The sequence below is a fragment of the Vitis riparia genome, chromosome 6, assembly GCF_004353265.1.
Source record: "Vitis riparia cultivar Riparia Gloire de Montpellier isolate 1030 chromosome 6, EGFV_Vit.rip_1.0, whole genome shotgun sequence".
In the NCBI taxonomy this organism is placed as follows: Eukaryota; Viridiplantae; Streptophyta; class Magnoliopsida; order Vitales; family Vitaceae; genus Vitis; species Vitis riparia.
In genome coordinates this window covers 19,724,532-19,785,479 of record NC_048436.1, presented here as the reverse complement: position 1 = coordinate 19,785,479, position 60,948 = coordinate 19,724,532, and the positions used below count along the sequence as shown (strand labels likewise).

At 34.5% G+C, this 60,948-nt stretch overlaps 4 protein-coding genes and 1 long non-coding RNA gene across 12 annotated transcripts; 4 read left to right on the top strand and 1 right to left on the bottom strand.

Annotated features, from left to right (window-relative positions):
- Positions 1 to 15,588: 15,588 nt before the first annotated feature.
- Positions 15,589 to 20,620, top strand: LOC117916187 (E3 ubiquitin-protein ligase WAV3-like). Its single transcript, XM_034832092.1, has 2 exons — positions 15,589 to 16,405; positions 18,251 to 20,620. The coding sequence occupies exons 1-2, from the start codon at positions 16,160 to 16,162 to the stop codon at positions 20,192 to 20,194; spliced, it is 2,190 nt and encodes a 729-aa protein (XP_034687983.1). The 5' UTR covers positions 15,589 to 16,159; the 3' UTR covers positions 20,195 to 20,620.
- Positions 20,621 to 21,450: 830 nt separating this feature from the next.
- LOC117916251 (receptor-like serine/threonine-protein kinase NCRK) lies at positions 21,451 to 30,143 on the top strand. 6 transcript variants are annotated; one of them, XR_004651539.1, is made up of 11 exons: positions 23,636 to 23,921; positions 24,403 to 24,532; positions 24,861 to 24,980; positions 25,560 to 25,676; positions 26,053 to 26,328; positions 26,562 to 26,803; positions 26,930 to 27,226; positions 27,594 to 27,830; positions 28,391 to 28,618; positions 29,368 to 29,835; positions 29,998 to 30,143. XR_004651539.1 is itself a non-coding variant. In XM_034832201.1 (10 exons), exons 2-10 carry the CDS (start codon positions 24,463 to 24,465, stop codon positions 29,686 to 29,688), a joined length of 1,908 nt encoding a protein of 635 aa, XP_034688092.1. In that variant the 5' UTR covers positions 21,451 to 21,998; positions 24,403 to 24,462; the 3' UTR covers positions 29,689 to 30,137. The 6 variants fall into 6 exon arrangements, 5 of the variants coding, with proteins under 5 accessions (XP_034688092.1, XP_034688093.1, XP_034688094.1 ...); XM_034832201.1 differs by lacking the exon at positions 23,636 to 23,921 and adding an exon at positions 21,451 to 21,998 and having other exon boundaries at positions 29,368 to 30,137; XM_034832202.1 differs by lacking the exon at positions 23,636 to 23,921 and adding an exon at positions 22,424 to 22,606 and having other exon boundaries at positions 29,368 to 30,137.
- A 3,187-nt stretch (positions 30,144 to 33,330) lies between these two features.
- LOC117916644 lies at positions 33,331 to 33,960 on the bottom strand. The gene is made up of 2 exons (XR_004651580.1): positions 33,795 to 33,960; positions 33,331 to 33,516 (listed from the first exon to the last, which is right to left on the bottom strand). It is a non-coding gene; the product is annotated as an uncharacterized LOC117916644 (long non-coding RNA).
- Positions 33,961 to 34,234: 274 nt separating this feature from the next.
- Positions 34,235 to 42,965, top strand: LOC117916643 (exosome complex component RRP41-like). Its single transcript, XM_034832773.1, has 7 exons — positions 34,235 to 34,470; positions 37,993 to 38,071; positions 39,158 to 39,260; positions 39,360 to 39,480; positions 40,220 to 40,308; positions 41,264 to 41,413; positions 42,314 to 42,965. Exons 1-7 carry the CDS (start codon positions 34,281 to 34,283, stop codon positions 42,401 to 42,403), a joined length of 822 nt encoding a protein of 273 aa, XP_034688664.1. The 5' UTR covers positions 34,235 to 34,280; the 3' UTR covers positions 42,404 to 42,965.
- A 6,832-nt stretch (positions 42,966 to 49,797) lies between these two features.
- Positions 49,798 to 54,581, top strand: LOC117916803 (protein CNGC15b). 3 transcript variants are annotated; one of them, XM_034832978.1, is made up of 9 exons: positions 49,798 to 49,887; positions 50,159 to 50,258; positions 50,858 to 50,932; positions 51,079 to 51,634; positions 51,734 to 51,946; positions 52,141 to 52,433; positions 52,913 to 53,024; positions 53,273 to 53,509; positions 53,651 to 54,581. In XM_034832978.1, exons 3-9 carry the CDS (start codon positions 50,904 to 50,906, stop codon positions 54,350 to 54,352), a joined length of 2,142 nt encoding a protein of 713 aa, XP_034688869.1. In that variant the 5' UTR covers positions 49,798 to 49,887; positions 50,159 to 50,258; positions 50,858 to 50,903; the 3' UTR covers positions 54,353 to 54,581. The 3 variants fall into 3 exon arrangements, with proteins under 3 accessions (XP_034688869.1, XP_034688868.1, XP_034688870.1); XM_034832977.1 differs by lacking the exon at positions 49,798 to 49,887 and having other exon boundaries at positions 49,927 to 50,258; XM_034832979.1 differs by lacking the exons at positions 49,798 to 49,887; positions 50,159 to 50,258 and adding an exon at positions 50,736 to 50,759.
- Positions 54,582 to 60,948: the final 6,367 nt, after the last annotated feature.

Here is a 60,948-nt window from a genome sequence, read left to right as displayed (position 1 = left end):
AATTCAAATTCTTTGAATATATTTAATTTTATAATTTTAAGAGTGCAATTCCAAATTTTTAGTGGAGTAATTTTGGAATTAATAATTTTGATTTTTTAATTAAGTTGTTAATTAATTGTCAAAATTATTGGAGCTTAAAATTATAATGTCCATAGATCCATGGTGCTTTAGAGGATTTGGAATTTTAAGATCCTTTTGGTGGAGTTCAAATTTATCAGCCTAATCGCAAGGTACAATTCTAAATTACCTATATTTGTTATTTCATTAAATTAATACAAGTATTGATCATTGAGAAAAAAAATTTGAGAAAGTTTTTCTGGCTTCCATTTTTCTTTTATTTATCTGGTTTCAAAACCAACACATTCAATAGTAAAAGCTTAAAAATCTTGTGTAAACCCAAATTTCATCTCTATTCAACTATTAGATAATTCAAAATAGAATAAAATAACAAAAGATAAGATATAGATCAACTCTGGGATATGGAAATTAGGTTGATTTCGTTAAACTATGCATTTATGATTTCCCTAAAACTAATTAAATTATATACCATTTGTTTTGCCTAAAGGTTTGACTTTATATTCACTTGATTTCTATGTCATAATCATTATGTAAGAGAGATGATGGAGTGGTTCAAAGTTGGATTTTGGAACCCCTAATCCCGAATAAAATTAATATTAATAATTATTTTTTAATTTAAATAGGTTTATTTTAAGAAATTTTTATTCATATTTTATTCCAATTTATTTAAATTAGGTCATTTTTTTTTTTTACCTTTATCAAATAATTAAAACCAATTGAACACATTAGATTTGATCTTATAGGATAACAACTCGAAATACTATAAAATTATGGTAACTTTATCTCTAATTTTCTTCGTCAGGTTATCATATATGTATTTAGGCTTTAATATTTTAGTTACAAAGGAGATTTATGTTGAATAAAAAGTAGATGATAGACTTAGAGGGTGTTTATTTTTTTTAACTTTTTACGATTTATTTTCAAACTTTAAGTTGTTTGTTTTTCTATTTTTTAATGACTTATTATAAACTTTTTACTAAATAGAAAATGCCAAAATATTTAGTTTTTTCTAAATAAAAAATGTAATATGTTAGTTTTTTTTACTTTTTAATATTTAAATAGAAATAAAATATTATAAAAATAAACAATTTAACACTCAACGCTATTAAGTATTAAATTTTTATTTAGAATTTAAAAAATAAAAAATAAACAAATATCACATTACTTCTAGTTGAGTCTAAAGGCATTTTTATAGTCTTTAAGCTCCGTGGTTGAATGTCAAGGTGCAAACACTTTTCAAAATTGTCCAGCTTTTCATGACTTCTTTAATATGTTTCCAACCTTTAAGTCACATTTATGCCATTTAATCAAAGACTTGTACTTTTGTCAAGTTAGGTTACTAGGTACACCTATTCCCTCTAGGTGGTATGGGATAGTAGGAGCAGGGTAGTGTTATGGGATAGTTAGTTTTTTATCCTTTCAAGAGAAATTGAAATGAAATTAAAGTTTGACTATTACAACAAGAAACATATATAAATTGTCTAAATATTTTTATAAGAGTATGGATCATAGAAGAAAAGAAATAATAGTTTAGACCTTATTTGTAACTATTTTTTAAAATAATTCTGAAAAAATAGTTTTTAAGAACAGTTTTTAAAAACTGTTTTATGATATTTTGTAGAATAAAAGTCTATTTAGGAACCTAAAATTATTTTAAACCTATTTTTAATATTTTTAAATATGTTTTAAAAATCATTTTTATGTCCATAACTTTATTTTTAATCGTTATATATGTTTGTATAATTATTCTTTAAAACAATTTTCAAAAAACAAATGAAAATAACTAAAAAAAGTTCTCTGAAAACATCCTGATTTTTGTTTTCTGATAATAGAAAACATAAAGAAATCATAAAACAGTTTCTGATTGTCAAATGTGTTTTTTAGTTTTTTATTCTAAAAAATATAAAATTGTTCTTGAAAACAGTCGTCAAATAAGACCTTATTATCTTGAGTTTTTTTGTTCTCACCTATGAATTTTGATTTTCTCAAAATCCTTATGGGTTTCGATGGTGTATGTGTTAACTAAACTTTTATAAACTTTATGCGGAAATCATTATTTACAGAGCCAACCAATTTTGGATCATGAAACATATTTTTTTTTCGTTTTTTTATTACTGTTTGATCTTATGGACAACTAAAATATATATAATGTGATGCATATGAATGATGTAGCAACACACATTTTCAATGTTTCATGATTTCAATCATGTCTATTGCATGATTTTATGAAAATTGCAAAAATATGATTAATAATTTAAATATGTGATTATGAAAATCTCAATAAATAATTTTTCTAGTATGTATGTTTATTTACTTATTTGTTTGAATATGATTATTTGTGTGTGTGTGTGTGTGTGTTGTTCAACTTATGAAACAAGTGTTGATAAACCCAACGGAGGATCATTACCATGTTTGATTATATGACAATAGTTTAATAATAAAATGTTAATGAAGTTTTTATCCAACGGTATTAAACTTCTTTACGTTTCAATACTTTAATTTTAATAATTATGTCATATCTATATGATTCATGAATTATTATAATTCAACCCAACGGAGGGATTATAATAATATACTTTTGAATTATGTGATTGTAGTTTAGTTCAACGAAAGAACTATGATATGATCTCTTATTTTTATGATTAATGTGATATCTAACTTAATTTTGTTGTAGTTAGATTATTGTAAAGTGTGGTTGTAGACCCTCCATTTTGTCTCTTTAGTATATGTCTTTAAGTTCACTTTCAGTGCTCCATAGTAGTTCTTGGTGGCCCATTACTACTCATGTAGCTTATCTTTTTTGAGCCACTTTGGAGACTTTGGTTGAGGGGTTTATCTGGCCCCACATTATGACATTGGTTGCCTTTCAAGTTTAGATTAGGTTTTACTTAGGTGCACTTTAGGTTAGACTTAGTTAGGCCCACCTAGTCTCACCCTAGGCTCGTATAGGTATACCCGACCCATTAGGCACTACCTTAGGCCTATTTAGACACCTTAGGCCCATCTAGGTTTACTGAGGCCCACTTAGGTACACTTGGCCCATTAGACACCACCTTAGGCCCACTTAGGCACCTTAGGCCCATTAAGGTACACTTGGCTCATTAGGCACCACCTTAGGCTCACTTAGGCACACTTGGCCCATTAGACACAACCTTAAGCCAATTTAGGTACACTTGGCTCATTAGGCATCATCTTCGGCCCACTTAAGCACACTTGGCCCATTATGCACCACCTTAGGCCCACTTAGGCACCCTAGGCTCATTTAGGTACACTTAGCCCATTAGGCACCACCTTAGGCTCACTTAGGCACCTTAAGCCCATTTAGGTACACTTGACCCATTAGACACCTTAGGTCCATCTAGGTTCACTTATGCCCACTTAGGCACACTTGGCCCATTAGACATTCTTAACATGATTTGTATAGTTGCATGACTCATTTATCTCATTTACTTATTTATTTATTTTTTATTTTATTATTATTATCAATCACTTTTAGTTAATCATTTGTTATATTTTATTTATTTATTTTTATTGTTATCAATCATTTTTATTTATTTAGTTATTTTGTTATTTTTTTATTATTTTGTTCATTATCTTGTTATTTATTCATTTATCTATTATTATTTTATCATTCTCCGATTTATTTATTATTTTATTTATTTATTCATTAATTTAATTTAATAATTTGATGTTTTTATAGGAAAATCTTCCAACCGGAGGAAAAAGAATTTTGGAATTGGTAAGACTTTGAAAATGAAAGGAACTCTTCTAGAGAGCTAAAATAGGGATGAAGGAGTTTTTGGAAAAGATGGGACTCTTAGGTGATATGCTTTGATTGGATTTGTTTGAAATTTAAAATGGATTTTTCTGGTGGATGAGAATTCAGAGAAAGGAGGAATCCTCGGGTGGAATGGTTGCCAATTGCTATAAAAAGCATGGGTTGGTGGTTTTGAAGGATTTTTTTTTAGGTAGAGAGGGTTTTCATAGATGAAGAGAAATAAAGAAAAAAAAAAGGTCAAAAGGGACTTTCAGCACGACAAAGAAGGAAGGCAACTCTAGGTATGTTTGCTATAGGTTTCTGTTCATTTTCATGATCTTTGTTCTTCATCTTCTCTTTTTATTACTGGTATATCATTTGTTTGTATGGTTGAGAATAACCATGGCTACATCGTTGAGTATTGTTGATTATCGATTTGAATGCATGTTTTATTTCTATTGATATCCTCCATTGTTCTCTTCCCCTTTTCCGTTGAGTGATGAGTGTCATTTGCTGCTTTAATGTTTGGAAATCATGTTTTAGTGCTTGTTTGAAATCTAAGTCCCTCATTTGCACTTAAGTCTGTTGATTGCAACATGGGATGTGACTTAATTTAATGATTCTTTACTTTGTTTGATGATCTACTTCGGATTATTTAGCATTCTACACCTAGTCCTCCCATCCCCGGAGATAGTGTTAGATTATGCCTATTACTTGTCTATTAGTTTTGGGTGGCATGTTTGTTTGCTTTAGCTGTTGTTAATATTTAAGAAAGCATGACGTGTGGGTATAAGACATTCCTTCATCAATGAAGTCTCCAACAGGGGACATTCTAGGCAATAATCAAAGAAAACTACGAGTATGTTGTTATGGTTATTCATTGAAACAGAGGAAAGTTGAATATTTAATGCCCGAGAGCACTATAGTTCTGATTCGGACCATATGTCACTAGAGGTTTTCAATTGCTTAAGTAATATGGGAAACACAATTTGGTGATTTTGCTAATGGAAATTCAAGATTTGGAATGCAGATGCTTGTTTTCCACGTCACACTAGCAGTTCTTACTGCACTTAAATTTGGAGTAACAGGGATTGTTGTAGTGGTGTGCATGTGTGGCTACGTTGCTGCTTTTGCATGGTCTGGGTATATTACATCTTAGCCTCAAGTTCATCCACGTGGTACCGGCCTCCAATCATAGAATTCTTATTTGGTGACACCCATGGTCTCTAAGTGATATTGTTATTGGAAAGAGAACATGAACAACACCCTAATTCCAATCTAAAATCAGAGATTCCATTATGCGCACATAGCATGCCCACACTCAGGAGTTTGAGCAACCTAAGCTATTTGTGTGGACTGTCGGTGATAAAAAAAAAAAAAAAAAAAAATTGTGAACTCGTTGATGTGGAGTTCATGTATGTTGCGAAATGAACAAAAAGAAATGGTGCATTTATGCAGGTCATTAACACTTTCAGATGCCCCTAAGAAAATTAAATTGATGGGACTGTACTCCATAGTATTAGCAGTTTGATGTCTTTTTTTTCTCTATGTTTTTTGTGAAAGTCCATGCATAAAAGGGTTAACCAATTTGCATATGGGCAGACATGCTATCATCTTTCATGCAATCAGCAATGCTATAGGGGACAAAGTGCATTTGGAATTCAATTTCAGCACACAACTCAAAAGGAATTTACAACTCTATCGCCACTATGAATGGACTCCACTAGCAGCTGCATAAAGGATTGAAAACGGGGTGGTTTGCGTCCTCTTTGAAGCCACGTTATAGCATGCAACATGCGTAATATAGAATCAGCCAACCTCTACAAACAATCTTACCGACACGCACCATTCACTCATTCTCAAGGGCAGGCACACCATCCTTCTCTTTCTTTGTTTTGTTAAACGATTCTAGTTTCCTTCAAATTTCATCCTTAAAGAGTTTCTAGATTCATCAAAAATTCAAATTTCAAGAAACCTCTTACTGCCAATTTTCATTCAACCATTGACCGTCTAAATTTAAAATTTGTTTCAGCAACTTTAGAATATTTTAAAAAAAAATTCAAAATTTTTATGATTTTCCTCACTTCTTGAAATTGAATTTAAAGTTCCATTTGAGTTAGAAATCCATTCTAGAATAGAAGATATAAATGAGTCTTTAGGAGGGCTCCGTTTTCACCCAGTTCTAGATACTCGAGATATTTTTGAAAAAATAAGTACCAAAAAACTTTTTAAATTTAATTCAATATTTTTCCTCAATTTTAGGCTTCTTTAAATTTATCTTAAATACATAAAATATTAAAAAAATATATATATATGCCTTTTGGAGGGAGATATGATTTTTCAAATTCGTTTCTACTGTGCATGCTAGATTCTGGACATCTAATTAGCTTGAGTGTTTTAAAAATATTTTTGAGTACTATCAACCCTGGATTCATTTTTTATGTGATATAGACACTTTCAACTATGTGTGTGATTTTTTGTATGATTTTATGTGATCATTTATTATTTTTAAAAAATTCATTTATGCATGTCACTTTTTCTTATCTAATCTGGACTTTGTAGAACCCTTAGATGTCTTTGCTATAATCTGCTCTTTGAATGAGTGTTTGTATTTCAGTATGTTGATCTAGATGTGTAGGATTTGTTTTCTAAAATTTTTCGTAATTAAATTCCACTCTAAGCCATTTTTTTAGAAATTGTTTTATGATGCTTCCTTTTTCTAACTGCATGCTGATGGTTTTATACTTTACTTGAAATTATTATTATTATTGGAGTCATTTGATTTATCTTAGCTCAATTTTGGCTTTGGCATTGTATATTAGACATAATGGATATGTTATATAATTTATGCTTGTGCTAACCACTCTAGCATTTTTGGAGAAATCTTATAAACTATGCATGTTATCCAGGTATGCTCTCTATCCATGTATGATTCCATCCTTGAGTGCTTAGATGTATGTTAGATTTGCTTGGATAAAATGCATGTTGTGTACTATATTTCTATACTAACTTTGATGTCTTATGATAGCACTTGAAAGGTAGTCCAGGTACGCATCCTAAATTTCCTTTGTGATTGTGATTTGATTTCTTTTTTGGCATGCTAGTTTTGAAATCACTTTAGCCTACCTAGGTATCTACAATCAACCAATTAATTGTCTCATTTCCCTTGACTTAACCAGTAGAGACCTCTTTAAGGCTTAGAAGGGTGCTACCACTTTGAGGTACCTTCCTAATAAGTAACCTAATCCTTAGACCTAGATTTGGGTTTTCAAAGACATGTTTGTCCAAAACTATAGAGTCACTTATTTAGGGTTTTCTTTCTTATTTTATTTTCCCTTTTAAATTAAAATAAAATAAGTGGCAACTCCAACTTTTCTAAAACTATTTTTTCATCAATAAAAATGAGTTTCGTCGATTGAGTGAGGACGCACGTGAAAAATGCAGGTCCACAGTGGTGTTAAATATTGTCATGATATAAAATAATTTTCCTTTTGAATTAAATTTTATTTTGCAGCAATGAATTCTACTGCTATTACAAGTTATTTGTCTGATATTGAACAATTAAGTGGGACAAATTTTAAAAAATGGAAGGAACAAATTGGAATTGTTTTTGGTTGCATGGATTCGGATTATTCCTTAAGAGAGCCTACACCCACAAAGCCTACTTATGAAAGTACTAATGAACAAAAGGCTTTATATGAAAAGTGTGAGCTCTCTAATAGCACGAGTCTAATGATTATGAAAGGTTCAATCACTCCTGCAATTCGTGGAGCAATCCCGGATTCAGATAATGCAATGAGTTATATTAAATCAGTTGAAAAACAATTCTTAGGAACTTCCAAGTCCTTGGCAAGTACTCTTATGATCGAAATGATAACAATGAAATATGATAGTCATAATGGTGTACGTGAGCACATCATGAAGATGAGTGACATGGCTTCTCAATTGAAAGGAATGGACATAGCAATTTCTGAAGGCTTTCCTGTTCACTTCATAATGACTTCCCTTCCTTCACAATTTGGTCATTTCAAAATTAATTATAATACTCAGAAGGATAAGTGGAAAATGAGTGAACTAATTGTCATGTGTGTTCAAGAAGAAGAGAGGCTTAAAGTGGAAAAGCCTAATATGACTCACTTCACTATTGGTCCAAATAAAAAAAAATCCTTCAAGAAAGGTAAAGGTAAGAAAAAGAAGCAAGGTAATGATGTATCTCACAATGGGCAAAATGACGAAAATAAGATACAATGTCATTTTTTCCATAAGAAATGTCACAAAAGAAGATATTGTTCTGGCTTAAGGCTTGGTTGGAAAAAAGAAAAAAAAAAAAAAAGGTAAAACTCAATGCTTAGTGTCTTATGAATCTTATTTAGTTGATATAAGACCAAACTCTTGGTGGATTGACACTAGTGCAAGCATTCACATAACGAATTCATTGCAGGGACACCTTACAAGCAAAAGACTAAGTAAATGAGAGAAAACCATTACTTTGGGAAATGGAACAGAAATGGAAATTGAGGCTATTGGCACTCTTCGTTTAATTTTGGATACTGTTTTCATTATGGATTTAGTAGATACAATTTATGTTCATGTTTTTACTAGAAACGTAATTTCAGTTCCAAGACTTGATTTTTATAGTTATGAATTAAAGTTTGGAAATAATGGAGTTTCCTTGTTCTATAATTCTTGTTTGGTTGGCTCTGGCACGTTACATGGTAATCTTTATTCATTGAATTTAGATTGCAAATATTCATAGTCTCTTTTATCTTATCATGTGTATGAATTCTCTAAAAAACGAAATCAAGTGAATGAAAATTCATCCATATTGTGGCATAAGCAATTAGGTCACATTTCAAGAGAAATGATGAAACGTCTTATTAAAGATGAAATTTTGACTTCATTTGATTTTTCTGATTTTACTAGTTGTGTTGAATGCATAAAGGAAAAATACACTATAGTTAAGAAAAATGGTGCCTCAAGGGCTACTGAATTGTTAGAATGTATTCATTCTGACATTCGGGGACCTTATTCAATTCCAACTATCAATGGACATAAGTACTTTATTAGTTTTATTGATGGTTTTTCAAAGTATTCTTATGTGTATATTATTCGTAAAAAATCTAAAGCATTAGATGTTTTTAAGATTTATAAAGCTAAGGTTGAAAATCAACTCAATCGGCGAATTAAAATTGTAAGATCTGATAGAGGTGGTGAATATTATGGTAGGTCAAACTTTTATAAACTTTATGTGAAAATAATTATTTAAAAAATAATTTTGGATGCATAAAACAAAATAAACATAAGTATTAAAATAATAATCATATTATTATCTTGATCCATGATACCAATAACATTTTTGAAGTGAGATTTAGTCACCTTATGAATTGTATTGTCAAGGTCTTCAACTCACTACTCTCATATAGTGGATGGGTCACTTGTGCGGTATGCGTTATTAAAAATAAAACACCAAAAGAACATAAGAATGAGAGTGTAACTTGAGACCTTAACTTATAAAAAGTTGTACATCTCTTAGTCTTTAATGGATAATGGCGGGTTATTTACTTGAATGCATCTTTATAATTGCATAGGTTATATTTTTCCATTTTTCTCCAATACTCATAAACATAATGTAAAAAATAAATTTCATAATGATGGGGTTACAAAAGTTGTAACACCACATTCATATAAATTAAATTTTCTAACTTCTCATTTATAATTTGAATCTTCCATACATAAGACTCTTGGATGTCCAATCAATTGATTCACCTACCTATCAATTGATACCCTTAAATAATATTTACACAAATATAATTATATATGGCCACACATTATAAGAAAAAAGTTAACAAATTCAAGGGAAGCACTTGGAACAATGTATATATTCATGACTTGGGCTAATCAATGAATCATATATGCCAATCAAACCCAATTATGGCCCAACCAACACTTATAAAACATCCCACCTACAATCATTTACATCCGGATACAATCCCTACATTAGGTGTGCCTGTAAATCATTGATGGCAAACAAATGCAATAAACTATCTATTTGAATATTCTTCCATCTTCATGTTACCTTTTTACTTAAAATTACAAAAATATATAAAATGTCACTAGGATGTAGGGGTGTAACTAGAACGGGTTGATCAAACTCAACCCAATGTTTTGTCGAATGGAATAAATATTTTCAATACTTGTGATGAGTTTGAGTTCAATTGCTTCAGCACAAACTCAATTTGGATTGACTCCGACGAAAGTTCAAACAACCTAAACCAATTTCAAATCTATAATATTTATTATCTTATATAATAATATTTATTTTCTTATTAGATTTTTAATAAAAATATCAACTTATAATATATTATATTCTTTTTTCTTTTTTTTTAGAAAGATATATAAATTAATTTTTACTTTTTTGTTGCTATTTTGAAATTTTATTTTAATTATTATTTAATTTTTGATATAAATAAATAAAGAAGTTTTTGAAAAAAACACTATGGATTGATTTTGAATAATTCAACTCAACCAATCTAACTAACTCAAATTGAATCACCCGAGGTTAACCTAACTAATATGAATTCAACTTGAGTATAGGAAAATGAGATTGGGTTAGGTTTGTGTTGAATACCTTGGATTAGAAGTTGATTGAATTGAGATTGGGTTAATTATTTATTAATTTGGGTTATGTTTGAGTTTTAGTCATCAACCCGACTAATCCGTCCAAGTTGCAACCCTACTAGGATGTTTGGTGACAAAAATAAAAATTACTTTCTACTTTTGTATATGAAGAATAAAAACGACATAAAATATGTTTGCATGGATTGTATTTTCGGAAACTATTTTTGACAATCATTCTTGAAAAAATTAGTAATTTAAAAAAATATTTTCACGTTTGAACAAATTCAACTAAACAAAATAGTCATTTTCATTTTCGAAAAGAAAAATCTCCCAAAAGAACTAATTCTATTTTCTCCTCAAAAATATTCTCAGCCTAATCATACGGAAGAATCAAAACAGTGTTCAAGAAGGAAAGGAAATAAGAAAATCAGCCCTGATGAATTCTGGAAATTGTAACGGGAAGTATCAGTAATGGAATGAATGCTTGGGCCCAACGAATTGGGCCGACTAGGCCCACCATACTCAATAATTTTTGGACTGGGCTCGTAATGGGCTTGGACAGTGTTCTTGCAAAACAATTTACTCAACCCAGCCCAAAAGTACTGTTTGGGTTTCTGACCATTTTTGAGTACAAATTAGCAGATCTCTATTCGAGTCGAATCGACTACGATACAAATAAACTAAATTTTATATTCAAATCGACTACGATACAAATGACCTAGATTTCACCGTGCACTTTCAATGGTTCAAATGCAAAGTTCGATACGTACAGATTCGGTATCAAATCAAGAAGCGATAAAAGATTCAACAAATGCATCTAAACCACTTAGCCTTTCGGGTCAAACATAATTTTAATTCATATATTTGCCCCCATCTAAACTCTAGTGAAGTTTTGATAATGTATTTATTTGGAGCACGTCACCACCCACATCAACAGGGCGATATTTTTAACTTTTGACCCATTGGAATGGTCTCAGAGCGAACAAAATTTATAATATTTGTGGTGCTAATCACTATTTACAAATGATAAATGGCATTCTCAAAGGCGTGTTTGGAGGCCCACATGGGGTGATGGAAGAGCAAGTGGGAAATGAGGGAGGGAGGGAGGGAGAAGAGGAATGAATTTTGGGAAGCATGCTGACGAATGAGACGCCCCGCTGTCATGTCATCTCCAAAATTCAAGTACTGGTTGAGTGAAGATTGAATGGAACTTGAAGAATTCACATGTTAGGTGTTGGAAGCATTGAAAGATTCAGTGCCATTCCATGAATTCTCACAATCCAAGAAAACCAGCTAAGCCTAAGACCCCATTAACTGCCTCAACCCCATTCACAAAAAAAGACAAGATATGATCTTTGGCCACTTTTATTTTTATTTTTGTTCAAGGAGGGGCCCTGGTAAAAGGGGCAGGGCTCTATCTTTTAGATATAAAAGTGATTCCTCTCACTAGAGAACATGAACAAGGACCCAAGATAATGGCTCCTTTTCATTGAACTCCTTTTGAGACCGCAAGTGCTTCCAAGCTGCCTTAATTATAGTTAGTGGGAGAGGTATTGAGTAAAGAATCCCCATGGCTCCTTTTGTGGGGTTGGGTGCCCTCTTTTCTACCCCTAAATTTGCCAAACTTTCTGGGGCAAGTCAACACAAAAGGCAGAAAGCAGGCTTTTACAGGGGAACATCTCCTCTAATGGTGTCCCTCCCTGGGTTATTAGGGCCATGGGCCATGCCTTTGTCCACTTTTTACAACCAACCATAATGGCCACCTACCCCATTATTTGATAAGCTTCAATCTTTCGTAACTTCATCAAATCAAACCCTATCCTCTTTCTATGCTCTAACCCTAGCACCTTTTAAATAACCCACTGATTTTTTTTTCTTTTCTTTTTTTTGTGAATGTAGATACATGAATGATATATTTAAATATAGGTCTGTACATTTTGGGTGAATATTTTAAATATATATATATATATTTTTATTGGAAGTACATTTCCACTTTACAATCCCAGATCTAATGGCGAACAGCTCGAATTCAGAGAAGTTTGAGCTTCTTTCATATCAAAATCTAACTAAATTGCCCAAATTTTTTATAAGTAAGATTGAACCTAGGACAAGATGCAGGGCACCCCCCCTATGGGTGTTGGAATGCTAAAAAGGATATATGCCTTGGGAGCTCGTGTCTCGCGCCGTAGGTGTCCAAACATCAAAACAACCCATTAGACATTATTCACTGTCTCCTCTTGTTTTGTTTTTGTATAATAAATAAGTAAGCTAGATTTGCCTGATCTTGTTCTTCTTTTTGAGAGTGCATGGATAATGAAAAAAGGGAGGTCAACTTTCCACTACAATCCATTGCATTGCAAACACTAAACAGGGCCTAAATTCCCTAAATCTCTCTTGAGAAAGCAAAATGGTCAAATGGGTATTTGATTCCAGTAATGGGAAATCCAACCACAAAAGGGGCATTCCAACATCATAACCCAACATACACATGCATGCATCTACCCATCATTTATTGATAAAGGTGTCCATATGTATGTATGTAGAGATGCCCGTATTCATTCACACATATGCTTGTACAAAAAAGGTGAGCTTGTCCATGATTCTATGGTTTAAGCCTTAAGGTGATGGGTGCCCATGGGACCAAAGCATTAAGATTTTTAATTGTGTGACAAGGATTTGACACAAACACGGGGGCTTGTATGTCTAAAGGTAGGCTTGATTCTAGGACTGCCTTTAATACAACCACCACTGCGGTTGGGTCCATCATTCATCAGCCCCTCTTTGGTGGCTAAACCAGGGTTGGGTGAAAGCCATTGATGTTCATTTGACAACCCAAGACATGGAAGAAAGGAACCCTGGTCCATAGGTCATGGCCAATGAGAGGACATTATTTGGGAAAGCCCCCCAATATCAATCCATGTCCCTCAAATCATCACTATCACTTTAACTTTGCCCAACCAAAACTATGTGCTATTTTTTTTTTTTTTTGGTTTGGTGAAGTCCCACAAGGCCTCGGCATGATGGCAGAGGCGAACAACTCATACCAAAAACCATTGAATAAGATTCAAGGTGGAGTGCAAAACTGGCATCATTCACATCTGACTTCCAGTGCCTTACTTCATAATACTAGTAGGGTTCCACCTCCACCCTCCTCAGGGCTCTCATCATGGTCCAAATTGGGGCACAACCTCTCAAAATACACTAATCCCCATTTGCCTAAATCTAAAAAAACTAAAAAATAAAATGAAAAACATAGGCCTTTTTTTTTGTGGGTTTTGTCAAACTCTACCATTTTGAGTCCATAAAGTGATGAGGAAGAAGGGGATGGAGGAAAGTGGGGTTAGCGTCATGGGTGAGAGCATAGCCATAGGGTGGTTGAGAGGAACACGAAATCAGAAGTGTATGTAGTTGCAGCAACAACTAGGCCTCACATTGTTGACAATGTGCCACCACCATATGTCACCATTGCTTCCAATTGTCTCTATCTACAGCTGTCTCTGATGCTTACTTTATAATTTTGGAAAATTTAAGACGTAGATGAAATAACTAAGTACTAAATAGTAAATATTACTGCTGTCATCTTAGCTGTTACATGCATTTTCGGTACAACCCAGATATGCCGATTCACTCCATCTTATCTACTACACCACTGAAATGAATGGGATTAGCCTCTTTTTTTTTTTCTAAATAAAATATAAAATAATGTCAAATTGAAGGGTTATATAATTTTTATTTGTTAAGAGGAAAATATAAAGAATTGAAATTCAACCCATCCACTAATGTCAATTGTCAAACATGGGAGATAAGGTGGCCCACAGAAAGTAATTAGGATGATTGGAGTGCACGTGTAAAAGTAGTGTGTGCAGTCATCAGCTCACACAGAAGCCACATCATGAAGCAATCCCCACCACTTGATTCATCCTGAACAATTATTCATCATGATTACGCCACCCCATTTCTCCAACTAAGTCACCAAAACTACTCACTGCCTATTATCACTCCGAACTGACTTTCCCATGATTCCTTGAGTCACTCTCTCTCCCTAGATCTCTCATAATAATATTAAAAATATATATACTTAAATAGAAGGATTAAAAATAAAAAATAATTTTTAAAACACATTTGAAAATATAGAAAATAACTTAACGATTTTTCAGATTCCATATAAACTTTTACTAAATACTTTTGCAGACAAAACTTTTTCTCCATTTTTATGATAGTGAAATATGAGTATGACTATACTATAAATATCTAGATTCATTGTGCGTATTTGACTAGATGAGCAGAAGAAGGATGATGTGGTCATGAAAATGAAGTAGTAGTTCCGATGTCTTTAATTGGCCTATAAATCAATTGATTGTGCTTTTGAAAAGCATCATAACCCCATCTTTTATAATTTGGCCGTGTTATACAAATCAAATTGAGTGGACTCAAGCCCCCGATACAAAAATGTTGGGCCACCATTCAATGAAAATGGTTGACATGATTGAGATGAATGTATATGGTTAAATGGAGGCTGAGAAAATTTGAATTTGGGATTTTTAATTGAGAAGAGATGACAACCATTTAAAACATATAGTAGTGGCCTTTGGAGATGAGTTGAACATGTGGATGTGGATTAGGTTTTGACTGAACAAAAAGATATTACAGTTGATTCCACCTTTATTAATATTTTAGAAATAAATCAATTTTAAATTTAAATAAAAAAATTGAGACTAATATAAAAAAAAAATGAAATTAAGATACGAAACAATAGAATTTCTTATATGATATGAATGAATGAATGAGACTCGTAGATAAGACGATGCGACCCGAGTTATAGATGTGATATTTTCAATGAGAGTCGAAATTGATGGGCATGACATAGTCTTTTTTTTTTTTGGTATAAAATATAGTATGAAATATGAAATTTTCATGTGAGACGATGGGAAATTTTTTCAAAAAGGGCATGTAAAGAGATAATAAATATTAATCTCTAACTTCTTTAATGCTTCAGTTGGATTGAATTTAATTTTTGTTGTGCGGTTTCTTTCTTTGGAGAATCCCCGGTGAAGGCAATTTATGATGTTCATTTCCATTTTGTGATTCCGACCGACCAAACACCAATTGTTTCCTCTTTTCCTCTTGCAAAGGAAAGAATGGCACATATGAAATTAAACTGAAATACGAGGGCAAGGTAGGTGAATCATCACCGTCTCAACAAGTCCATGGTCCGCCCTCAATATATCAGGAGTAGAAAAAAGGGTGTTCTTTTATCTCTGAAACAGCTCTATACTCGAAGGTCAATAACTTCGTCTCTCCCTCTCTCGTGTCCATTCAAAAATCAAAACCACTACTCTTGTTCGAAGCTTTTCCCATGTACTTCTCCGTTCTGTTTGTTTCTACAGAAAGTGTTTGTTTCCTCGGAAAATATTCTCTTGCAACAAACGGGTCTTGAGCGCAATAAGCAAAAAGAAGCTCAGTACAAGCATTAGAATATCTCTTTTTGATTGGTTTTCTTTGTTTTTTTTTTTTTCCCCATTTTTGTTGAACCCTTAACTCAATCATCTCTATAAAGCCTGTAAAATGCTTTTTTTTGGGCTTGTTTGGTGATTGGGAATCTTCGAAAGCTTTTCTATAGCGTATATACCCTTTGATTTGAAGAGCTTTATGGGTCAAAACTCGAAGATCCATTAGGTTTCTGAGTCTAAACTCGGGTTTGAGCAAATGGGAAGCAAATGGAGAAAAGCCAAGCTGGCCCTTGGATTGAATCTCTGTGTGTATGTTCCGCAAACCCTAGAGGACTCGTCTCCGTCCATGGACGTTGGCAGAAGATATTCCGACGCCGTTTTGCTCTCGCCGTCGCTTTCTCCCCAGTCCCGAAGCTCCGACTGCCTTCCGGCGATGCCGACGACGCCCACGCCGTCGTCTTCCGGCCTCCGGCTGTCAAAACACGGAACTAAGTCCTCAAAGGTATATTTTTCAAGCCCTTTTGGTGTTTCCCATTGAGATGAGTAGTGGGACAAATGCAGTTTTTTGCTTGGATGGAAATATTTAACCATACTTAGATGACTGGTGGTATACTTTGATCGTGGGCTTAGATTTGTTTGGCTGATTATAATGGTATTTTGATTTCAACTTTTGCAGTTTCTAAAGAAAAATTTTATGCATATTTAGTGTCTCATCTTCTCTGAATCTCTATCATACTATAGAATATGTGATTGATTTTTTTATTTTAGGTACTCCAAAAATCTTCATCTATAATTATACCTGATATGTAAATAGTGATTAATGTCAGTGAAGTGATTTCTTGTATTCAGAATCTGGCAATACGGTTGCTAAATATGTTTTCTTTCTTTCCCATTTTTCTCTTTTTGGTATACAGTAATTATTTCTTCTATCTGTATTGTTGTATTGCGGGGTTGATAAGGTGAATGTGCGATGTATGTGAATTTTGTGAAGATGGGTATTTGTTGTGATGTTGTTTTCAACCCTCTTTGGTTTGTGGAGATAAAGTGGAGTGTAGTCCCTTTAAGGACCATGGCCCTCTGGCTCATTAGAAAAGGAAAATTACAGTGTACCTTTCCTTTTCCACCCTCCCTCGAAGGGGAAAGTGGTTTGGCCGGTCAGCATAACTGCACTATACTCCCACCACCCTCTCTCTCTCTCCTTTTGATGTTAATTTTAGAAAAGCCTGTGGACCGTTGATTCTGAGCTTTCCTGCAACAATCTTCATCATGGAGAAAAGGGGAATTGGGAAAAAATTAAAAATAAAAATCTCACACCAACTCATGATTTTCCCTTCTTTTCATGGATGGGCTTTATATATGTGTATATATTAATTCCTTTTCTTATTGTCTTGAAAGCTTCATCATTAGCTTGAGTGTTGCTTGATTACCTTTGCTTTTTTAAAAGTCTAATCTTTGACTGTTTTTAATTTCTCAATTTGTCCTCTTAAGATATTTTGACAACCTAGCATTTGACTTTTTTTTTTCCTTGGTGTAAGCTGATTTACAATGCTACCCCACCTATTTTAGTAAAACTAGGTCTAATTGAATTTTTTTCAATATGCCTATATTTTGGTATATATATAGATAGGGTGTCTGCCTTCTGTTGCATCTTTTTATGCACCACTCTCAATAATAGAGCCATGTAGAGACACAGGGATCAGTCTTATTCTTAACACATGACAGAACAGTGACTTTGAATTTCACGACCGTCTAAGCATTGAGTTTGATGTTTGATTATTTACCTCATTCTTTTTTGTAATTGGTGATCATTTTATGCTTTAAGTACAGTAATTCAGAGTTGCTGGTAAGTCATGGAGTGCCCTGTAGAGGTCAACCAGCTATCTGTTAGTTTGATGAGCTCCTTGTTTCCTCAAGACTATATAAACAACTGATTTCCATATCAATAAATTTTGAGATAAATTTATGTTGTATTTTGCTTCAAGTGAGATGAATTAATTTGTGGAAGACTTGAGATTGCTCCATTTTATTGAGTTTGATTTAAAGCAACCCTGTCACCATTCTCTCTATCCAAGGATGGATACATTTTTGTGTTTGGGCTCCCCAAGGGGTTTATCTTATTGAAACTAGAAGTGAATTCCTTTGTTTTCTAAATATCATTTGAAATGAGACAATGATTATAAGTAATTTAGGAGTTCGATTGGGTTTTATGTACATATAAATTCCTCTTACTTAGTAAATGTGAATGTTGTTTGTGGTTTTTTGGTTATGCTTTTGATGTAACATTGCAGTTCCTGAAATGCACCCCTATGCTTTGCTTTCCTCACATGCATTTCTTTCTAAATCACAGAAGACATGTGCTATATGCCTGAACACGATGAAACCAGGCCAGGGTCATGCCATTTTTACAGCAGAATGCTCACATGCTTTCCACTTCCACTGCATTACTTCTAATGTAAAACATGGAAGCCAAAGTTGCCCTGTTTGCAGAGCAAAATGGAAGGAAATCCCCTTTCAGAGTCCTGCTTCTGATCTTGCTCATGGAAGGGCAAGAATCAACCCAGTAGATTGGGGCCACGATGATGCCTGGATGACTGTTCTACGACAGCTCCCATCTCCACGCCAAGATGCCAGTCGACACATTTCATCGCTTTTCCATGCCCATGAACCAGCTGTCTTTGATGATGATGAAGTCTTGGATCAGCAGCCTGAGAGTACTGAGAGAAGTTCATCAACTCGAGATATTGATAACAATTCGATTGGAGCAATAGAGGTTAAAACATACCCAGAAGTCTCAGCTGTTCCAAGATCAACCTCTCATAATAACTTCACTGTTCTAATCCATCTCAAAGCCCCTCTTACAAGTGGAAGGCAGAATTCTGGTACAAACCAGACTAATATGCAACCAACATCTCAAAGTTGTCGTGCCCCAGTTGACCTTGTGACAGTGCTTGATGTCAGTGGCAGCATGGCAGGTACCAAACTGGCATTGCTAAAACGAGCCATGGGGTTTGTGATCCAGAGCCTTGGTCCCTGTGACCGGCTTTCAGTCATTTCGTTCTCCTCTACAGCTCGCCGACTCTTTCCCCTCCGTCGAATGACTGATACTGGACGGCAGCAGGCATTGCAAGCCGTTAATTCTCTGATTTCAAATGGTGGAACAAACATTGCTGAAGGTTTAAGGAAGGGTGCAAAGGTGATGCTTGACCGCAAGTGGAAAAACCCAGTCAGCAGTATCATACTGTTGTCTGATGGGCAGGATACATACACTGTCTGCAGTCCTGGTGGAGCCCATTCCCGAACTGATTACTCATTGCTCCTGCCATTCTCGATTCATCGCAATGGTGGCACGGGGTTCCAGATTCCTGTGCATGCATTTGGGTTTGGTACAGACCATGATGCAACCTCGATGCATGCAATCTCTGAAACCTCTGGGGGGACATTTTCCTTCATAGAAGCCGAGGGTGTGATTCAGGATGCATTTGCACAATGCATTGGAGGACTCTTGAGTGTGGTAGTGCAGGAGCTGCGAGTTGGGGTTGAGTGTGTCCACCCAAGTTTGCAGCTCAGTTCAATAAAAGCAGGAAGTTACCATACTAGTGTGACACCTGATGCAAGAACAGGCTTTATTGATGTTGGAGATTTGTATGCTGAAGAAGAGAGGGATTTTCTGGTAAACATCAATATTCCAATTAATGGATCTGGGGATGAGATGTCTTTGTTTAAGGTTAGATGTGTTTATAGAGACCCAATCACAAAAGAGTTGGTGAAGTGTGGAGAAGCAGATGAGGTGAAGATCCAGAGGCCTGAGATAGCCAGACAAGTAGTGGTGTCCATGGAAGTGGACAGGCAGCGAAATAGGCTCCGAGCAGCAGAGGCAATGGTGGAGGCAAGAGCTGCTGCTGAACGAGGTGATCTTACAAGTGCAGTTGCTGTCCTTGAGAGCTGTCGAAGGGCATTGTCAGAAACAGTTTCTGCAAGAGCTGGTGACAGGCTATGTGTTGCCCTGGGTGCTGAGTTAAAGGAGATGCAAGAAAGGATGGCAAACAGGCGCATCTATGAGGCCTCTGGAAGGGCGTACGTGCTATCGGGGTTGAGTTCACACTCATGGCAAAGAGCAACTGCACGAGGTGATTCCACTGATAGTGCAACCCTTCTGCAAGCTTACCAGACCCCATCCATGGTGGACATGTTGACCCGATCACAGACCATGTTTGTGAGTAGTGGTGCTCCATCACCTCATCCACCTATCCGACCTGCTAGATCATTTCCTGCCCGGCCGCTGCCAAGGTAAATTGATATCCTCCAAATGGCAGTGGGCCTTTTTGCTTCCTTGATTTTTATAATATTTTTTATGGTTTTGGGAAGGGTGGGGATAAATTGGAGACACAAAGAAGGGGAGAGGTTTTGGGTGTTTTTACAATGGTGGGTATATTTTCTTGTTTTGTGATGTAAATGAATAAGAACTGGTGAACGCTGGGAAGATGGGTATTGAGGGAAAAATGGTGAAAAGGAAAAGTTGGAAGCTAGGGGTTTATTATTATTACAAGTATGATTGTGGGTGGGTGATGTATATAAGGAGAAATGATGTTTTTCCTTTTTTTGGTCTTGGAGAAGAAAGAGGGGGGTATAGCCTTGTAATTGTGGGGATACTTGAGAAGGTGGATTCTTCACTTAAATATATGATATATGATATATCTGCTCTTGATTCTTTTCACAATTCCTTATCATTGCTTTATTGCTTTATTCATCTACAGCAACTAAGCTCCTTTTAATAACTTAAAAACATTGCATCTTATCAGTGAAGCATGTGGCCATTCTTGCATTTCCCAAAGATTAAAAAAGAAGCTGGTCCATTCGGTTGGGAAAGCAGCCCAGAACATTGTAAAGTTGTTGGTGCTTCTACCAAATAAAAGTCTATCATAAACCCAAGCTTAAGCCAAGTTCCATCATTATGCCATTTTGTTCTCTCGAGCAGATTCGAAAGCTGTGTAAGTTAATAGTATAGGATATGGAGACAAATTAACACAAATCATTAATTGGATTTTTTTTTTTTTTTTTATGAATTAAAACGGACACAAATTATGTTACTTTCACTTTTTTCGAAAATTATATTTCAATTTGTTGTGTCTCCAAAATAAATAAAAAAATTCTGATAAATCAAAAAGTGATTTCAAAAAGGGCGTTTATGTCCTCTAATCATTACTGTTGACCTCTTTAATTATTACTTAATGTAAATTATGAAATTTGATGCTCCCCCAAGATTTTGAACCAAAAATGGTGAAAAAAAATGAATATATGGCAGCGGTGGTGACGTGTTATCACCCTCAATGCACTTTTTGTCGATTCGAGTCGTTGAATAAAGCGATCACCTCTTGGATCAATCCTGGTCGTCCATATTCTCGACATATGGATGACGGAACGAGATTCGAGCGTAACCCTCCACAAAACCAACGTTCAAGTCATTCCCTTCTGGTCCGCCTCTCTGCCACGTGGCATTTTGGGACCCATTTAAGAATTTCAGCCTTCCACTTCAGCACCTGTGCGCAGCTCTCCGTGCCGTTTGACCCTCGCTGTAAATCCTTCTCCCTCTCACTGAGGAGTCTAAAACCCATTGAAGCTCCCTTTGTCTTCAACGTCTACTTTTCCCTCTCTCTCTCTCTCTCTCTCTCTCTCTAAACCCTTTGAACCTTCTTTGACCGGAGGCTGAGACCCTCGAGTCTGTTTGTGCTTGCGTTCAAGACCGAGTGCTTGCATTCTCGATCGAGTGCTTCCTCGATGGTCTCTATTTATTTCGATTTCAGTTGTTACATACATTTCTGAATCGAGATCTCGCGCTCAAAACTCTGGTTCTTTGTCTGTATATAGTGCTTGGATTCCATGATCGTTGAAGCTCTCTTGCAGATCTGAAGCTAAAATCCTTCTCAAGCATTTAATTCGGAAGTTCCAGAAGTCCTAACCCTAAAATGCCGTTGGATTTGAAAATGCACTTTTCGCGCAGTGCTCCTGTTGTATTCCTGTAGCAGTGAGGCGACAGGATTGGTGCGGTTGAAGGAGACAGAGCAATAGCACCCTAATTTCGCGGTTCTTTCGTTTAGGTACGGATATTTATCTTTTTCTTCGTGTTTTCCTTTCTTAATCCTCTTCTCGCGATTATTTTGGGCAGAGATCTGCTACTCCTGGAGATAGTGGAATCTCTTCGAAGCAAGGAGATAAGTGGGTAATGGGTTGGACAATATTGTCTTCCCGGATTTCGTTTAAGGGTATATTTGTAATTCTAATATAGTGTGAAGCACCACATCACAGTATTGTCGGTCGAATCATATTTTCCCCTGGTTGATGCGGCATTAAGTAGGTGAGTCAAATGATCTGATGGTCCACATTACATCAGAACCTTATGGCGTGAGTGCGGACAGCTGACACCGAGAGCGTGGGGCCCGTTTCGGGATAGAGGTTCGCCCTGTAAACATGGCTTTGAAGTCAAGTCAATCATAACCGTTGGAGTATTTACAAATATGAAAATTTAAAAAATTTCCCTTTTTTATATGTCAAAGTGCTGAAATCATTGCAGCACATATGAAAAATGCAAATCTTAAGAGCAAAAATTTTGTCGGTATAATCTGTATTTGATTAAAATCTATGTCCATCGTTATTGTTGGCAAGTCTCTTTCCGATTTGCGAAAGGGGAGCTTTCAAAGAGAAAGAGGTGGTTGATGGGCTTGTTTTTTAGCTATTTCCCTTATTGAATATTTATTTGAAAATCATTAGTCTCCATCTAACCAATTTGCTGTCAGATACCCCTTTTTCCATTTCATATAATTATTTGTGATGAGAATTATCTAATCTCATTTGTTCTGGGTATGGTATTGCTTTCACCTCATCCTATGTTTAAAATCTGAAGAAAAAGATGTCAGAATGAGATTGGGTTTTGGTCTATATCTTGAGTGCTTTTTCAGTTTAGTTCCTATGAACTGAAATTCTGGTATGGGGTTTCTCATTGGAGCTCTTACGGATGCTGGTTTCACTTATCTGTTCAGAAGTTTTATTTTAACTGTGGTGATTCTCCTCTGAAACACCCAGTACTCTGTTTTCTCCTCCTCTCTCACCTTCTTTTATTTTTATTTTGAATTTTAGGTAGTGTAAAGAAAATACGATCAATATTGATGAAATTTCAGTGCATGAATTATTGTGGTTCAGGATAACTCTCCTTCTTCCTACCTTGTTTTCTTCTAGTCTGAGTCCTAAGTGGCATGGTTAAAAAGCGTATGTGTACTGGACTGTCCACGTATCCTAATTATTTAATGCAACTACACAGTCATGACTCTACTTTAGCTGATGGGTGCACAGGTGCTTGTTTCTTTGGATAATCATACATTTAATTCCATTAGTTGTGCATCATTATCTCATCTGACCTTGCTATTGTGGACTGTTGGAGACCAATAATTTGTTTGGAGAATACTGTAAATCAGTATACCTCAACTTCATTTTGCATGTATCCTTTTCAAATACTAAGGATTGGTTGATATGAGGAACCTTCAGATGTTTGTTGGCCAACCCTGAGTTTGGTATTCCTAACTTTTACCTTGTTTTATGTCATATTTACGCTTGCTTATAATTCTAGTCTTCTGTTAGTTGTGTGGATATTTGTTTGTCATTTTATTTTGGCCCAGATTTTCTGTGATAATCTAGTGTGTGCAGTTACCAACTGTAATTTCATCCAATCCACTGGTAAATGCATGAGTTGAATTGAATTGAATATGAAATTTGATCATCTATATCTGTGAAAAGTCCCCCATCCATGTCATGCTTGTCTTGATGTGCGTTGTAGTTTTATGATGTTTGATGGTCCAAGATGTTTTTCATTAGCTTTATTTCTGAATTTTAGATATTTATGATGCTTTACTCCTATCTGCATATTATTCTGATGGTAGATTTAAATTGTAAATTTTATTAACATTTTGCGGATTGGAGGGGTTGAGGTTGCAAATGTTTGATGAGCTAACCTATTGTCTCTGATAAAGGTTTTTATATTCATCCTCTCTCTCTCTTTCCCTCATCATATCTATGAGCCGATAACTTTGACTCCTTTGCATTTTAAATGGAATCTTAATGAGATATTTGTTCTGTTGAGTGGTTTAAAGTTGATTTATGGACGTTGTAATTCCATCATGAAATTATTCACAAACAGTGAATGTAGTTGATTCATTTTCTAGGAAATCCTACATGATCAGAAATATATGTAATTCAGAAAATGATGAATATGCACTCCATGTACACTGTATAGCAACTCAAATAGTGAACTAAATGTTTCTTTTCAAGTGAAACTAAATGAAGATGGACTCATCTATTCAGCAGGATTAAACTTGGTTATTTGCTTATTATCTTTGTTATGAGTTTGAGATAACTTGAAAAAATACTCCCTGTTCAGAATGCTTTATTTTGAATGGAAAGTTTCTGATGCTCTATTTTAAGGTGTTGAAAAAGAATTTTTTTTTTTTTCAGTGACAGTTGCTCTTCCAGAGACAGATGTACTTCTGTGTTCTACAAACAGGGTTGGAATAAATGAAGCTCCCAGTGGAAGTTGCTCTTGCTTGTCTCATTAGCTTACTTGGGATTCAGCTTAGTCTTTGTGGTTAGTATTGAAACTGTATACTATGTTTGAGATGTGGCTACGTAACCATTGATGTTATGACAAGGGAATCTAAGTTACCCCTTAGCAGTTCATTTAGAACTTAAGGAAACTCAGGTACAATCCTACAAACAGATCCTGTTAAAGTACAGTTGTACCTTTTAGCAATTAACTACTCATAAACAAACTGTAAATGGTGTTTCTTTTTATTTCAATATTTTTAGTGTTTTGCATCTGTAATGGGGCCCATATATAGCACTGCTTCTGTGCAATTCCTATCATCATCCTTGTACTGTGAAGCTTATTTTTGTTGTTTAACTGCTTCTGACAGATGTACTTTCTGATACATCCAACATAAATAAATGGACATGCACATGTTCTTCTGCTAATCAAGGCAGCCAGAATTATATTCTTGCAGGGAACTGTTCTACATCATGTGATTGCAGTCCAGGTATGCCATTTAATTTCAGGTAGAAGCTTCATACTGTTATTGACAAGGATTTGCTGCTGCTAAACAGTTAACAAGAGATGTTTGTTCTTAGTATTTCTTAAGAATGCACAATATGTATTTTAAAATTTAGTTAAACAATGGAATTGCTGGGACATCTACTAAACACCTGTCAGCTGGGCTTGTATGTACCATTACTTTAGAATATTGAGAGAAACATTTCTATATTCCATGGATTGAAAGTATAGTTTTAGTTTGTCTATACGTGAGTGTGTACGTTTTGTTTTTGTTTTCTATTTTATTATTATTATTATTATTTTGGTGGTTTTTTTTGTTGTGATTTTGCTGCAAATGAATTGGATAACACTGAGTACAATTATAACATGAATTGGTGTAATGAAACTTTTTGCAAGTTGCATTATGTTGGTTTAGGAGAATTCTGTTATTAAGTCTACCTGAAAAAAGTATGACTGCTGTTTTATGCATATACTATATTGTTAATATTGTATATTTGGTGGGGATGTTTTATCATAGTGTGGTTTCTGATTCGCTGATTGTGCATGCGGATGAATTGTTAATTAGCTGGAGGAGGATCAACTGGAGATAGATGGACATGTATCTGTGCTGCTGATGGATTTCCTAAAGTAGCATCGGACAGTAGTCATACCAGCTGCTTTACAGCCTGCAATTGTACTTCTGGTATTTTTTTTTCTTTTTAAAATTTTCTGAATAAGTTTTGCTTTTTGATTCTCCATTGGTAATGGAATAGTGACTAATTGATGAATCATATGCTGAACTGGTTGGTTTATCATGCTTGAAACCATAGCCTATCTGGATAATGCATTTCAGTTTTGTAATATAAGTATTCTTCATTTCTTGTAATGGATTTGCCCCTGTTGTTAATATATACATCTTGCCCATGTATGTTTCTGTATATATAATCTATGTCTGAATAATCATCTATCTTATATAAAGATTGAGTTATATATAATCTGTCAGAATATTCAGTCATTGTCAATATTGAGATAAAGGGGTTCAGAAGTTTACTTTTGTTCATCTAATTGTTCTTCAACAGGATCTCCCAATGAAGATGCACCTGCTCGAAGGAAGCATATTTCCAGTAAAGTTGTTGTGATCATTCTGTTACTATGTGTTGTACTCACAACTTTTGCATTTCTTGCTTCGGTGTTATGTTATGTCTATCGAAAGGAAAAGTGCCCTATCCAACCACCAGTATTCTCATCAGACAAAGAAACAAGTTGCAATAGTGCTACCAACTTAATAAGCCATAAAATTAATTCAGTGCCAGAATCCAGAGTTGATATTGGGTCCCCTATCAATTCTTTAACAGGTAAATAAGTTTTTATCATGGTTGTAACTGGATTTTCTTTGATGAACTTGACTGAAATTATGGTGAAGTTTCCTATCAAAGACTATCATTTTTATCTCTCCATGCTTATTTGTATCTCTGAGTCACCCCTATTCTACAAAACCCGACACACGCTGTTTCCTGCCTATGAGATGATTTATTTTATTTTGGACCTAACATGGCTTATGTACTCCACTATATGATATCTTCTGCAGGGTGCTTTCACAAGGCTTCTTCCTTATTTAGGAGCAAAACAGGAACCATACACGAGACAATTGTCCAATTTTCTTACTATGAATTGGAAAATGCTACCAATAAGTTCTCCAATTCTAATTTAATAGGAGTTGGTGGAAGCAGCTATGTTTATTGTGGTCAGCTCAAGGATGGAAAAACTGTGGCAGTTAAGCGACTGAAAACCAAAGGGGGCCCAGATGCTGACCTTGTTTTCCTAACAGAGGTACTGCATCATTCTGCTATTATTTTCAATTTGTTTGTTGAACATTCTTTTGTTGCTTCAGTTATTATGGGAGGAGTGAGAACAACAGAACATTCTTGGAGATTTTACACTATGTTGCTTTGTCAGATTGAACTCTTATCCAGACTTCATCATTGTCATGTGGTGCCTTTGCTTGGCTACTGCTCAGAATCCCAAGGAAAGCATGCTCAGAGATTGTTAGTGTTTGAGTACATGCTCAATGGTAATCTGAGAGATTGTTTGGATGGGGACTCAGGAAAAAACATGGACTGGGCCACTCGTGTTTCGATTGCTCTCGGAGCAGCCAGAGGCTTAGAATATCTTCATGAAGCAGCTGCTCCAAGAATTTTGCATAGAGACGTTAAATCTACAAACATTCTTCTGGATGAGAATTGGAGAGCCAAAGTAAGAATTTAGCTAGTATGTTAATTTTTTTTCAATAACTTGATCTTTAGCATGGCTGCATGAGAGAGAAAAAGAGAGAGGCTGAACTATGGTGTGAATTTATCTGAGAAAACTTAACTTGATTGGGTTTCCAAGAATTGGGATGCCAGGTGATTTCTTTCTCAAATGAAATTGTCATCTCAGCTAGTCATCTTATGTTGTTCCAAAACTGTCTTTGCCTTTCTAAGAAAAACAATGAGCTGATGGCCTAAGAGTTTGATTATTGACTATTGACTCAAATTATTTGATACTATGTTATGTTGATTATTGACTCAAATGGTATTCATATCTAGTTTTCTATTTTCCTAAGAGTTTGCAATGCATGCAGATAACTGATCTTGGTATGGCTAAACGCTTGAGAGCTGATGGCCTTCCTAGCTGTTCCAATTCTCCAGCAAGAATGCAGGGCACCTTTGGCTATTTTGCACCGGAATATGCCATTGTGGGGAGAGCCTCCCCTATGTCAGATGTTTTTAGTTTTGGGGTGGTTCTTCTTGAGCTGATCAGTGGGCGGAAACCCATCCACAAATCTACCAACAAAGGAGAAGAAAGCCTTGTCATATGGGTATGATGATTCATTATTATTTTATTGCACAAAAATGTTAAGCAAAAGAGGTCTACTTTTGTTAACTTGAAGCAGAGTTATATATTGCTCTTTTACATGTTAACTCTCTTTCACATGTTATAATAATCCAATGGCATGGCATCTCATAGTCTGGGAGCTTCCAGAAGGAGACAGATAAGCTTATTATGGCTAAAACCACAGACTGATGGCCACAATTATAGACATTTTAGATGTATATTAGTGTTATTGAAAAACCCCTAGGGATCAGTTGAGTGCTAACTTTCTTGATGACCTCCTTAAGTAGTGGCACTTGAGCTGTACTTGGAGTTGTGGGTTATTTATAAATAAAAGGGGAATAAAATGGTATATCACCATTTTTTTTTCCAATCAATTATTATTTTTAAGATGAAGATCTAAATTTTCATGATTGGAGCAAGTAATGTCCAATTTCACAATCCTTGGATTTTTCACTTTACCATTTTGGGCTCTGATGTTTATTTGATGCCTAGATCATATTTAATGAAATATTAATATAGTTGTGAATTTTGTCTTGTTTATAGGCTACCCCTCGGTTACAGGATAGTGGGCGAGTGATGTCAGAGTTACCTGACCCACATTTAAAAGGGAATTTCCCAGAAGAAGAAATGCAGATAATGGCTTTCTTAGCAAAGGAGTGCCTATTGTTGGATCCTGATGCTCGACCAACCATGAGTGAGATTGTTCAAATCCTTTCAACGATTGCACCAGATAAATCTAGGAGGAGAAATATTCCAGTCAATTTTTTTCAGGTAATACTAGTAAGACTAGGAACTAAAAAAATTCTCAGGATTTTCCTTTGATCACCTTGACTTGAAATTTCTTTTCAAAAGAAAACTGAACAAAATTTCATAATTTTGTCTCTTTCATTTTCATTTCTCTGAAAAGGGAAAGGAAAAATTTGTTACTATAGTTTATTTCTTTCTTTTTTTTATCTCTTTCCCCCTTTTCTGGCAAGCGATAAGAATATATTTCTTGTTATGTGTTGGGTGCCCATGAGAATGTAGGTAATTCATCCAGTTCGTTTCTGTTTCTCTTGCAAATTATTGTATCCACTAATTACTAGTATTTCCATTAACTACTAAACTATATTTACATAAACACTTCAAAGTAGGTGAAGTACCAGGTTAGAATGATCTGATAAAAGTTGAATATGGGATGTGTTCCACATGCTTGGTACAGTCAGATATGTATCTCAAATGTATCCATCAAAGAAAAATAAGAAATTATAAATAACTTTAAGACTCATGGAAGAATTTTCTGTCTTATTTATATACTTCAATTTGGCTTAACCTAATGAAATTGGGTGAGACCTTAGCATTCTTGTGTTCTTAGATTTAAGGATCAAACCAATATCTGGCCACATAGGTAGAAACTAACACCTGACACTCTGCCCCTCAATTCATGTAATAGTGCTACACTTCAGTTAATATACAGGTACCAACATGATTTGCTCATTTATCTGTGAACCAACTAAATTTTGCTTTCTTGTGTTCTGTAGAGGTTGAGCCCTCATAGCATGAAAAGTGAAGCACACATGTTGATACCTGACAAAAAATCTGAGAGTCCTGTTGATGTGGAGCTCAGGCGAGCAGGGACCAATAAATGGACAGATCGTTGTTCATTACCATTGGATATTGACCGCACTCTCTGTATTGGAGACAGTCAGACTAAAGCAGTAAGTGTTTCTGCTGAGTATATAGAGAGATTGATCATCATGACTTCAAATGCTAGGAGCTGGCGTGGTCCAGCTGATGAAACTGTGGACTTAACAGAACCCCGGTTTGAATCCTTCTGCATGGCAAATGGTAGATCACCTTGACAACAACAAATGCCTGAATGCCAAGGGGCAAAACTGATGTATCAAGTCCAAGCAGGTCAGTGAGGACAATGTATAGTGATGGTGCAAGTTTGATTTAGTTACTTTCTCCCATGTTGCCCAATGACTTAGAAGAAACAAAGCAAGCAGGTCAGTGAGGACTTGTCCTTTTGAGTTCTTCCTATTCCCCTAAAAAATAAGGTCATTGGGGCTTTTTTGTTAGAACTGTTCGATTTTTAATTTTTAGTATTCATGTTTTCTTTCAATATTTTGTGCAAGAAATACAGAAAATTTAACTTGTATTTTATTTAGGGATATACCCCTGCCATATGGGGGGGAGCACATAAGATATTCAGCCTCTTACAGAAAAGAAGAAATTGCACAATGATTGCCAATTTGTGACTCAGGTAGTGTCGCATGAATCAAGTGTTGTCACCGAAAATTTTTATGTAGCTGTATATAGTTTTTGTGCATTTTATGGTTATTTGAGCAATGGGTCGGTTTGGGTTGGAGGGTTTTTGGGTTGGTGGGTTTTCATTAATCTTCTTTGTACAATTCATGTTAGCTCTGCAATGGTGAAAATCTGATGAAATATTGGTCTGGAACTGTTATTTTCTTGTTTATTTGTTATAATTAACACAACCTTAATGCATGTCAGTGGAGGCTGTTGAGCTCAGACCCCTTGGGTTTTGGATCAGTCATTATCCTTTAGTCCTACCAACACACAACCCATCCCTTTATTACCTTCATTTCCCAGTGCATCCTCCATGTCATAACTTGCTTCATCCCTCTCTGCTACAAAAACATGGTCAAATGCATTCTATTATCTATGGTGTTATTCTCAGAGGCCCCAGAGCTATTCTTCTGGCTGCCATGGAAGCACTCACATGTCTCTAGCAATGATGCTGCCCACTCTCATATTTAAATGCTAACATTTAATATATTCTAATTTTTTTTCTCTTATTTTAATGAAAATGAATATTCTAGAATTAAAATTTAATAAATTAATTTTAATTATCTTATATTCAAATCCTGTTTTACTGATTATTAAAATATAAAAACCATTACATAGTTTTTTGAATGAGTCTTTCCTTATTTCTTTTATAATTAAAAAAAATACAAGATAAATATAAATTTAAAATGAAATTGTAATAATTTTTTTTAATCTTTGAATGCATCTAAAATTAAATATATATCAATAAATATATTTTCAACTTCCATATATTATTACTTGATATTAAAAAAAAATTATACATATATTTTTTTTTTCAACAAAACAACTTTAATATATGTATTATTGTTTTTTCTATTCTTTTTTTAAGCTTTCACCAATATTTTTATGAATTTTCTTTATTTTTTATTTGTCCGTATTTTTTTATCAATATTTCTCAATATATCCCAATATATCGATAAAAATCAATATTTTCATTCTTCCTTATATATTTATTTATTTATTTTCTCAATTTTGATATGGTCAACAAAATAAAAGAACTGTTTTAAAAATTTTATTTTTACTTTTTTTTTATTCTTTCTCTTTTTCCCCTTTATTTTCTTTTTCATAAACTTTCATCCTTGGATTGATTCTCGGAAATTTTGAGAGAAATCATGAAAGAAAGACAATAGGGAGGAAAGATAAAAAATTAAATTAAATAAATTTAGTTTACATATCTTTCTTCAACCTCGTTTTAGTTTCTTTTTCTTTTATATAAAGTTAAATAATATGAAAGTGCATCAAATTTTAATTAATTGTACTTAATAGCATTATTTTTTTATGGATATTTTCATGGTAAGTAAATAAAAATTAATTCCTTCTTCACTATTTATTTTTTCCCTCAATGTACTTTTCCAACCAAACATAGCACCAATGATCCAACTTCTCCTAATTGATTTGATTGTCTTATTGTCATTATGCTAATTTACCCACAAACTCCCGCAATTATAAAATTGAGAAAAATATGATATTTTAGCATGGTTTGACTACTTACACCATTCCTATGTTTACATGATATATTAACCATTGATAAAAATATTAATAATAATGGATATATAAAAATATATTGATACTTCGATTTTACGAATATATCAAAAATATATCGATGGATATTTTGGAAAACAAAATTCGATAGCTTAAATTTTTTTATGAAAATATTAAGGAAAAATTCTAAAAGTAATATAATAAATAATAATACATATTTTAAAGTTGTTATATATATATATTTGATAATAATCTCGTATCCATCTTTAAAAAGATATAAATTTATTAAATTATATAAAATATTATTCAATAATAATATTATGATATTTGATTATAATATATCTTATTTTAAAATTATAATTCATTTAATTTTAATTGTATTAAATGATATAAAATAAATGATGATATATGTATAATTTTTTTTAATATTTTGTTTTGTGATAGTTTGACTATATATTTATTTGATGCTTAATATTTAACAAGTGGACAAGTCAGTTTAGTGGTTGAATCACGTCTGCATGATACACGAAAATTCGGAGAAATTTTCATCCATAATACTAATATTCAACAATCCACTAATTAAAGGAAAAAAAGAAGGAATACAAAGGTGAAACTCTAAAAAAAACCCTTTTCAATTGTGATTGTACTATTTAAAAAAAATTTAAACATTGAAAAATTAAATATATAACAAGAGCAAACTCACGAGCTCAATCAAGAGTTCGATACTCGAAATCTCGAATGAAATGTAACAAAACAAAACCTTAAAACATAAAAAAAAGTTAAATATATGATCGGGGAAAACTCAAGCTGAGTCGAGCTTAGCCTCAACATGTGTCTGAAGTATAACAAAATTGACTGAACTTCACAACTCAACAAATGATACAAGAAAAATCGCTCAATGTTCTCGTGGGGGCCTCTCTCTTGACAGCCAGGCTTTATTGGTTCCTCTCCCTTCGACACTAACATGCATCATGGCGAGATTTCGGATCCAAATTGTAGCGAAGAAAATAATGCCAGCCAGGTACTGTACTACTCTTATATTTAATTTTAGTTAAATCCGACAGCAAACAGTGACGACATTAGAAGACTGGTTGGTGGGCGGCTTAACAAATCAGTTTCTAGTATCCATTTCGCCACCTCCAATTAAGGGTTTAGTCAGAGGATCAGAGCTCTGCACCTCATTCGTTAGTTGAATGGCAATAAATTGGGAGTATTGATACCAATATGGTTGAGGTTGACTGGTAGATGGAGCTATGAATGACCAAGGGAAGGTTGTTGTACTCCATGTTTCTAAAGATATATACCTTCTGCTTGCCGATATAGATCCACTTCTGGTTGCACAGCCCCTCTCCTCAGTCCTCCCATGGATCCGCCGCCGCCCCAAACACCGCTGCTCTCGCCTGCTCCTTCTGGTGGACTCCTGGAGTCATGGTAATTAACATATTTTTCTCTTCATTTGTCTTCTTTTGGGGTTCATGGTTATGGAGCAATGAAGCTAGAATTCATCATTTTCTTGCACTTACTTGTGGGACTGGCTTCCCTTTTTGCAGTCATGCTTGTGGTTCTTGTGCTGCTGTGGCCTGTTTGGAAGCTGCTGCCCTCCACTGTTTGAGCCTGGGCCTCCACCTCCCTAAATTTTCTTACTTTCTTTTTGCTTTTATCTATTTGTCTGATTGTGGATGTATGAGGAAATGAGAAACAGTGTTGATTGGAATTTTTCTGTTCAACTTTTTTTTTTTTTTTTTTTTTTTTGTACCAGTAATGAATTTCATCATTTGTTTTCCATCTTTTGAAGAAAAATTAGCATATTGGAATCATGTATTATTCACTTTCAAATTCTCTGGGGATGTGACATTCTGTATGAAAAAGAAAAATGGAAGGAAAATTAGCAAGATCTCACTTCATTATCGGCCAGAAAAGAAAACCAAGAACAGAGACAAAAAATTTCTTTCATTGTTTGGTGGCAGAAATTTGACCATTTGCATAATTCAAAGAAAAATAGTAACTTGACAATTGGGGTTTCGAAGAATGAGTCAGTTTTGAAAATGAATTTGTAAGAAGAGGCTTGAGAATCTGAAAAGTGAAAATTCTTTTCATAAGAACTACAAAAATGATATTTTCAGATATGATATACCTGAAAATGATGGGGGCACGGCAATTCATCCATTACAAACCAAATAGTCGATGATACAGTGTGTAAACATCAAACACTCCGTCTCTTCTATGATCTCTAAATCACATGAAAGCATCGGGGATGAAAGAAAAATAAATGCAATCAAATCATACCACCTAAGCGTTGATCATGATGAATATCCACTTCCACCCCGTTCCGTTCCGTCCCATCTAAATTTTTCATTGGGGCGAGGGGATTCCTGCTGAATCCACCCATTGCCATCCCTAAATCTTGCTCCTGTTTGGGCCAGAATGGGCCTTAATTTTACAAAATGAGAACCAATCCGTTGAAAAGCAGATTCCAACCATTCCGGGCCACGGCCCAAACAACCCTCTTTTAAAACGCATCGTTTTGGTGAAAAGCCATTCCATCACCTCCCGGCGCACGTTAGCACGGACGGGCCAAGCTCACATTCCCCCAATTTAAACCGGGCAGACGGCCGCATGGATGCTTCACTGCAGAGCTAAGCAGAGAGCGAGTACGGTCGCCGGAAGTAGAGTGACGATGGCTGGGAAATCAGCCGCCACACCTTCAACATACTCGCCGTCTCCGGCTCCCAAAACCAAGCGGCCCATTTTCCAAGACGTCGATTGGGTACGACCCGACGGCCGCGGCTTCCACCAGTGCAGACCCGCCTGTGAGTGATCTCAGTCTTTTTCTCGTTGTTTCCAATGTCTTGGTTTCCTTTTTTTGAACAAATTGATTGTTTTTATCGTTTTTATTGTGTGTTTTGATGAAAAGGAAGTAAGGTTTGTGTGCGCCAATGCTGATCACATGCATGCATGTGTTTGTGCTATGAACTATTTGAAGATTGTGAAATGTGTATCCTCTTGATTTTTTTTGGCTGATATTATCATGATTAGTTGGATTATTGGATGAATGAAATTATCCTTCTGACTGAAGTCTAGCTCTATGCAGTGATACTGGGATATATTCTAAACCCTGCTCTATTTTCCCCCGGATTTTCAATTGCACCATCCATTTGTATAGATGGGTTTGGTGAAAAATTATAACTGATGTGCAGGCAAGGTGTGTGACAATTTGTAAGGTGGTTGATATTTCAAGCATTTGGTTTGGTTTGATTTGGTTGATGTGTATTCTCAATAACCCCTTTTATTTTGGGGATATACATATTGCTTAAATGAGAATTTTGCACTAGGGATTGATGCCATAGTTTTAGTTACATCTCCTTATGGGTACAGATCATCTACTATTGAAGAAAGAGAAGAAAGAGAGAAGCAAAATGGAATTCCACTAGATGGTAACCATTTTCAGTTTTCTATAATATGAGGTGGAAAAGAAAGTTGTTTCTTTTTTATTCCTGATGCTGTGGATCAGGAGCAATCTTCCTGTTCTGTAGCTTGCCATTTGTTGGAAAAGTTGCTTTTCCTTACCTTCTTCCAGCTTTGGCAATGGTTTACTTTTTTCAGTGGGAAGTTTTCTTCTGTTCTTTTCATAATTGTCAGTTTAGGAAGTTGAAGAAGGGAATAGATGGAAAATGGGAGCAAAAATGATATTCAAAGAAAATGGGGAGAATACAAAGCCAAAAAACATTTGGAATCAAATGTTAAACTTATTGAAGAACTTTGGTGTCATATACTGGAGGTTTCTTAAGGAACACCAAAATAAGAACTTGGGGGAAAACTAATGAGATTTATGAGGGTCTCAATCATCATGTGAAAATGGATTAAGGAACATTTAAAAGATAGATATTCATGGGTGATGTGTTTCTCATAGATTTCCCTATCAATGTCGAGTTTCTAGAATGTTTTCGAAAGGTTTCTTGAAAGTTATGGTTCCTTTAGGTGGAGTTTTCTCTCATTTTTAAGGGATTTTGTTTTCAGAGATTGGTGCTGTTCCCACCTTTATCACAGTTACATTTTTTCCTACTTGATAAGGATGATAAATCTTCAAATTAGAGTCACATGTCCCCTTATGGATGAATCATTTAGTTTTTTATTTGAAGGTGTTTTAAGGCATGGGTGGGGCAACTTCACCTCCATGCCGAATATGGACTTCCACACTGTTACTGCTTGGCTCTTTTTGCACTGAATGTGGGTTACTCATTTTTGGATTTTGTTTCATGGATGGACCTAGTTTTTAGGTAGCAAACCTGGCAGATACAAATTCCCATTGTTACGTGAAAATGGGTTTGATACCTGTGTGAGTATGTAGATTGATTATAGTTTGCTTCTGATGGTTACAGCTAACTAACATGTATGGCCAATTACGTAAAAGAAGTTAGGCTCCTGAGTAAGCAGAACAGAAACAAGAAATTTATGTTGGTGATCCACAAAGTCAGGATGAGGCTTTGTTGACTTGAGATAGTTGTAAAAATTACATAAATTCCTCATAGGTGAGTTTGAATATTTCATTTCTTATCACAATAAGCCTATAGATCCAATCAGTAGGATTATTAATTAATAACAAGTGAATATTGGAAGAAATGTTTCTATTTTGTGGGAATCCGGGATCTATGCATGCATGGACAGATATGTTTGCCCATAGGCAAACATTCACAATTAGCCTCTTTTGGGCTTACACAATAAAATGGGGAAATAAATATGCAGTGAGTCTCGAACACATGATCTCCCATCAAACAAGGCTTTGATACCATGTTAAATAACCAATTTTCCTAAAAGTTTAAGTTTATATGATTTGGGTTCACAATTTATATGATGCTCTTTAACAATATTCAAACTGTCTGGTTGCATTCTGAACCTTGAGACATTAATCTGGGAACTTCCACATCACAATCTAGTTATTGAAGTCATCACTCTTCCCCCTCATTTCAGTTGGATTAGAATTTTTTCCTTTTTTCCTCTTTTCTGCAGCTCATCTTAGTCCTATTGCACTTGAACTTATAAGCATCTGCATGCTCAGATATTTTGATTATATTGTTCTGGTATCCTGTGGTTGGTATCTTAGCATAAGTGAAATATAAAGTGCATGGAGATTTACTTCCAGTACTATATGTAAGTTAAATGGCTGCCTAAATTGCAAACACTTCAAAGGCACTCTGGACTTTAGACATTTAAAATTTGGCACTTCTCACTCTTGTTGTATAGCCTTCTCTTCTTTTGTATTCCTATGCTATTCCCTGATGTTTTTACCATTTTATGGTCCCAAGGTTTAAAGTATTCTGCTGTCTAATTTTCAGCATTATTTTGGTCCTGGTGTCATATGTTGTGGAAAAGTATAAACTTTCTTGAAGGTTCTTGTTTTCTGTCTTCATTTGTTTGGGTTTTGAAGCTGGTGGTTGTTTGCAAATTTTAGGTGATGAGGAAAGGTGTGAAACCCTTTTTATTTCTTTGATATGATTTTGGAAATTTGTTGGTTCTTATGCTTATACATTCATAGGATTTATTTATTTATTTGTATTTTTTGAACACGAGTACGAGGACTTGTCTTTGTCAAAATTGTTTTGGTTTTTGACATGTTACTTTTGGGTTTCTATGAGCTCATGGCTATGTATTAGACAGTCAATACCTGCCTGCTCAGCAGAAAATCTTCAGATCAAGTTCTCTGTGTCTTGGGCTGGGCTAAAATTGATCAAAGTTTTGAGCTTGAAGTTCTATTTAGGCTGAGAGCTTGAGGTGGGGTTAATCAGTGCTATAGTTCAGAACTATAGTTCACAAATTTAAGCGTAGCATACAGCTTGGGAAAAAGTGACAGAGCCTTGTGGTCTTGAGGTCAGTGACCCATTGTGACAATGCTCTTAATCAGGTAGAAGTGTCACAAAAAAACATGCCTGCTGACCATCCAACATAGAATAGGCATTTTAGTTTCTATTTGTTTGCTTTGTCATGTTCTGTGAAACACCTTTTATTTCATTTCATCATCACAATTGTGTGAATTGATGATATTTTGGTTCTACTTGTACTTGTTATTGTTCTTTAGTCTTTTGTTTCTTATTGTATTATTGTGTTATTTGTTATTCAATTGGGCCTTCCTTGCTAGTCATACTGTACAAGGCTAGGGAGAACCTTTACTGAAAAGGTGATATCTGTACTTTTACTTGGTTGTGCACATGGATCCTGTCAAGTATCTAGGAACTTCTGTGCATATGTGCATTTTGCTTTACTATGATTTGTAATTGCATTATAGAGTGCAATTATGATTTGCATTGAAGAAACGATAAGTTGTTGGTGGCTTGCAGTTCTGAAGACTGGTGCTGTGAATGCTGCATCAGGATCTGCTTATGCAGAGTTTGGAAATACCAAGGTCATTGTGTCTGTGTGAGTATTTCTTTTTCTTTATTAAGAGCCCATTTCACTTTGATTTTTTATTATTTTTATTTGCAGGATAGATTCTGGAAATGGACCCATGACCTTGCTCAAAATTTTCATCTATGATTTGATAGTGTTATGTTCCTTCATTTCACGTTTCTGGTTTCATTTCATTATCATGAAAGTACTTTTAATGGACCTGCTCAATTGGTTTGTATTTTTATTTTGGATGCAAGGAGCCCTCTTATTCACTTTTGTGGTGCCTTAATGTGCATTTTCCCAATTTATGAAATGAGAAGGATGCTAAATACTTGCAGTGTGGACTTCGCTAATTCAAAAATTATAATATGGAATTTGGGTGGAAGTGAGGGCTCATAGTTACCATTTGACACATTTAATACAATTTCACCCTTTTTACATATTTCCTTAAAAATTGCCTTGTAAATGGATGAAAATAGAATATTAAAAAAGGCAAGTGGATAGCTTGCACTTAAGGGGAGGTAGTTCTTTTTGGTCCTTTTTCTCTTTTTGAGGCTTTAGCCGTCTTGTATACTCCCTGTATGCTTTGTGGCGTTTAGCCTTTTCTTATGCATTCTGGTTTACTTATCAAAAAAAAAAAAAAAGGCAAGTGGATAAGTATAGACGCCAGGAGGGCTTGAGAAAATCCCACTTCAAAACTAAGCTTGCATATCTATTAATCCATGTATGGTCCAGTTTTCTTTGTTATCCTTGTATTTGATTTGCTCACAGTAGACAGATTTGATCATCATTTTTATGCCTAAGCTACTTTCACTATATTCAACTATCCTCTCATGGATCCCTTTTTGTTGTTGCCTTGGTGTTTGCCATCTATTTTTGAACGTCTAAAATTGTTTTACGAAAAGATTTACTTGTTCATATGCATGATATGAATTTTCCTATTCCTGGGTGCTTTAGTCCTTTTAGTTTTGTCTTTTTTTTCTTTCTAATACTATTTTTCTTTTTAGTCTTTTGTAGAATGCTTCTGAGATTTTCTCTCAAAGCATGTAAACACCAGCAAATCTCTTACTTTTCTTTTGTATGATAACAATTTGTTGTCATAATGTTTCTGTCCAGGTTCGGGCCAAGAGAAAGTAAGAAAGCAATGGCATACAGTGGTACAGGGCGCCTGAATTGTAATGTCAGCTATACTACTTTTGCCATGCCAATTCGTGGACAGGTAAATTTGACAATCACCTAAATGAATTTTTTAGCTCCTTTCTGTCTGTAAATGCTTTTTTAATCTCTACATCTAATATTTGAAGTCCTGCTGTTTTAGGGATCAGATCACAAAGGGTATTCCTCAATGCTTCATAAAGCTTTGGAGGGCGCCATAATAGTGGAGAGTTTCCCCAAGACAACGGTGGATGTTTTTGCATTGGTGCTGGAATCTGGTGGCAGTGAGTCCAATGTTTTTCTGGTTTTAACATTCAACACTGAGTTTATTTAGTAGTTGACTTTCTATGCTTAGAAATTTACGTTTTATTAGAAAAATAAATAGATAATAGCCTTCATACTGGAAAATCTTGGCATTATTTAATATTTTAGACCACTTTTCCTTAAGTTCAAATTTTTTTCTCCTATTATTGTTTCCTTAATCACTTACATGTTGTTTTGCCAACATGTAGCTATACTTTCATTCAGATTTTTGCAACTTGCAAGCTCATTATAGCTTCACCTTCTTAAAAGTGTTGTTCAGCTCTAACAGCTTCGTTTATTGTAACTGTCAGCCTCCCTGTTTTTTCTTCTCCCCTTTTCCTTAAAAGAAAAGACAACCAAAGAAGAAGAACAATAAGAAGAAGAAGAATTCTAATACTAAATAATTAACCTTTTTCTTCTTCTGGTTGTCTGTCTTATCTTTTCATCCTTAATTTTGTAAAAATATCGAAGTCTTCAACCTTTTAATGGACTAAATTACCATCCTGGACTTGGATTTTGATTTATGAATTAGGATTGTTATCCTCAGTTAATTATAATGTATCAAACAAGACAAGATTGATCATTTTCTTTGAATGAGAAATTAGTCTACAAAATAGAATTGACCATCTTCTGCTTCATCTTGTATAATAATATTATTCTAGGCCAGGCATTAATCTTGATCTTGAGTATATCAGTGACCTGTATAATTTGTGAATGCAGGTGATCTTCCTGTTGTGATATCATGCGCTAGTCTTGCCTTGGCAGATGCTGGGATTATGATGTATGACCTGGTTGCCTCAGTTTCTGTGGTATGCGCACACATGCTGATGCACATCAGTTCTCACTTTCCTTATTTGAGATAAGTTATATGGAGTAAGCTCCATATGCATATAAACAGTCATTCACCAACATTCTTTGCTTTTAAAGTCTTCCATTTTCCTCAAGTTAGGTTGTTTGTTTTATCATATGAATGATTTAAAGAACACTGGTGTTTTGATATATAATTTTTTCTAAGGAAAAAAGTCTCAATAATTTTTGGAGAAATTTTTTTAGTGTAAATAGCCATTTTATATGATGCAGTTAGAGATGATCATTCCTTTTTTATGAACCTTTCCAGTGCTCTACCTGCCTTTTCTTGTACCTACCAATGTCAGAGGGAGCACTCAGGATTTCAACCCTGTTATTGAGGATAGTAGCTCTTTATCCTGCCAACATTTCCATTATATTTACATTCACCATTTTTATCTCCAATTTCTGCTTCCGAAACTAGTAACTACCCTTAGGAGGTGACATCCATGTACTGCACAATGGTCATATGTTTCACAATTTTGTAATTTCAACTTACAATTTCTTGACTGACATTGCAAGTCTGAACCTGTTGTTTGTTTTGTCAAGAAAGGAATTGGAGAAAAGAAGCTCAGAGAGGAGGAATATAAGATTGGTTAACTATTGTTTTTGGCTATACTTGATTTTTAATATGGGGCAGTTCAATTTGAAAATCAAATGGCTCAAAGAAATTAATCACAACCGATAACTCTCTATCACATGGCAAAAATATAAAAAATAAAAAGAAAGAAAGGAGGATTTTTCTGAAGACAACTAAAAAGACAAAATAATGCCAGTTTCATGGGCTGCCATTGACACGGATCCATGACTGCACTATGAGCTTGTTTTGTTTAAACTAAGACAAATATGTTTCCAAAGAACTTGCTCATCTTTGTCCCTTTTGTTGATTTCTCACACCTTTTATTTTTTTGTGCCTAGTCTTGTCTTGGTAAGAACCTTGTCATCGACCCTATTTTGGAAGAGGAAAGCTATCAAGATGGGAGCCTACTGATTACTTGTATGCCTTCTCGTAATGAGGTCACTCAACTGACTGTCAATGGAGAGTGGTCAACCCCAAGGGTTCATGAGGTAAGGCTATCACAGTCATCTTTTCTTATAAAATATGTTGGTTTGCTGAATGTCTTACAGTTCTGGGCATTTGCTTCCTGTGAGTAAGAATGTAATAAGCAGCATATTTGCACACATGCAATGTTCTTTAAGTTTGGAGTTGGCTCATACGTCTTGCATATTTACTCGAGTGCCTTTAGATCAGGCATTATCCCCTGTTGGCTTAAATTGTCAAGTGAAATTGCTGCAGCCCAGTGACAGCCTCTAGACCAATTTAATCATTCAGCTTACCTTAGCCCAAAATTAATGCAGGAAGTTACTTTTTTCCTATTTAGATGGTGTCAGATTCTCACAGGTTTGGTAGACAACAGAGTAACTTGAAGTGAGGTTAAGATCCATGACTGGATTGGAAGAAAACAGATCCAGGAGGAATTTCCTTTTTGTCTTTTTAGTTTGCTTTGGGAATAGAAAACACAGTTTATTATTTACCAACATGTTAGAGAAACAGATGCTTGGTGCCAGTTGTTAATATGGCTGCCAATGGGGCAGGTTAGGATGAGTTAAGAGGGCAACCCAAGCTCAATCCAACCTCCACCTTGCCCAAAGCCAGGGCCCAATTGGGTTCAGCCTGAGCTCAAATGTTTGAGTTTAGGTTGAGTTGGGGCAGCCTACTTTATTCCTACACTGGGCTGTAGTAATCTAACCTTGCAAGCAAATGTTATTTAGGGTTTATGATGATTTACGGTGACTTAAATACTGTAACAAGGACATATGCACATGGGACTTCTCTCACAATTACTTGCATCCCCATAATTTTGAAATAATATGTCTGGATACATATTGTTATCAAAGGTTATATACATAATATAAAATGGTAATGCAGAATGATAGCTGATAGAACTAATATGCCTTATTGAACAGGCAATGCAGATCTGTCTCGAAGCTTGCTCAAAGCTTGCCAAGATCATAAGGTCATGTTTGAAAGAAACGGCTTCTGCTCCAAAGGATTAGAAAGAAAGTATATATTCCTTCTTCCTCTCTCTCCCCCAATAAATTATTCAACTCTCGTTAAAACCTTTTTGTGGAGTTGGACTGAATTTTGCTTTATTCTCCCTTAAATGTCAGTCTCTGCTCTGCTTTGAGTTGCCAGTTTATTTGTTTCATTTGAATTGGGAGACTTCACAGCAAAATAGAAAAGAACATAAGGATAGTCCACGTATTATTTCTTCTTGTGTTATGGAGGTTACAGAATGCAACACCACCTCATCAATGGTGCAAATCTCACATGTCAATTACAAAGCTCTCTATCTGGAGTTGCAGATAGATACATTATTTTGAAAACCAATCCCATACTTGTTGCTGGGCGCCATGCACCCACTGACCGCTGCTGTCTCTAGTACCCTAAGGAGCTTTGAATTGCCACATCTCCCAGCCAGGCCTGGGTCTCTTATTTTTAGTTTCAGTTTCCTTTTCTTTTTCCTGTTTGGGCTGAGTAAATGGAAATGTTGTTGAATTGATTTTCTTGGATGATAAATTGCTTCAAGCTGTTGGATCATTTGGTAACTAGAGTCAATTCTTTGATAAATGATTATTATAAGTGATGCTCCATACAATTTGATCCATCTTTGGCCTTGAGTCTCTTTTGATCGTCATCATCCATCAAATAACTGTTCACAACCCAGGACCCAGTATTTTATTTTATGGTCAAACCAAGAGCTGTTCATATTTTAAAATTTTCTTGTGAGGTGGAATGCTTTTATTGCGTCATAGGACGTTATTTAACTTGAAAAATCAATCCCTTAAGATGGGTAAGGCGGTACAAATTTTACCAAACCTATCTAGGAAGAAATCTTCATGTTTGATCAATTGACCCTCTTTTTAAGGCCCATTATGCCGTGGAATTGCCCTGTTTTTCTGATGTGGAAAACATTTAAAAAGGTCTGTATACTTTTGGCCTTTTGATGTGCGGAAGGCCACTTATAGAATGAATGAATTCAATGTTGGGCTTTGCGCGTTGGGTCTGAATAATCGGCTGAGTCAGAAGCTGAAAAGTCATTGAGGCCCAGCCCATTGTTGGATCTGTCCCAATGGTTGGACACTCATTGTGTTGAGGTCACTAGTTGTAAGTTGTAACAAGCGTCACACTAAACCTTTAGTTTGGATTAATAGTGATACTGAGAGCCTCTCTTTTCCAGCTTTTGCTTTCCTTCTTTCTTTCAAAAACTGCTTTTACACAAGATTTATTCTTAAATTTCAACTTTGCATGAACCCCTTTCATCAAACCATTTTTGCAAATTTAAAATGATAAAACTATACTCTTTTTTTTTTTCTTTCTTTCTATTCTTGTTTCCTTTTTCCCACATCGACCGGGAAGAGACATATATGGAAGGCTTTCACAATACACCATTGAGACATTTTCTGGAGGATGTAAGCCCAATAAAAAAGCAAAATTAGGGCCAGTTAGTGGGCACATTGCGCCACTATAGCCCTGAACTTGACAATATTAAGTGGAGAGTGGGATCGTGATAGAATAGTATTAAAGTTTGATCTTCAGCCAAAAGTATGTCAACGAGGACGTTGGGCTCCAAGGAGGGTGGATTGTAGTGTCTCACATCGCCTAGAGGGTGAATGAAGAAGAGTCATATATGGAAGGTTTTTACAACACGCTATCAAGAGGTTTTTTTTTTAGGGCATAGACCTAATAAAGGAATAAAATTGGGATTGGTTGGTCAATCGTGTATGTGCCAACGCAATCATGAATCGAACAATATTGGGTGGAGAGTAGGGTCATGACAAACTCTGAGTTATAAAAATAAATAAATAAATAAATTAGAGGTCCAAGTTTAAACAAGATAATCATTTATGTAATATATTTAGGGATAAAAGGGTGGAACATGTTTCATGATATTTGGTGATTAAGTTTCACAATTATTGCTGTGTAATCATGTTTTTCAGAGACAAATAAGTTAATTAATTGATTATATTGCTCATCTTAGTCATAAAACTAGTATCCAACAATATTTATATTCAGATATTTGTTGGGATCATGTTTAGAATTTTGTGTGAAGACAGCAGTGATTATAATGAACGTACTTTGAAAATCTTATCCTTTCTAATGTCATTTATATTTCCTTCTGTGAAGAAAACAGAACTACAGAAGTCATGATAAGGTACAAACCCTGAATGTACGGCAGCTTCCTTTTCAAGTAAGCCACCTGCATACAGTTAAAATACAGTCCAAACAGTCGTACAAGGTTAATAATAAGTGATGGGCCAGACGGCCCACTCAACACCAAGCACTACACGTGCAGCCCAGGCCCTTGCTAATTTGGGCCCACACTCATCCATCCAGTCTGTTGTTAGCCCATTAATGAACTCCATCTGTCCTTGTCCCTCTTCCGCAATCCAATGGCTCATGGCTGAGGTCTCCATACATAACTTGTCGGTTAAGCAATTAATAATTTTGAATTGCCAAATTGCCGGCGACTCTGAAAATGCCCTTGAGTTTGTCGTTATTTACGGAAAAGTCCTAGTGTCATGTGCAATGCACGGGACAGCGACGACAAATATGGGTCAAAGTCCTTGAATGCTGACCGCCTCCTTCTTCAACTCTTCAACCTTTATTTATTTATCCCATTTATTATTGTCTCATCTGACTCTTCTCTTCAGTCTTCGGTCTTCAGTCTTCAGTCATTAACCAATTCCTTTCTGACTTTAGAGGGCTTTTGTGGAGTTGCTTCTCCAATAATGCATTCAATTACTATATTTCAAAATCATTTCTAGAATTTTAGACACTTATTTTGTATAATTATAATTATTTATTTGATCAGATGAAAAGAGTATAATTCTTCTTTTTTTTTGGTGTTTTTTAATACATTTTTTTATTTTTATTTTGTTTTTATAAATAAATAATAATAACAACTTCCATGTAAAATACAAGAACTTCTATTAAAAAAAATTATTATATTATGTTTTCCACAAATTATTATCAAATTTTTTAAATTTTAATATTGTAAAAAAATATTTAATACCTTGACAAGTTAAAATATTTAGTAGAATTTTGGTAGTTAAAAGATAATTATAAGAATAAATAAAAATGTGAATTAGATGTGAAAAGGTAATGCCAATTTTCATTAAAAAATATTTATAGTTTGATAAGTTTCCTAAATATTAAGTTTTAATTAAAAAAAAAATTAAGGGTTAAAACCATCCAAATATGACTCAAAATCTATTTAAATATTAATGTTGATTTAGGAATGATATTTATAAGAAATAAGAAAAATTATTCAAATATATTTTTCTTAACCCTTTTGAAAAGGGTCTCCTTAACTTTCAAAATTAATACAAAAAGAATTCCTACTTGAGGACATTTGGAAAAAGGATCCAAGCTTCAAAATCTAACCATAAGTCCAAGTCGAGATTCACTAAGGTCAAGTCGAATGGAGGAAGACTCAAATTAAGTTTCTTATCAAAAGAGTCAAAGGATCAGTGGAGCTTATACCTCATTCATGAAATTAATCAGCTTTCAATTTGGCCCCTAGTTTTCCTTCAAGAAAGTGTGTACAAGTTGTTGTACTGTGTATTTTTCTTAAAGAAAAACTAGTGATCAAATTGAAATTTAACTAATTTCACGAATGAGGTATAATCTCTAGTTAATCCTTTGATTCTTCTTACACGAAATTTGACTTAGGTCTTGACTTGACTTAGACTTTAGTAAGTCTCGACTTGGGCTTGGACTTTGGAGTGTCTGAGGTTAACCTTGAACTTTTGTGTCAAGTTTGAACTTTAGTTTGTCTTTTAACTTGAGCTTAAAATTTGACATGTCTCTGGATCTCAAATTGAAGACACCTCGAATTTGATCTTCTTTAGTCTTTAAATCTTCAAAGGCTTTAAAGAACTCTTTAAATCCTTGAGAGAAACTTTCAAGTTTTCTCAATTCTAAAAATATCTTCACTTCTCACTCCTCTTGTATATTTTGAAAACTAAGGAGACTTCTCTATTTATAGGGCTTGAGGAATACAGATTTGATTAATTTTTCTTATTCCTTACAAATAAAGTTAACATTTAGAGAAATTTTGAGATATATTTGGATAGTTTTAACCTTTAAAATATTTTTTTAATTAAAAATTAATATCTAGGAAACTTGGCAAAGCATATTGGGTTACTTTTTAATCTATTTTTAATAAGAATTAATACTTACCTCTTCATCTACCAAATCATTTTTATTTATTTTGATAATTATATTTTAATCACCAAAATTCTTATTTCTTTATCTAATTTGAAAACAACTTCGTTTCCTTTTATATATAAATTCAACATATGTCATAATTTCATTTGATAGAATTATTTTCAAAGTGCCAAAAGTTTATAATGGAAGGGTTAAACAATACATTGGATAAATTTTTATATGAGATTTTGAATTGATTGCCCAAAGGCTTGTTTGATAACTGTTTTCGAGAACAATTTTCTATTATCCATAACAAAAAAACAAAAAAACACATTTAATAACCGAAAACTGTATTTTATTTTTTATTATTAAATAAGGTGTTTTTAAATAACACATTTTAATTGTTTTCATTTGTTTTAGAAAATTATTATACAAACATGTAGAATGGTTAAAAATAAAACACATAAAAATTATTTTAATATATTGAAAACATCTTACATTTTTAAATAGATTTTTGTTCTATTAAACATTATAAAATAATTTTCAAAAACTATTTTTAAAAAATTGTTTGTTTTCAAAAACAGTTATTAAATAAGACTTAATCTTTCATTTCTCGTGTTATTAAAATGTCATCCTTAGATCACTTTACGACACACTCGCATGTTATTAAATAAATAACCCAATTAAAATTAATCATAATGTTGAAAGGTGTAATAGGACACAATCTTTCATGTCTCGTGCTATTAAAGTCCCCATCCTTGGATTGCTTTGTATGTTATTAAATAAATGGAAGATGGATAACCCAATTAAAATTAACTATAATGTTGAAAAGTGTAAGCAAGGGAGGCTTATTTATTTATATCTCAAAGATAGGTGAGCCGTCAATCTCTTGACACATTGAAAAGTCTTACATTACTACATAAATATTCCATTCGAGCCGGTCCTCCAAAGGCTTTCCCTTGAAGAATTACTTTTCTCTGCAACATAGATGAAAAAAAAAAGCAATGGGCCCAGGGGCCCAGCCCAATTGTGGTAGGCACCAATCACCATCATCCTCCCATAAAAGCATCAAAGAGAATATGAAAATTTAAATGTATAATAACTTGTGCAAATTTTCATTAATTTTCTTTCTATTTAATAATGTTAATAAATGAAATTAAAAATATAGCATGGTTTTGACGGCAGAGATTGAAATAAATTTAAAGAATACGAAACGTGGCAATGGATGTTTGGTGTAATCATTATCAGGGTTTCAAGTACTAATGAGTACAAGTGGAAAAGCAGAAAGCGAGACGACTCGTATAAAGTCAAAAAAGTCAGCCTTCGTTTAAAGGTGACGATGGCCGTTCATGATTCCCCACTTATTAATTATTACCCTCTCTCTAATCTATGCGTTTAGTTTTTCATGATTTCCAACCCTACTTGCCCCACCTCATCTTTATTACGAAAAAGTTATTTCGCCTCCATAATTTTAAAATTATAATATAAAAAAAACCCCTCAATTTTATAATTATTTCTTAAAATAATATTTTATTTTAAAATTAATTTATCATTTTTAAGTTAATAAAAGCATCTTATAATCAATATATTATAATTTTTTATTACATAATATGAGTTACAAATTATAGTAAATTTTAGGTACCTTCGAGTCATAAATAAAATTATTTTTAATTTTATAGTTAATAATAATTTTATATTTAATATTATATAAATCTCGTCATCTTCCTATGTTTCTTAATAAAATAGAATAAATATATTTGTCAGTTGACATCTATAATAAGATAAAAAAATTTAAAAACTTAAAACCTAAAAATATAATTATATTAAATTTAATTTAATTATATTTTTAATATTTTAAATATCTAATTTTATTGTTGTTCAATATTTTTAAGGACGCTTGTTTATAGAGAATAAAAAGAAATATCTTAAATAAGATTTATAGATTAGAAAAACATAACTAAAAAAAATGGAGATCGATAGCCTATTTTTTCCTTTTTTTGGCTCACATCCCTCCCTTCACATGGGAGGATGCGAGAATGTAAAAAAAAAGGGATCCTATCAACTCGTTTAACTCGTGTAACTTGCTTTCTTTTGAATACGAAACATAATCAAATCAAAATACTCATCAAATATTAACTCTATCCAAAAAGGAGATGGCCCACTCTTTTCTTTATTTTTCCCTATTTATTACCCTCTCTATATGCCTAGCATTTTTTTGATGTCCCAGCCCCATCTACCCCACCTAATCTTTATTACCGTTTTCATCTTTTATATATAGTTGGCAAATTTTTGGGTACCAACCGTAGAAGTATACAACAAAATTGAACATAAGTAAACAAATTAAATTATAAATAAATAGCATCGAGTCCAAATATAAAGTATAAAAAAAATAAATATAAAATATAAAATAATAAAATCGAACTTGGATGCTAAGTATGAGACTTTGGTTCTAAGAAAATTTTGAGAAAAAAAATAAAAATAAAAAAAAACCTATTTTTTTTTATATTTGATTTTATGATTGAAAATAAGATATATTAGAACTAATTAAAATATAGAAGAATTAAAATAAATAAATGAGTTCTAAGGAATTTATAAAAATAATTATTGACTTTGAATTTATTTTTTATTTTTATTTTTAAAAACCAAATATAACCCAAATATGAATAATATAATAATTTTATATTCGATAAAGAAAATTAACCCTTACTTCAATGCTCCATACATATCTAGTAATATATCAGGATGGCCGTAATTCTTGATTGGGAATCAAATTCAATCATGGCAGGGTCTACACCCACAATTTTTGGAACCCCAAAGGCTAAAGCTAAACCCGACACATCTCATCAAAGCCCAAAATATCACATCCCGTCAGTGACATTTCAGTAATTACTCTCAGAATCAAAGCCCAGTCTTTTATGACCGTTTCTTACATGTGACCTTATGCCACTCATGACCCATTCCAGCATTAAAATAAAATAAAAAAAAAAAAATATATATATATATATATTATGAATTAATTGAAATATGAATAGAGAATGTGACACTGAATTTTTTTCCATTGTTTATTGTAATATTATAATATGATACGAACTGAATTTAATTTGATGATAAAATTGATATCACTTTTGATAAAATTTAATTATTTTCAGCGTGCATGGACTGACAGCTGTCGGGATCTGATAGGTGTGTGACATCTAACGTTAGTCAACTCCTCGGATCCTTACAAAACTTTCTTTCGCTTCTGAACCTTCTTTTGTTTGGACACATTCATATGGTTGTGTCTCCCTGTTTCTTTCTTTCTCGTTTTTATGGTGGATTATTTTGTCAGGTATTTTTCTCTCAATTTCTTTCTTTTTTCTTTTTTTCTCTTTCCGGATGAAAAATTTGGTTAAAATTATAATAAGAGACCCGTCTTCAAGGCGACAAAGTCAAGGAAGAAGCAAGGGTTTATCCATGTCCCAACAATGGAAATAGTTCCTCACGCCCATAGGAGCATAAGCCAAACTTTCAACTTCCAGCCCGCCTCCTTGATTCTTCTGTAATTAATTTTCTTTCGAGTTTTTTCTTGGTTTTTTGTTTTATTTTTATTTACTTTCTAGGAGAAGTGGGAAACTCAGAGAGTTTCAGTTGCGGCAGTCAAGGAAGGAGAAGAAGAGTCAGAGAAACATACAGGAGTTGATGCAGAAAACATGCTTGCAGGTTCTTCCTCTCCCAATCTCTCTTCATATTTTCTTTTTTTCTTTGCCCCTTTTTCCCTGCCAATTCAAAATTTAATTCAGACAGGCTAAACTGTTCTGTCTTTTCCGAAATGGGTGTGCTTGGAGAGTTTGATTTTTGATGCTTCTCTTGTTGTTTGGTTTATTTGGGAAAAATTCTAACAGCTTCTCAATTTTGGGCATTCTTCACAATTTTGGTAGCGTTGATGTAATAACATATTCCATGATCTCATTGCTTTTTCTTCTTCGATCAAAACAGAGAATTTAGGCGAAGCATGGTGTTTTTCTGAATGTACATAAGAAGGGATCTTTTCGAGGTTTTAAGATGATAAAAGGAATTGATCACATGGAATATGTTTGACCCATAAATTTGGCCCAAAAGGGAGGCAGAAAGTGAGAGAGACAGAAGGCCTTTACAGCTTTATTTTAAGCTATATATATATTCATGTCTTCACATGATTTTTGTTGAAAGAAGCAATCAAAGGTCCTTTTGCACTTATGGCTCCAAATGAAGATTTCATCTTTGTCAGTTGATTTTTTGTCCGATACTTTAACAAACCTGCTGCTTTCTGTCAACTGCAGATCAGTCTTCTAATTGAAGCCACCGCCAGGTTTTTGTAAGAGCGCCATGGCTTATGAGAATTCGAGATCTGTAAAGTAAGTTCTGGGTTTGCTCTAGAATTTCAATTGATGATTGTTTTACTGATTCAGTTGATGAATCCATTCATATTTCCATTCATGGGTTAAACAGTTATGATGAGTTGGTATGTATGTGAAGTTAATATGGACATATAAAATTTCAGATTTCAAGATGATCTTGAACTAGCAAAATTTCCAGCAACCAATGGGGATGGGAAGATCAAGATGAAGTACAAGATCGATGGAACACAAATACAGGAGGCAAGTTACAAGAAGGCTGGGAAGGAGGTGTCTGGGAAGTCTGGAAGATCATTGAAAGCTAAAGTACTGTCCAGAGTTTTTTCTGAGGACTATGAGAGGGTGAAGAAAAAAATATTGGATCCTCGAGGAAAATCCATTCGCAGATGGAACAAGATTTTCTTAGTAGCATGCTTGATTTCCCTGTTTGTGGACCCTTTATTCTTTTACTTGCCGGATGTTCGGGATAAAGTGTGCATGGACATTGAAATACCCCTGGAAGTTGTGCTTACAATTATCAGATCAATAGCTGATATCTTTTACATGATTCAGATTTTTGTTCGATTTCGTACAGCTTATGTTGCACCTTCCTCCCGAGTATTTGGGCGAGGAGAGCTTGTTATAGATACTTCAAAGATTGCATTAAGGTACCTAGGCAAGGGCTTCTGGATTGACCTCATTGCTGCTCTGCCCCTTCCTCAGGTATGTTGCTTACAATTTTCTTCTATCCAGGCCTTTCCAGGGCAAAAATGATGTTAAAGTTTGTTAATCCCGTTCTCTTTGTTGCAAATTACATTTCAGGTTCTAATTTGGATAATCATCCCCAATTTAAGGGGCTCCACAATGACAAACACAAAAAATATGCTACGATTCATCCTCATCTGTCAGTACCTCCCCAGACTTTATCTTATATTTCCACTCTCATGTCAGATAGTTAAGGCCACAGGAGTTGTGACAGAAACTGCTTGGGCTGGGGCTGCTTATAACCTGATCCTCTATATGTTGGCAAGCCATGTAAGTATAAAGAAACCGAAAACTGATCACTACTTTAAATAAATGTTGCAGTTTTTTAGTTTGATTTCTCATTTCATAAGGCTTTTTTTTTCTTCCCTCTAATTGGGAGCCAAATGGAGGATTAATGCTTTGTATCTCACTTTGTTGAACATATATCTATCTTTTAACCTATTCATTTGTTCTGTTTTATAAAGGTTTTAGGAGCTTGCTGGTATCTTCTCTCGATTGAGCGACAAGAGGCCTGCTGGAGAACTGTCTGCAATCTTGAGAAGTCATCCTGTCAGGATGGATATTTTGATTGCCACAAGGTTAAGGACCCTGGTAGGGAGGCTTGGTTCAAGTCGAGCAATGTCACAGAACTGTGTGATCCAAATAATACCTTTTATCAGTTCGGCATATATGCTGATTCTGTGATATCAGAGGTTACATCCTCAGCATTCTTCGAGAAATACTTTTACTGCCTGTGGTGGGGCCTGAGGAACCTCAGGTAAAATAGTGGAATCATGTCTTCATGTTCTTCACAACATCTAAAATGGGGCTTTGTTTTCTCTTTCCATAGGAATTGGAATTGGTTTAATGTATATGATTTTCTCTACGATTTAAGGATATCATTTAACTGTTTATTACTACTGCATTTCAAAAATGGATCCAAGGCAGGCCCAGCCAAACTAATATTAACCTGTCTGTTTAGCTGAACTTAGAATTTTCATTCATCTCTGAACATTTGTAAAAGGAGCATCAAACATGATCTTCTTTCCTTCATTTTCTTGGCAACCAAACTGGGTTTATTTGTTATAACCATAGGCAGCTTACTTATGAGGTGAGAAGTAGGAGAAAATTCTAACAAATTTGAACAATTTCATTTCCACTGGACATCCAAATTCCTCATCAATCAACAGAACAGGGTTTTTTTTTTCCCTTTCAATTAACAGAAGCTGAATTTTCCTTTTCCATTAATATGTGCAGTTCTTTGGGACAAAATCTTTCCACAAGCACCTATGTTGGAGAAATTATTTTTGCCATCATAATTGCTACTCTTGGATTGGTTCTCTTTGCGTTGCTCATTGGTAATATGCAAGTAAGTTCCAAATACAAATCTCAACTTATACTTTCTGTGTTATTGTTGGAGTTTTAAGAATTTAGGATCAGAGAAGACTGGCGTTTTCCCTTCTCTTAGAAATAAGGCCCCTGAGATGTGCCATCTAAAGTCCATATGGTGTCTGTTAGGGGCCATTCTTTCTAACTTCCCAGAAAGTGTAAACGCCTTTGTTGATTATTTCCATCTATGGAAATTGTAGATGCTAATTTCCCATACTTCACTCGCAGACATATCTCCAGTCCACTACTGTTCGATTAGAAGAATGGAGGATCAAGAGAACTGATACAGAGCAATGGATGCACCACAGGCAGCTACCTGCGGAATTGAAGCAGTCTGTTAGGAAATATGATCAATATAAATGGGTGGCTACTCGAGGAGTCGATGAAGAAGCTCTTCTAAAAGGACTTCCTATGGACCTCCGAAGAGACATCAAGCGTCACTTGTGCTTTGATCTAGTTCGACGAGTAAGTCATGGATTCCTCTCATATTCTCTTTATTCATTCACTATATAATTAATGAGTAAGCAATTTTGAATAGATTCTGATCTATATGAGGATTGATGCTTATGATAATCTCAACATGATGTTTCTTCACCAAAAAAACAGGTTCCTTTGTTCGATCAAATGGACGAACGAATGCTAGATGCGATATGCGAGAGGCTTAAACCCGCATTGAGCACTGAAGGCACATTTCTAGTGCGTGAAGGTGATCCTGTGAATGAGATGCTCTTCGTAATCCGAGGCAACCTTGATTCTTACACTACCAATGGTGGTCGAACCGGATTCTTCAATTCATGCCGCATAGGCCCAGGTGACTTCTGTGGTGAGGAGCTGCTTACATGGGCCCTGGAACCTCGTCCAAGCATCATCCTCCCATCATCCACACGCACGGTGAAATCCATTTCTGAAGTAGAGGCCTTTGCTCTTATAGCAGAAGACTTGAAGTTTGTAGCATCGCAATTTCGAAGACTTCATAGCAAACAGCTCAGACAAAAGTTCCGGTTCTACTCGCCCCATTGGAGAACATGGGCTGCATGTTTCATACAAGCAGCATGGCGCCGGTTTAAGAGGCGGAAGGAAGCAGCTGAGCTCAAGGCTAGGGAGCACCCTGTGGCTGCTGAGCCCCAACCATCATTTGACCGCTTTGATGTGGTCATGCCTGCACCCGGTTCAGGCCTTGCTGTGTATGCGGCAAGGCTTGCTGCAAGCGCTAGGAGGGGTCCCCTCAAGCATTCTGGATCGGATTCCAGTGTCGTGAGCTCATTGCAAAAGCCAGCTGAACCTGATTTTTCTGTGGATGAAGAATGAAGGAAAGAAGACTTTCGAATGGAGCATGAAGTGTGTATGTGTGAGTTCGGTGTATGTATATTGTGTTATTTGTCTTATAGTGAGTTTGGCAATATTTCTAATTGAAGTGCTTTTAATGAAAGTGTTTTCTTTGAGAGTGTTTTTAGGAGAATCACTTGTAAGTGTTTCTCCAGGAAGCCGTACAATTGTTTTTTCAACTATATAAAAGTGCTTTCTAAATTTGGCTAAACGTTTTACTTTTCTTCAAAACACTTTTAATGCTAGAAGCGCTTTATAGAAATATTGCCAAATGGACTCTTAGTCTACAATTAGGAGGATGTTAAAATGATTGTTTTATTTATCAATATACATTATAAGATGATAAGAAATTTTTTATATTTCTTTTTAGCATTAACTACTTAAAACTTACATGGAGAATTGCATTTTTTGCTCACTAAAGAATTATATATGAAATGTAAAAATATTCTACAATACTAAAGATATTTTTGACACTCCCTTGATTCAAAGTCATGACCCTAATACCAATTATTAAATCAGATTCTGATCATCTATTTAAAAATCAACTATATCTAACAATGGTATATCAAACTTTTTATAATATTTGACATCGTATCCTAAGAGCTATCATTTGAATGACCATTCCTAGGTTTAAAAGTGATATTATCACATCCCGACATTGTCCATGTGAAATTTGATAAGGACATTCAATATATGGAAAGGCCTACCATGAAATGTATGCATGGTGAAGACCAATTGTCCAATGCTTACTAATTCCATGGAACAACATCTTTTGAATAGTTTCATTACCTTCCCCAAATCCTTAGGAGTTTTCATGAAATGGAAAAAGCCCATCCACTTTGTGTTGTGGGTCGTAAATTTCTGACTATGAAACAAGGGCCTATGATTGAGGGAAACTCAAAGCCCATTCTTGGCCAGTCCCATATAAAATACAATGAAACTAGTCAAATTCTCAAGGCTCTCATTTTAATATGCATCATCATGAACACAATAAAATATTTGCAAAAGGCTAAAGTTTCCAAGCCCGTAATCTTTGACTTAATCCTCCATTATGACAACTAAAAAAAAATTAATTGGAGCATGATTGGTTGCATGTGATTGGTGCATTGTGTAAGCACAAAACCATTGATTGAAAGACAGCATTCTCAGTCCAAAACTCATGGGGATCACCAACTTTTCTTGCAAAAAATGAGTAGATGGTGTTGTCAACCAATCACACTAGGGATTGGTTAGCCAGCCCATGTTGGATGCATAGCCATGTGGAACACACCAAACATGTGTCTATCAGCCTACCCATTTGGAAGAATTATTACAGCATGGAAGCACGCCTAATCCCTAATCCCCTTTCCTTCATTCCCTTCAAACCTCACCTTTGCCCATTATTTGTACCTTAATCAAATCCCCATTTCATAATTGACTTTGTGGTACAAGTTTGAACCTAAAATCCCATCATTTGAAAAGGCCAGGAGTCCTCCAGACTCTTTGCTGCATGTTGTAGTTTAACCAAAGCAACCATGAAATCTTACTCCTTCCACTTCTTTCTAGACATGATGCTTGTTGATTTTGTGTAAAAATAAAAACAAAGAAGATATGGGACACTGTGGGTTATGGGCCTCATGGCCATGTGTTGAAATCGTAGCCAAATTGGGTTGTATTTATTAACAATGGGCGATGGATTTATATATAGAAGGAGAAAGAAGGAGGAAAGAAATAAATCACTTAGGGGCAAAGACATGGACAGGTCTCAGGGTAGTTGAAACTGTTTGGAATTATAATTTGCCTCTTCTCCAAGGCACTAATTTTGTTTTGTCCATTTTGGGGTATTGCCCAGTCCGTAAGGCACTTATCATTTTTAATAATTTGCATATTCTCCAAGGCACTTATTTTTTTGTCTTTTTATCCCACCGCCTATGCTATCATCATCAACTTAATCACATCCATTCACTCATTCATCCCATCCCGTGAAGGAAAAATAATCAAATCAACTTCCATAATTCCCAAGTAATTCATCAAACCAACTTAACAACTTTTGGTACTAAATATTGTCCATTCTTTTCATTCATTCTGTACTTAATATTTTAAAATCTTTTTCATAATTTTTAAGCTTCAAATGATTGTACCAGCTCTATTCATTCTCTGAAGGAAAAGGGGAAAAAAAAAGTGAAAAGAATAAAGGATAAGAAGAGAAGAATATGAGGGAAAACATTCCATGAAATGGGAAATAGACAAAGTAAAAGGGGATAAAAGAAGGCGGCAATAAGCTATGGAGTGTGGATTTGAGAGGTGGTTAGCTTCATATTAGAGAGAGGGTGGAGAACACATTGATGGGGTGAAACATACATTAACCTCTAAAAGAGGGACAATATCAGTAAAAAGGTAAGAGCAATGGGCCATGGGGTCTTTCTTCCCTTCAACACCTGCCCTTTGTATTCAAGGGTCCCAGCCACTGACCCCTCTCTGCTCTCATCACATACCCTAACCAATTTCCTTTTGATGTGAGCTTAGTCATTAGAGATGGACCCACTTTGACTCCTGGCCTGGCTCGCTTAGCTTCAAGTGGGTTTAGGCAAATTCACAAAGAGAAGAAAGTGGAGGGAAAATAAAGTCAAAAGTAACACCTAACATGGGCTTTTAGTGAATGTTTTGAACCCAAGCAATCCCAATAAACAAAATGGAGACCAATCATTTATGAAAGTACTAACGATTTTACCATCTGGGTGAGTTTGGTCTTCTTAAGTTAAATATTCTGAAGGGGTTTTAAGGGCATGGATTAGCAGTGGATAAGACAATTGAGTTGAGTAGTTGAGGCATCATTCATGGAATCCAATCCCTAAGGCATCTCTACTATGTCATTAGCATCATTGACTCTGTTGTCTCCCTAATAAAAGGGGTGAAAGAAAATGAGGGATAATAGCCTATAATTGTCCTTAAAACAAGACAAGATAGCACTCACACTCAATTGTTTTTCTTTTTGCCATAGACTTCCATTTAGTTCTAGCACCAAAAAACACTTGAACTTGAATTTTGAATCATCACAACCCCGTGAAGAACAGGATGGGCAATCCACCAACAAAGAAAACGACACTCAAACTCGAAAATGTGTTGGGATTTGCTTTTAGCCATTTGAATGGTGAAGGCCTATACAGAGGATCTGCAACAGAAGTTTTTGGGGTCATGGGATTCTGACTCAAGTCTCAACCAAATGCTGCCCTTTGGTTGGAAATGGGTTTGAGTGTTGAAGTGGATTGACCCAACATAATACTTCAAGCGGAGAGAGCAGTCTCTAAGAAGAAAGTTTTCTACCTAAAAGTTCTCTTCAAGTCTTTCAATTTTCTCCATGAGACAAAGGTCAAAGTTCTTGTACCATAAGAATTTTGAATGATTCTCGTATTTATGGTTTCATTCACGACATAAAATAAAATACTTGACGATGAGATGAATAAATTAGGATTCTTGGACATCTTTGAAAAAGAGAGAAAGAATGGATCGGGTGTCAATGGGGCGGTGACCCACAGTGATGCATAGCAATTTGCAAAGCATGATAGGACTCCACTCCCATTACCACTCATATCAACTGCAACTCTCCACCATTTTATTCTCTTGTCAAAAACACAATCAAGTTTTTCAAGCTCATCATCCATCCCCAACCCCCCATGACAACTGCAATTTGCCAAAATTGATGATTCTAATTCGCGACGGGTACTAGGTGGCGAAGCACTGTGGCCGACCGGCCGTCATTCTTGCTTCCAACATGATGATTGGACTGTGCAACAACAGGATACAAGTAGAACCCAACCATTCCCTTTTTTTTTTTCTATCTTCTTTTCAAAACTGATCAAAAACTCCTAACACCCCAAAAGCTTCTCATTCCCATCATCCCATGATGCCCAAGCCCCCCACCCTAGCCCATGCAACCATGTAACGAATCACCCCATTTATAACTATTATTATCAGACTAAAATTATGTTCAAATGTTGGTAGATTTCTAATTTTCTTTTTCTAGATGAACAAATATCATAATTTTATATAATTAAAAGAATATAAAGAACGCGATATGAAAAAATTATTTTTCTTTTTTCTTTTTTAATATTTTTCAGAAACCAACATAGTTATAACATCTATTATTTTGCTTAACCCGAAGTTTTTAACAAGGGACAAACTCCATTGACGCCATAAGGATTTCCACACCGACGGAAACAAAGGGGCTTGAAAAAGATAATTTGGATGGAATTTTCACTTTATGAGAGTGAAGGCTGCAACTTATATTTATTCAAAAGTAGTCAAACCCCTTCCCTATTTTTTGTCAAAAGAACTCAGTAGCTTTTCCTTTACTTGCTGGAAAATTAATCTTCATGGGAACGTTTCTTCCCCAATCAGGGTCAATTAGAAATCAAACCTCATGGGTCAGGCATGAAGAATAGAAAAACAAAAATTTTCTTGGCAATCAAACGCAGCTTATCTTTCCTTCTATTATTATTGTTGTTGTTTTTTGTTTTTGTTTTCATTTGCTAGAAATGGAATCAATGGTGTGAACAACTTCCAATTTAAGCACTCCATTTCGTCAAATTAGTTATAGGTGTGTCTGGACCTGTTTGGAAAGTGGGAATCGGATCAATAATGGGTACACCTTTCCTGGAAATCGAAAAAGGGCAAAGTAAGCCACAAGTTGACGGTTAAGCCAATATTGGTCAATGATTTCGTCCAAAAACAATAAAACAAACATAGTGCACAGCAAATAAAGGAAAATTTTGAATTTTCTCGGGAAAATTATTTTCATGAATTGGTGTAGTACCATAAGGTCACATGGGTGATAGTAAGCAAAAGGGTTGGAAATTTGAATTGCGTGAGACGTTTTGCCTCCTTGCCTGCTGGTTGCCTTCTGTGATGGTGTTTAGAGTAAAACATTGTTTGGCTGAAAAAGAAAAGAAAGTGACTGAAAACAACATGACGTACATTCTTGTGTGGACAGTGGGGAAGTCGGTGGGGGGTGTTTTATTGTAGAATATTTTTTATTTTGGATGAATTTGTTTTGTCAAAAGTAAGACACCCCCTTAACCCCTTTGTCCTCTTCATCCTTTGCTCTGTCTTTTTCACTAGTTGTTGACTTTCTTTAATTTCTTTTTATTCTAATTAATTATGGCAATTTTTTGTGCAATTTATTATGCATTTTCTCAAATATTAAAAAAAAATAGATTTGCAATTTTATTAAAATATTATAAAAACAAGAAATTTGATTTGGGTTAGAGGGAGGGGGGGCAAGAAGTTCACATGACTCCACCAAATTCTAGCACAATTGTCAATACCTTTGAATTAGGACTTGTAATTAGTAGGGAATATTCACTTATGGACCCCAAGATCTTTGGAGAGATCGAATATACTTATATGCTTTATCCATTTTGGTCATCTCCCTACTCTCATACCATACAATATATTTATCATTTTTTATACTCTTTTATCTTTTTAGAGTACAACACAATTTTTCAAAAAGTGTTTTTTTTTAATCATTCTATTTCCCACTTTTCAAAATTTTCTCTAGGTCTTTTAAACATCACTTCTTTTCTTCTTCTTTTTTTTTTTTCTTTTTTTTTGAGTTTTTAAACTTTTTGCTTTTTTTTTTTTCAACCCTTTCATTTGAATATTGGTCTATTAAAGGTTTTTATTTATTTTTTTAAAAGTTATTGTTTTGTCTTTTTTAATATTTCAAAACTATTAAAAATAGAATATAGAAAGCATGCTCCAAAAAAAACATAAATGAATTTGTAAAAATTATTAAAAGAAAAAATTAACCCCTAAGCCAAAGTTGTTAATTTACAATATTGTCAAATTGAAAATTTAATTGTAGAGAAATTCAATAATTTTGAGCTTTTTAACAGTGGGTAAATATTAAAAAGGGGAAGAAAAGAAAGTATATTAAGGATAGTTGAGTTTTGTTCTAAACATTGTTTTCCTTTTCATTTACCATGGAAGTTTAAACCATAATTTTAGAATTGAATTTAATATTTTAAAAATATATATTTTAAAATTTTGATTGAAATTAAAGATAATTTTTATATTTTAAAATTTTTAGTTAAAATATGAATAAATCATATTTAAAAGCATAGAATGATGATTGTTTCTTCTATAAATTAAATAAACATTGTTAAGGACATCCAACTTATCTCTTTATATATTCACCAATTTTTCCTTTTTATAATAAAATTTATATGTAAAATAACGAAAATGCATTCCTTTTCGACCTCTCAACATCCACCCATCTCAAACTTGAACCCCCTGTCATTCCCCATTTTCTCTTTTTTTTTTTCTTTCATCATTTCCTTCTCCTCATTTTTTTTGAATTGAAGTAGAAAAAGAAAATTATGAGGTGAGGCTGCCAAGGATGACCAGTGAACTGCCCCAACTGTTTTTTATTTATTTGGTTGTTTAAAACAAAATATGAGGTTTTTTTTTTTAAAAAAAAATTAAACTTAAAAGAAAGGGAGAGACAAGTTTAGCATGAAGTTCAAAAGTAAGTGATGCAATTATGGGTTGAAGTGAAAGCTTAAGAGTTGACCCTGACCCCAAGTAACCGGAATATGAAG

Bases quoted from the DNA above. Each gene is read 5' to 3' on its own strand.
- LOC117916187 (XM_034832092.1), top strand. From the start codon at position 16,160: ATGGGAAGCAAATGGAGAAAAGCCAAGCTGGCCCTTGGATTGAATCTC. The intron at 16,406-18,250 runs GTATATTTTTCA...TCTAAATCACAG, and splicing joins ACGGAACTAAGTCCTCAAAG to AAGACATGTGCTATATGCCT.
- LOC117916251 (XM_034832201.1), top strand. From the start codon at position 24,463: ATGAAGCTCCCAGTGGAAGTTGCTCTTGCTTGTCTCATTAGCTTACTT. The intron at 26,329-26,561 runs GTAAATAAGTTT...TATCTTCTGCAG, and splicing joins CCCTATCAATTCTTTAACAG to GGTGCTTTCACAAGGCTTCT. The intron at 26,804-26,929 runs GTACTGCATCAT...TTGCTTTGTCAG, and splicing joins ACCTTGTTTTCCTAACAGAG to ATTGAACTCTTATCCAGACT.
- LOC117916643 (XM_034832773.1), top strand. From the start codon at position 34,281: ATGCTTCACTGCAGAGCTAAGCAGAGAGCGAGTACGGTCGCCGGAAGT. The intron at 39,261-39,359 runs GTAAATTTGACA...CTGCTGTTTTAG, and splicing joins CCATGCCAATTCGTGGACAG to GGATCAGATCACAAAGGGTA. The intron at 41,414-42,313 runs GTAAGGCTATCA...CTTATTGAACAG, and splicing joins CAACCCCAAGGGTTCATGAG to GCAATGCAGATCTGTCTCGA.
- LOC117916803 (XM_034832978.1), top strand. From the start codon at position 50,904: ATGGCTTATGAGAATTCGAGATCTGTAAA. The intron at 51,947-52,140 runs GTAAGTATAAAG...TGTTTTATAAAG, and splicing joins TCTATATGTTGGCAAGCCAT to GTTTTAGGAGCTTGCTGGTA. The intron at 53,025-53,272 runs GTAAGTTCCAAA...CTTCACTCGCAG, and splicing joins TGCTCATTGGTAATATGCAA to ACATATCTCCAGTCCACTAC.